The sequence below is a fragment of the Salvelinus fontinalis genome, chromosome 6 (assembly GCF_029448725.1).
Source record: "Salvelinus fontinalis isolate EN_2023a chromosome 6, ASM2944872v1, whole genome shotgun sequence".
NCBI classification, from domain to species: domain Eukaryota; kingdom Metazoa; phylum Chordata; class Actinopteri; order Salmoniformes; family Salmonidae; genus Salvelinus; species Salvelinus fontinalis.
Window position 1 is genome coordinate 49,278,009 of NC_074670.1, and position 70,881 is coordinate 49,348,889.

Genomic DNA, 70,881 nt, shown 5'->3' on the forward strand with positions numbered 1-70,881 from the left:
TATTTTCAGGTCTCTCCAGAGATGTTCGATCTGGTTCAAGTCCGGGCTCTGGCTAGTGTAACAATATAACTTTACGTCGTCCCCTCGCCCCGACACGGGCGCGAACCAGGGACCCTCTGCGCACATCAACAACGGTTGCCCACGAAGCATCGTTACCCATCGCTCCACAAAGGCCGCGGCTCTTGCAGAGCAAGGGGCAACCCTACTTAATGTCTCAGAGCAAGTGACGTAACTGATTTAAATGCTACTAGCGCGCACCCGCTAACTAGCTAGCCATTTCACATCCGTTACACTCACCCCCCTTTCAACCTCCTCCTTTTCCGCAGCAACCAGTGATCCGGGTCAACAGCATCAATGTAACAGTATAATTTTAAACCGTCCCCTCGCCCCGACACGGGCGCGAACCAGGGACCCTCTGCACACATCAACAACGGTCGCCCACGAAGCATCGTTACCCATCGCTCCACAAAGGCCACGGCTCTTGCAGAGCAAGGGGCAACCCTACTTAATGTCTCAGAGCAAGTGACGTAACTGATTTAAATGCTACTAGCGCGCACCCGCTAATTAGCTAGCCATTTCACATCCGTTACACTAGGCCACTCAAGGACATTCAGAGATTTGTCCCGAAGCCACTCCTGCGTTGTCTTGGCTGTGTGCTTAGGGTTGTTTTCCTGTTGGAAGGTGAACCTTCGCCCCAGTCTGAGGTCCTGAGCGCTCTGGAGCAGGTTTTCATCAAGGATCTCGCTGTACTTTAATCCGTTCATCTTTCCCTCGATCCTGACTAGTCTCCCACTGCCTGCCACTGAAAAACATCCCCACAGCATGATGCTTCCACCACCATGCTTCACCATAGGGATGGTGCCAGGTTTCCTCCAGACGTGACGCTTGACATTCAGGCCAAAGAGTTTCTCATGGTCAGAGTCCTTTACGCACCTTTTGGCAAACTCCAAGCATACTGTTGTGTGCCTTTTACTGAGGAGTGGCTTCCGCCTGGCTACTCTACCATAAAGGCCTGATTGGTGGAGTGCTGCATAGATGATTGTTCTTCTGTAAGGTTCTCCCATCTCCACAGAGGAACTCTGGAGCTCTGTCAGTGACCATCGGGTTCTTGGTCACCTCCCTGACCAAGGCCCTTCTCCCCCGATTCCTCAGTTTGGCTGGGTGACGAGTTCTAGGAAGAGTCTTAGTGGTTCCAAACCTCCTCCATTTAAAAATGAAGGAGGCCACTGTGTTCTTGGGGACCTTCAATGCTGCAGAAATGATTTGGTACCCTTCCCTAAATCTGTGCCTTGACATAATCCTGTCTTGGAGCTCTACAGGCAATTCCTTCGACCTCATGGCTTGGTTTTTGCTCTGACATGCACTGTCAACTGTGGGACCTTGTATAGACAGGTGTGTGCCTTTCCAAATCATGTCCAATCAATTGAGTTTACCACAGGTGGACTCAAATCAAGTTGTAGAAACATCTCAAATATGATCAATGGAAACAGGATGCACCTGAGCTCAATTTCGAGTCTCATAGCAAAGGGTCTGAATACTTATGTATATAAAGTTTTTACGTTTTTATTTTAATTAATTTTCAAACATTTCTAAAAAACGGTTTTCGGTTTGTCATTATAGGTTATTGTTTGTAGATTGATGAGGAACATTTTTAATTTAATCCATTTTAGAATAAGTTTGTGACGTAACAAAATATGGAAAAAGTGAAGGGGTCTGAATACTTTCTGAATGCACTGTAATAATAATGTAGCTATTTTAGGAAAGACATAATTTTAAAGGTTTATTCAATGTGAAAATGAAGCCGTTTTTTCCAGTTGTCTTACAACTGATTTGACAAACTGTCATCACATGCCACATGGTGCCTCCAGTCTGGGAACACATTTGTTACACATTTCTTTATAAATACTGTAACCATAGGATGAAATATCTGGCTAAATAAGGGCTATACTATACAATTACACACAAAAATTAAAACATATTTTTTATTTAATAGCTAAGTATTTGTGTATTTTGCCTCTTGCATTATTTCCATAATAGAATAATGCTCCACATTATTATTTAATTTTACTAAATTATTTGTACGGGGTTTGGTTATTTACTTGTGGAAACTATTGGTATTGAATTAATTAGCACTGCTTCTGCTTTTTTTCTCAGAAAAGTAGGAAAATAGAGCAGAGGAAATGCACCTGCTGTGGAAAACGTCTGTAGCTATTTGTCGCCCCACCGCTGTCACAAAGTTTCCATATCTTCCGGGATGTGATGATTATAACCAACGCGGAAAGTCAACAGTTTCAGAGTGCAGGAAAGAGACTGGAAGGTAGACTGTGGGAGTCACGCTGACACATTGCAGCAAAGGGTAGAGAGGTAAGTTGAGTTTGTTGTGATCTATAACATTCATTGAAACTGTTTTATTGAATTACAGTTGCAATCAAAACATGTTTTACACGACAGTAAATTGTTGAATACCTTTTCCTGATATGGGAAACCTCCCTTATGAATGATTTACTATCCTCGATTCATTAACGTTGCGAACAAACGATATATATCCATGCACTTGTTTTACCCGCTACCAGTCTGCTCTAAAAAGTGTATTATTCCATTTGATTATTTTTCATATCCCCCCTTCCAAAATTTGGGAACGAAAGAAAGTGGTATGGTGAATTGATTTGAATCACAATCGAAGTGAAGTTTTCGATTTTTTTCAATAGAATTAAAACACCCTCTGGACAGGTGTTGAAATACATTTTTTGAGACTGACAAATCTTCTATGAACAATATTTGCGCTCGCTCATTCAGATGCATTTCTTATGTAGTGTTGTCTTATTCAGCAGATCACGTGTGTTGATAAACAACTGCGCTTTTTCAATAATGTCCAATTAACTGGATGTGTTGCCAACACAATCTTAAATCCAGCCACATCATGCATTGTCTCTAGGCCTACAATAGATTTGTTTGATTACATTTTGGCTGTTAGAAAAAATACAACAAAACAATCAAATGTAGCCTACTGCATTTTTTGTTAAGTCCTTTTGGCAAATTAGGTAAATTCCATACTTTGAAATAGTCCTACATTTGCTGTTAGACTAACATTCCTTATTGAGTTACTGTCAAGAAAATTGCACATTAAACTATGCTATTCTTATGCATTGTTAAATTGGAATTAACTTTCCTTTATTATGGCCTATACCCACAATGAGACTGTGTTTACACAGGCAGCCCAATTCTGATATTTTGGCAAAGAATCTGATTTGTCAAAATAACAACTAGTGGCGAAAACATCGGAATTGGGCTGTAAACACAGCCTAAGAGGCCCTGGAAAAGCACTTTACGTGGAGCTTTCTTTGCTGTATTCGCCAAATGTTTACTAACATTGGTATTCGTACAATTTGTCCTCCCTCTTTCTGTAGATATCCTTCTTAGTGTCTATTGACTCTAGAAATATCCCAGGGCACTGTCATCTTTGTCTCTGTGACACACGCATTCCCTTGAAGTAGGCAGCTGCCTGCTGAGCTGCCCTACAAGGCATTGTACACTTCTCAAATGTGAGTCAAGTGGCCTCAAGCGTTAAAACAATGAGGAAAAAGTTTTCCTCAAGTTCTGCATGAGTGACACAGCATAGCACACAAACACTGTGCTAATGAGGGCTAAGTAATTTAAATCAAGTTTTTTTTCTGCTTAAACTCACTCAACATTATTAGAATTAGAAAAACTTTATTGTTCACCCAATGTGGAAATGTGTCTTTGGCTTCACAACATAAAAACAGACATTAAAAGCCATCAGGACTCCATCATCCTCAAAATAAATAAACTATACAAACTACAAAAGTGCAAGTGCAGTTTCCCGTTAGACGGCTATACATTATATCATCATTGGTCTAAAAGCCACAATCAACATCAAGAATTCCTAGTAAAAAATACATCATCATTAAGACTGAAGGGCACCTGATCATCTCCATGATTCAATAATTCATATGTACGTACATCAGGATCTGAGACCATTATCAACAACTTGGGACAAATGACTTTTTATAGATATTCTTAGATATCTCCTCCCTGAGGGGAGCTTTTCAAACTGGAAATAGTGGATGGGAGGGGTCAATAGCTATAGTCAGTGCTTTGCTCTGAGTGCTCAGCACTTGTAGTGCCTTCAGAAAGTATTCACACCCCTTGACTTATTCCACATTTTGCTGTGTTTACAGCATGAATTCAAAATGGATTAAATCATTTTTTCCACTCAGCCAGCTACACAAAATACCCCATAATGACAAAGTGAAAACATGTTTTAGAAATGTTTGCACATTTATTGAAAATGAAATGTTCACTCGAATCAATACTTTGTAGAAGCACCTTTGGAGCCAATTGCAGCTTTGAGTTGTCTGTATCAGCTTTGCACATTTGGAATAGTTTTTTTTTCTCCCATTCTTCCTTGCAGATTTTCTCAAGCTCTGTTAATCTGTAGGCCGTCAATGTTTATAATAATATGTTCTTAACTGACTTGCCTAGTTAAATAAAAAAAATAAAGGATAGATGGAAATAAATGCTTCAGAGTTTAAGACGTGAACAGCAATCTTCAAGTCTTTCCACAGATTTTCAATGGGATTCAAGTCTGGGATTTGGATGGGCCACTCAAGGACTTATATGTTCTGAAGTCATTCCAGCTTTGCTTTGGCTGTTTCCATTGATCATCTTTGAGATGTTTCTACAAGTTAATTCGAGCACTCTTGTCCAATCAATTGAATTTACCACATGATTTGGAAAGGCACACACCTGTCTATATAAGGTCCTACAGTTGACAGGGCATGTCAGAGCAAAAACCAAGCCATGAGGTCAAAGGAATTGTCCGTAGAGCTCAGAGAAAGGATTGTGTCGAGGCACAGATCTGGGGAAGGGTACCAAACATTTTTTGCAGCATTGAAGGTCCCCAAGAACAAAATAGCCTCCATGATTCTTAAATGGAAGAAGTTTGGAACCACCAAGACTCTTTTTAAAGCCTGCCGCCAAGCCAAACTGAGCAATCGGGGGAGAAGGGCCTTGGGCAGGGAGGTGACCGAGAACCCGATGGTCCCTCTGAAAGAGCTCCAGAATTTATCTGTTGAGATGGGAGAACATTCCAGAAGGACAATCATCTCTGCAGCTCTCCATCAATTAGGCCTTTATGGTTGAGTGGCCAGATGGAAGCCACTCCTCAGTAAAAGGCACATGACAGCCTGCTTGGAGTTTGCCAAAAGGCACCTTAAGGACTCTCAGATCATGAGAAACAAGATTCTGTGGTCTGATGAAACCAAGATTGAATGCTTTGGTCTGAATGCCAAGCGGTTCTATTTTCTCCATTGTAGAATAATAGTGAAGATATGACACATATGGAATCATGTAGTAACCAAAAAAGTGTTAAACAAATCAACATATATTTGAGATTCTTCAAATAGCCACCCTTTGCCTTGATGACAGCTTTGCACACTCTTGCCATTCTCTCAACCACCTTCATGAGGTAGTCACCTGGAATGCATTTCAATGAACAGGTGTGCCTTAAGTTAATTTGTGGAATTTATTTCCTTAATGCGTTTGAGCCACTCAGTTGTGTTGTGACAAGGTAGGGGTGGTGTACATCAGTCAATACAGAACATTTCAAGAACTTTGAAAGCTTCTTCAAGTGCAGTCGCAAAAACCATCAAGCGCAATGAAGAAACTCGTTCTCATGAGGACCGCCACAGGAAAGGAAGACCCAGAATTACCTCTGCTGCAGAGGATAAGTGCATTAGTGTTAACTGCCCCTCAGATTGCAGCCCAAATAAATGCTTCAGAGTTCAAGTAACAGACACATCTCAACATCAACTGTTCAGAGGAGACTGTGTGAATCAGGCCTTCATGGTCAGATTGCTGCAAAGAAACCATTACTAAAGGATACCAATAATAAGAACAGACTTGCTTGGGTCAAGAAACACGAGCAATGGACATTAGACCGGTGGAAATCTGTCCTTTGGTCTGAGTACAAATTTGAGATTTTTGGTTTCAACCACCGTGTCTTTGTGAGATGCAGAGTAGGTGAACAGATGATCTCCGCATGTGTGGTTTCCACCGTGAAGCATGGAGGAGGAGGTGTGATGTTTTGGGGGTGCTTTGCTGGCGACACTGTCTGTGATTTATTTAGAGTTCAAGGCACACTTAACCAGCATGGATACCACAGCATTCTGCAGCGATATGCCATCCCATCTGGTTTGCGCTTAGTGGGACTATCTTTTGGTTTTCAACAGGACAATGACCCAACACACACACACCTCCAGGCTGTGTAAGGGCTTTTTGACCAAGGAGAGTGATGGAGTGCTGCATCAGATGACCTGGCCTCCACAATCACGCGACCTCAACCCAATTGAGATGGTTTGGGATGAGTTGGACTGCAGAGTGAAGGAAAAGCAGCCAACAAGTGCTTAGCATATGTGGGAATTCCCTCAAGACAATTGGAAAAGCCTTCCAGGTGACGCTGGTTGAGAGAATTCCAAGAGCCAAGAGTGTGCAAAGCTGTCATCAAGGCAAGGCGTGGCTACTTTGAAAAATTATTAAATATATCTAAACCCTTTTTTGTTTACTACATGATTCCATATGTGTTTTTTTTCATAGTTTGATGTCTACACTATTATTCTACAATGTAGAAAATAGAAAAAGTTAAGAAAAACCTTTGAATGAGTAGGTGTGTCAACTTTTGACTGGGTGTGTTTGTGTGTGTGTAAAATCTTGGTCAACCAACAGCCCACTGACCAGTAAATTGGGGACAGCCCTAGTATGAATACTAATGTGAATGAGATATTTCTGTTTTTCATTCTCAATAAATTAGCAACAATATCTAAAAACATGTTTTCACTTTGTCATTGTGTGGTATTGGTGAGAATGAATATATTTAATCCATTTTGAATTCAGGCTCTAAATGTGGAATAAGTCAAAGAGTATGAATACTTTCTAAAGGCACTGTATATGTTATTGAACTTCTTTTTGAGGTTTGCTAACTATCTTGCTGTCCATATTTGCTGCCCTGGACAGTTGTGTCCTCTTCTTGGCAATCGGGTTTCCATACCATGTGGTCATGATGAAGCAAACAATACTTTTGTACACTATTTCTCGAATGTTCTGGCTCACACTGGAACTGTTCCTGAGCAGATAAAAACATTGCCTTGCCTTCAAAATATAGTGTGTTCACAGTAAATTCAAAGTTGTCAAAAAATGGAAGTGCCTTTTTAAAATAAACTGTCAACTTGACTATTCAATGTCTTCTGAGGTTCTGGATTCACCTAGAGATTGAAGCTCATAACTGGAACATGGCCAATGACAGGCTTGATGTCAGGATTAAACAAATGGTTTTACCAGTGCACTCCACCCGCCGCTCTATGTCCTTAGAGGGTGGGAACCCTGCGATATGCTGAGCTCGTGTTGTTTTTAGCTTTCCTGTTCAAATTCCCTCAAGCAAACTTTCACCCTGTCAGAGGGGTTTAAAACCTCAAGGATCCTGGATCCTATTTGTCATCATCTATCTATTCTATATGCGTGCCAGCGTCTGTCAAAGTAAGATTAGGTAGAGACTATTTTCCCATGTCTTCCTGTTTATAATTTCCTATATGATGACATGCTGAAATAAAATCACTATCTATATGTCAACAAATGTTAATTTATGTTTGTGTACCTGACTCAAAGCTCAAGATCTACTTAGGCAGGGCTGTTTTCTTTCCCTGCAAAGGATTTTCTACATGATGTAAGCATATACAGTACAACGTTATAGGCTTAGTTTGTTAAAGGTGTTGTAGTTTGGTGTTTACTCCAGTGGAAATGACACAGTACTGTACGTCCTGGTGAGATTTACAGTGTACAAAACATTAGGAACACCTTCCTAATATTGAGTTGCACCCCCGTTTGCCCTCAGAACAGCCTCAAATCTTCAGGTCATGGACTATAAAATGTGATGGTATTCCTCCAATGCTTGCCACAGTTGTGTCAAGTTGAATGCATGTCCTTTGGGTGGTGGGCCATTCTTGAGACACAAGGGAAACTGTTGAGCATGAAAAACCCAGCAGTGTTGCAGTTCTGTGTTCGCCAGTTTGTCTGGCACCTACTACTATACCCCGTTCAAAGGCACTTAAATCTTTTGTCTCGCCCATTCACCCTCATGTCTCAAAGCTTAAAAGTCCTTCTTTATCCTGTCTCCTCCCCTATTATCTACTGATTTAAAAAAAAAAGGGATTTAACAGGTTACATCAATAAGGGATCATAGCTTTCACCTGGATTTACCTGGTCAGTCTGTCATGTAAATGTTCCGCTAGTCCACCTTCACTCTGGTTTGTCTGCAGCAGGGCCATCTCAGGGTGTTGGCTCTAAGCTAGGTTGTCTGTTGTCTGGGTCTGTCCATGCTTGCCAGCTCCACCTCCCTAAATTACCCAGCCAGCTCCAGCAAGGCAGAGTGAGAGGCTTCTGACACTGTGGCAGCAGCAGCCTCTCTGCATGGAGGCTCACTAGTGGAGGAGGTAAGGGTAACACCATCCACTAACAGTCCCCTTTGTCTGTCTGTATGTCTGCTAGTCCTGCACTGTCTACCGCTCTCTACCTGTCTCTGTCCTTTCCCCTCACATCAAGCCCTCCCATTGTTTAAACGCGCACTCTCTCCTGCAGTGGTCCACTGTAATGCTGTGCTCTTTCTGAGGAGCCTGTACTGTATATGAGGTCGTTGCTCATGTACTGAAAGTGGGTCCTCCATTAAATGGACATTAGCTGGGGGTAAAGGAGCCTTAGCCTCCGATCAGCTTTACTCCATCTTCAATGCTGCTGATGTTTGGGATTAGGACTTTCACACTGGTTTTCACTGTGATGTCATGAGGGATTTCAAATGTAAGCTATGGTGCTTGGTAAAGCAGGAGAAAGGCATTTTCAGGCAGAAACCACGAAGGACAAGTTATAGATAGATAAAACATGTTCCCATTTTGTGCCTTCTGAACTCAGCCCTGTTCTCTTCTTTGGCTAGCAGGAGCCTGTCTGGCCTAGGGTGACAATCCCTAAGGCGGTAGCCTGGGACGGAGGTGCAATGTCACAAGCTGCAGACATGATTAATGTGGCCTTCCTGACTGACTCGGAGCGGGAGCTGATCCTGGAGGTGCTGCGGAGGGACGAGGAGCTGAGGCAGGCTGAGGAGCACCGTGTCCGGTGAGAAGTCCCCTCCCGAGCTGCATCTCAATAGTCCTAAAGTGGCTTCCACCTGCCCTTGTCTCATTTCCTTAATCTGATCTAATAAGACAGGACCGGTGAAAGCGATACAGTGCATGCTGGTGGGAATTTAGCATTAACTTCATCAACTCAGTATTTCATGAGTGCAGATGGAGGAAGTCAATAGACTTTCAACATCCAGTTAGGCAAAGATGTCAACAGACACCAATAGGCAAGGGTCTAACCAATGTCCCCCCCCCCCCCCCCCACCCGTTGTTTTAGGAAGCTGAAGACGGAGCTGCTGGACATTAAGAGGAAGGGCGCCAAGCGTAGCAGTGGGACGTACAGTGAGCGCAGCTGCGGCCGCTGCCAGGAACTACTTGGTCCACTATCTGCCGGCTCCAGCCAGTGTAGGGCATGTAAACACCAAGTGTGCCACAACTGTCGCGCAGTGTGCCCCAATGGATCCTGGGTGTGCAGTGTGTGTGCTAAAGAGGCGTAAGAGTCAATTCCTCTGTACATCACCCCACCCTGTCCTTTTAGCATCTAAATGGCGATGATCCCTGTGTTTGCTGAATCTATATGCAAAGCGTGATGTTTTTATTAACATCAAAGACTCTCACTGTACAACGCCCACGAGGAGACGATAATACTTTCAGCGGATTTACATTTCGTGGATCCGCGATGTACGCTGTGCATATCTGGTGCATTCTAAACTCATGTAAAAAATATATATCTTTCGGTGTCTTTTTTAAATATTTACAACAGCGCAGCGTTTTTGCACTGTCAGCATGTCACCCTTAGGGTTGTGGTCCATATATTTGATGATGTTTTAACGTGGTGGTAATGTGTGGTGTTATTTTCTCCAGTGATCTAAAGAAGTGCACTGGAGACTGGTTCTATGACCAGCGAGTCAACCGCTTCTTCACCACCCCTGGACACGACATAGTGAGGACTTCCCTCAAAAAGAGGCCCCCATGTGAGTCCAAGAACCACCAAGTTGTGGGCAACGCTCTATTCAATTGGAAACCATAAACAACTCACTGCTGATGCAGAGTGGATTGTCATTGTCGGTGACGTGGCAGCATAGCAATTTGTCCTATTTTCTCCACTCAATTTCAATATTGATACGTAAGAAGCTCCGTTACTACATAGCTTTTGTTCATGTACTTTTTGAATGGCACTTCCCAGTAATGAAATCCCTATCTGAATGAATGAAGCCACTGTCAGCATATTACCAGTCGCCTGTCATGCTGAAGCTTGGTGTTCTGTTTTAGTGAGGAAGAGGGAGAACATGGGAGCGCTCCTGTTGAAGAGTACAGAGTTGAACCCCAGCCAGCCCGTCTCCCCTGTTCCCCGACCCAGACTGAGGGACCTAGCAGCCTCCAACAAGGAGTGAGTCCTATTTTTATCTGGGGGGACAACACAGGCTTTACAATCAATAGTGTGATGCAGTTACTGTAATATGTGGATGGAGTTTAAATTCAATATATAACATTTTGACACTGTTATTTCGACCTTCTCAGTCTGCTAGACGAAGTCTCCGAAGAATCCGTGGGAGTCAAGGAGCAACAGCAGCACAGGGACAATGAGCCTGCAGAGAAAGCCAGCCTGAACAGTGTCATGACAGAGACTGAGTCCTCTCTTGGGACTCCTCTCTTGCCAAGGTAAGTCTACATCCAAACAAGTAGGCCTATTGCATTAGCGCTACATGCTAACAAAACTGCTTTTGGGATGTCTGCTCATTATGAATGGTGTTTATGATCCAGGAAGGAGGAGAGCACAGGACAGTCTAGTCCAACAGGGTCCAGTATGAATGTTCTAGTCAAAGCAGACCTCGTCAGTAGCCACAGCTCCACCTCAGATGCAGACACGGTAAGGAGACCGTTTACCTATCAATCGGGTGTTGGGGTCAATTCCATTTCAGTGCAGTCAGTCAAGTCGGCAAGTGAAAAGTCCACATGAAAAATAATGGAATTGACCCTAACCCTGTATTAGTCCTCATGTCTCCAGCCAATACATATTATACTGTCACACCTGACTGTAACTCTTGTCCCTTTCCATAGTCCTCCGTAGTAAATAGTCGTAGTGTTAGTCCCTGCGCGGGGTCTGTCGCATTGGAAGATGGCGGCCTGTTCAAGAAGAGCGTCAGACGAGTTCAGAAACCCTCCGGTGAGACTCTTGTGTGTCTGTCGCCTCAGTAGCCCTGACTCCCAAACTCTACTCAAATATTGTTTGTTTTAAGGGCATCCGGCCTGCTCGAGTTAACAAAGATATGCTCCATTTTAATGCGTCTCCATGGGTTTCACTCAGAATTCACGTCTGTGCTGGACCTGCGTGAGGAGGGGGCTGAAGCCTCAGAGGGCTTTATGGGTGACCGGAGCAAGTCGGTGCCTGGGCTCAATGTGCCAGTGAGCAGTACCTCTTCCTCATTACAGACTAATGCATAAGGCTTCACTATACTGCAAAATACTTCCTTATAGTGCTAGTATTGGTGAAAGATGCAGTTGCGTTGTCTTTTTCATGATTTTAAATTGTTTGCTGTGCTTGCAGGATGATGAGGAGGATGAAGACATTGATAACTTGGTGAGCATCCATAGAAAGAAGGTGTGCTCAAGTACCTCAAATCTTCGCGGCTCCAAGGTAAATGCATGCGATTCTCACTTATCCTATTTTCAAAGGTTCTAGTTAGTGTGTGATGCTATTTTTAGAGTTCCTCAAGATATTTATTGAACCAGAACTTTGAGACAATTCAGGATATCCTGGTTTGTGTTGTGAGCTGCTGCCTAATTAAGTTACCATGGCAACAAAAGCTCACGCTCAAATTTGCGTCAGGGCATGCAAATTTGACTGACCTGATTTTCATGGTCACAGGCCTCCTTTGTGCTTTCCAGGAAGTTTATGTTACTTGATTGAATACGCTACATTTACCTTTCTGGTCACAATTTTTGCTCATTTTGAATTCCAAGTTCTAGAATTGTAGTCAATATGAATGCATTTAAACCAACTACTAACAGAAGTCTGTCTGTGTGTGTCCACCACAGAGCACACTGGGCAGTCTGATGAGTATTTACAGTGAGGCAGGAGATTATGACAGCGTGGAGGTGAGCGGGGACATCGTGTTCTCTATCAGCTACGATGACACCACCCAGAGCCTGGCCGTCCTCGTCAAGGAGTGTCACTCGCTGGCCCACGGGGATGCCAGACGCCAGCGCTCAAACCCGTGAGTGTCCCCTCGGGACTAGGGTTTAATAGTTGTCTCAGTAGGAAATGATGGGTGCATCTCAATAATGTTTCCTCTCCTTCATATCCCCACATCTGAAAACACTGGGTGGATGAAAGTCATGGTGGATGCTGCTCTGGAATTTTCTTTCAACAAAGCTGCTTTACACAATTCAGATGCATCCCATCATGTCATTGCCAACAGAGATAGTATCCCCCACTCCTTCAAGTGAGACCAACACTATTCTACCGTAGGTTGCAATAAGTCTCGTCATGTTTTTATGATGACAGTAGATGAGATGCGTTGTAGAGAATGATTCCCAATAATCCTGTTGTTCACTCTAGACACACACTTCAGTGTTATTACTGTATGACGTCATGTAGATCAGGTTTCCGAATTTGGTTTGGTTTTATTTGTCCCCCCCCCCCCATTTTCTGAGCAACTTTTATTTACTTATTTTATTTCTGTATTTTATTGTTGAACATAACACTAAAAACATCAGGAAATCATCTCCAAGTGATTTTAATTGAAGAAATCGATTCAAGTATTCCCATGCATAATAGAGAGAACCATGTGATCGTAAGCAAGGTTTGAATAGATTTTTAGTCAAACATATCTGTTTGGGCTTTTTGCGGTCAGTTTGCCGTCTACAAATTATTTGTAATTATGTTCCGGCCCTCCGACCATCCACTCAAGAACAAATTGTCCCGCAACTGAATCTAGTTGATGATTCCTGACGTAGATAATCTTAGATAAGACTCTGTCCTGTTTACAAAATGTTTGATGTGCCCAGGGGTCATTATCAGAGTTCCAAAAGGAAGAATCGTAAAGGTTACATTTAATAGAAGAAAAAATAATTATACATTTGTAGTTTGGAAATGTAGGCACTTTATATTTGGACTTAAATAACAGAACAAAAATATAAACGCAACAATTTCAAAGATTTTACTCAGTTAAAGTTCATATGAGAAAATCAGTCAGTTGAAATAAATTCATTAGGCCCTAGTCTATGGAGCTCACATGACTGGGAATACAGATATGCATCAGTTGGTCACAGATACTGTACCTTAAAATAAATGGGCCTCACAATGGGCCTCAGGTACTTGTCACGGTATTCCTGTGCATTAAAATTGCCATCAATAAAATGCAATTGTGTTCCTTGTCCATAGCTTATGCCTGCTCATATCACAACCTCACAGCCACCATGGGGCACTCTGTTCACAACGTTGACATCAGCAAACCTCTTGCCCATACGACGCCATACACACAAATTCTCTAAAACGACGTTGGATGAGGCTCATGGTAGAGAAATGAACATTCAATTCTCTGGCAACAGCTCTGGTGGACATTTCTGCAGTCAGCATGCCAATCGCACGCTCCCTTAACTTGAGACGTCTGTGGCATTGTGTCGTGTGACAACTGCACATTTTAGAGTGGTCTTTTATTGTCTCCAGCACAAGGTGCACCTGTGTAATGATCATACTGTTTAATCAGCTTCTTGATATGCCACACCTGTCAGGTGGATTGATTATCTTGGCAAAGGATAAATGTTCACTATCACGGATGTAAACCAATTTGTGCACAAAATTTGATAAATACATTTTTTGGGGCATATGGATAATTTATGGGATCTTTTATTTCAGCTCATGAAACATGGGACAAACGCTTGACATGTTGCGTTTTTATATTTTTGTTCAGTATAGTTTCTTGGTGTTGCAGGACCAGATGGAATATGGCTTAATTTGAACTCTTTAACATGTAGGAAAATATTCATGTTTTTTTGTCCTGCAGGTATGTCAAGTGCTACCTTCTCCCTGACAAGTCTCGCATTGGCAAGAAAAAAACCAGCATTAAACATAACACAGTGGACCCCACTTACAATGAGACCCTAAAGGTGATGGCCTCTCTGGAACTGCAGTAGAATTAGATGAACACTGATGAACTTTAACCCTGTACACATCCCTTATTACTCAATGGCCAGTTGTTAAGTTGATAATGCCGTCTTTTTCAGTAGGCAGTAAGATTGATATTGGCATTCAAGATAAGGAGAGTTAATCGCCGTTAGTGAAAGACAAACAAATATTGATTTTGTTGCTGCCCTTTTTTAACTGAACAAGTAACTCTGATGCAAAGGCCAGAGAGGGTGGGTGGAAAAATTTACTAAGATGTTGTTGACGGATCAGTGAGAGCAGGGTGTCACTCTCTCACTTCATCTCTTCTCCTCATTCAGTTTTCCATCAGTCGCTCCCAGGTGCTCAATCGTTCCCTCCAGCTCTCCGTCTGGCACCATGCCCGCTTGGGCCGTAATGCCCTCCTTGGAGAGGTGGAGGTGCCTCTGGACTGCAGGAACCTCGACGCAGGCCACGAGGAGTGTGCGGCGTTGGTGGGAAAAGTAAGCCTGAATAGTCTCATCACTAGGGCTCAGTTGTTCCTGGTCAGGTCACATGGTCAGAAAACATTGCAGGCCCTACACATCAATCACTAAATGTATTTCTAATCTACAGTACAACCCTGTGGTCTAGTGGTTTTACCGACTATTATCCTCTATAGGCGTCACCACTGCAGTCCTCTGCCTTCTCTCAGTACAAAGGAGAACTGTTGATTTCCCTGAAGTACGTCTCGACCAAGAATTCACCCACTGAAAAGACCAAAGGTAGGAGTGTCCGTGTCGACAGAACAAACGAACAGAAAAGCTCAGTCAGCACTATCTGTGTCAGACCAATCCCTACCAGTGGCTGTCTGACACCACTATCTCCCCTAGGCAAGAGACTCTCTCTAGGCAAGAAGACAAAGACGGAGCAGGGAGGGGAGTTACACGTCTTGATCAAAGAGGCCAAGAACCTGACGGCAATGAAAGCAGGGGACACGTCGGATTCCTTTGTGAAAGGGTTAGCTGGAGGCATGATGTCACTAATTCTCTACGTTCACTCTAACAGAGATGAATTTTGTTTCATCATCCTCACTTGAGATTGTGCAACTCCCGCTCATTTTAAGAACATTTTTCAGCCACCTAGCCTTCATCAAAATGTAATCCTTCTCACTCATGCTTTTAAACCTAGGTACTTGTTGCCATCGAAGGCCAAGTCCACTAAGAGGAAGACTCCGGTGGTGAAGAAAACTCTGAATCCCCACTACGACCACACATTTGTGTACAAAGACCTGACCCTAGACCAGCTAAGTGAGATGTGGCTAGAGCTGACAGTGTGGGACCGGGAGGCCATGTCCAGTAATGACTTCCTGGGTGGGGTTCGACTCAGCACAGGCACAGGTAATGACACAACACCTTTTTATCTTCCTGGGTGGGGTTTCGACTCAGCAAAGCCACAATTAATGACACACAACACCTTGTTGATTTATGGCGGGGAAGTATCAGTTTATATCCATTGGCAGTATTGCTCTACTGTTTTACGTGTTTGATTTACTATTCCGTTGCAGGTCACCTATTTTGCCAATGTTAAAGTTGGTAGTAAGGTGAAGCTACCTCAGTTCAAATTACTAAGAGCAGTAGGCCTATTGTTAAAATAAATCTCATTCCCCGACATTTCTGTCCAAATGTGTGAAATCTGGTGGACCAAAGCGTCAAACTTTAGCTTTTGTTAGCCAATACAGAAAGACCGGGAGAAACTCACGGTGCAAATAGCATTGGCTTCATCGGCTTAATCGACCAAACAATCCCACAACACCTAATGGTTACACCCACTAACGCCAACTTTGAATCATTATCCCAGGCTGATATGCGCTTTGTGCAATAGCCTGGGGACGAGGTCAGGACAGGACAGACCTACTTTAGTTCACTGTGTTTCTGGTGCCCTTCTTTTCAGCCACACTGGAGGTTGGGAAGGAGGAAGTGGAGGCGGATTCTACAGGGGAGGAGGTGACTCTGTGGCAGAAGATGATGCAATACCCTGACTCGTGTGCAGAGGGCACTCTTCCATTACGCTCCTCTATGGGCAAGAGCAAGTGAAGACGCCACACTCTACCTCGTAACCTGAAAGAAGAGCTATGGACACAGGGCAATCCCTCAACTTTTTATCACCATCATTCTATAACAAAAAAAAAGAGTGTCATATATACAGCTGTGTCTAACCTCAGGCACAATTACGACACATTGGCCTAAAACAAGTGATTTGAAAGCATAGTGTAAATTCACCTGATGGCTTCAGGTTTTTGATAGAGGTATCATTTCGTATTTTTAAATGTAAGGTTGTCTAACTATACAAATACTTTTTGAGATCAATCGACACTAACCAAAGTTTTGATCAAATTTAACAACTCGTGTTTAATTTACATTTTATCATGTACTTATTGAAGCTGAATTCTATCCATGTTCAGCAAACCACTCAATTAACTGTGGTGCTTCATGGGGGTTGCTGGTGTTTCAGTTTCAGGCAGAATCTCTGTTCCACTCTTAAGGCATTGAACCAGTTTTGGTCCATGTCACCTTGGGTTATGATTCATGGTAATTGAAAAACTACTGTGCCTGTGATTTTAAATATGTATGTAAATATTACCAGTTGCACAAAGTGAAGGAGACTAATTTTATTTCTCAACTTTTATGCTCTTTTATTTGAGTCCTATGGCTGTATCAAATATTTAATTCACCAAATAAATAAATATATGAAGTGACTAAACCTGTAATCATCCACGTTTGTTATACCTGTCTGTGCAATATGGAAGGTGAAGTAAAAAGGTGCCTACGTTTCATCCTCTAACAATACACCAACAATCTCTATACTTTTAGACCTGAAAAACTGCTGAGATCTCTCCATCTATCAGCCAGTGGAAACATTTGACTACCAGAGCTGTTATCTGTTATCTTGTTTCTCTCTCTATTCTGGGCCAGCCTTCCTCTGAGCTGATATCTTTGTAAAAGTGTCTGACCTCCCCAAGCCACCAGGGGGCACTCTTAAGTCTTAGTCACAGAGGTCTCTGTAACTCCAACCTTCTTCGTCCAAAAGGTTATTGTCGATGTATGAAAAGCGCTCATCGGATGTGGTGGGTGTGAGGAATCTCTCGTGGTCCAAACCATCCTTGTCCACTAGCACCATGTTGAAGTAGGATCTGGAGATCTGGAAAGCCTGCCTGTACCACAGTACGAGATGACCATTTCGTGTCAAGTCAGTGATGGTGTATTACATTGCCTGAAGATGCAGTGCAGCCAAAACGATTGGACACTCTAACAAATGGATCAATAGTCACTTTATTAATGATGTTTACATATCTTGCACTACTCATCCCAGATGCATATACTGTATTTTATTCCGTCTATGATGGTCAGTCATGGCCCATCCATATTATTTATATGTACATATTCTTATTCCATCCCTTTACTTAGATTTGTGTGTATTAGGTAGTTGTTGTGAAATTGTTAGATATTGCTGCACTGTCGGAACTAGAAGCACAAGCATTTCACTACACTTGCAATAACATCTGCTAACCATGTATGTGACCAATTTGATTATGTGAAGTCACCTTACCTCAGACCCTCAATGACCTCAGTGGCCAGGTGACGTCCCTTGATGCGGCCCACTTCTCGAGGAGGGGACCCTTGCAGCTCAATCACTGTCACTCGTCTTAAGTCCAGACCACAATCTGCTTTCTAGGCATGAAAACACCCCAAGCATGGTCACAATTCATACAAACAAGGTGCTCATATTTCATTCCCTAAACAGCTTTTTATTAAGTCCTGGAGTAACTACCATTGTTGAGAGCAGAAATTCCCTGACTTGCAGATAATACCCAAACCATCCCGGTGTCTCGGACTCACCTGTACCATAAGGTTCTGGAGCTTGTAGTCTCCATGGCTACGTTAGGTGCCGACACAATCAGAAGCCTCCTCTTCTCGTAGAACTGGTCCAGTTCCAGTTGAAGACAACAAACCAGACGGTCATGCTCTGTCATTGGTTCTCAATACTAACGGACGCACTCGATAGGGGCCTCAGTCCAGCTGTGGTCGAACTGGCAGACACGGCTGGAGGTCCCCCTCCTCTCCTGGCCCCTGTCACAGTGGTACTCGCACACCGCTCTGTAGTTGTTCCCATCAGAGTCACAGGTGAGGTAACCATGGAGAGTGGGCTTGAGGACTGGACACCTCCTGACTGGGGAGAGACGGAGAGAAGGATCTCTATTGTTTTATTTTTATTTTTGAAATTTATTTTACCCCCTTTTCTCCCCAATTTCGTGGTATCCAATTGTTAGTAGTTACTATCTTGTCTCATTGCTACAACTCCCGTACGGGTTCGGGAGAGACGACGGTCGAAAGTAATGCGTCCTCCGAAACATAACCCAACCTAGCCGCACTGCTTCTTAACACAGCGCGCATCCAACCCGGAAGCCAGCCGCACCAATGTGTTGGAGGAAACACAGTGCACCTGGTTAGCGCGCACTGTGCCCGGCCCGCCACAAGAGTCGCTGGTGCGCGATGAGACAAGGATATCCCTACCGGCCAAACCCTCCCTAGCCCAGACGACGCTAGGCCAATTGTGTGTCGCCCCATGGACCTCCCGGTCGCGGCCGGCTGCGACAGAGCCTGGGCGTGAACCCAGAGTCTCTGGTGGCACAGCTAGCGCTGCGATGCAGTGCCCTAGACCACTGCGCCACCCGGGAGGCCCAAGACCTCTATTGTTCACAAAGCAATTGCTGATCTAGGATCAGTTTAGGATTTAAGATGATATGGACATAGGGACATGATCCTTGATCAGCACTCCTACTCTGAGACACTATAGAGGAATTCCCTTTTTATGCACTTTTCTACCTACGAGTATTATGACCTTGAACTTAAGCATGACAGTAGCATGCTATTCACCCACTATTTGTTTCCGGGGTGGAGATGGAATAAATGAAGGTGTGGCGGAGGTGTGTCTACAGATACACCGTATTCTGACCTTGACCTACACTAACTGACCAAAAGTATGTGGTCACCTGCTCGTCGAATATCTCATTCCAAAATCATGGGCATTAAATATGGAGTTGGTCCCCCCTTTGCTGCTATAAGAACCTCCACTCTTCTGGGAAGGCTTTCCACTAGATGTTGGAACATTGCTGCGGGGACTTGCTTCCATTCAGCCACAAGAGCATTAGTGAGGTCGGGCACTGATGTTGGGCAAATAGGCCTGGTTTGCAGTCGCTGTTAAAATACATCCCAAATGTGTTCATTGGGGTTGAGGTCAGGGCTGTGTGCAAGCCAGTCAAGTTCTTCCACACCAATCTCAACAAACCATTTCCGTATGAACCTTGCTTTGTGCACGTGGGCATTGTCATGCTGAAACAGGAAAGGGCCTTCCCCAAACTGTTGCCACAAAGTTGGAAGCACAGCGTTAAGATTTCCCCTCACTGAAACTAAGGGGCTTAGCCCGAACCATGAAAACAGCCCCAGACCATTATTCATCCACCAAACTTTACAGTTGGCACTATGCAGTCGGGCAGGTAGCGTTCTCCTGGCATCCTCCAAACCCAGATTCGTCCGTCGGACTGCCAGACGGTGAATCGTGATTCATCAGTCCAGAGAACGCGTTTTCACTGCTCCAGAGTCCAATGGCAGCAAGCTTTACACCACTCTAGCCGACGCTTGGCATTAGGCTGCTCGGCCATGAAAACCCATTTCATGAAGCTGACGAACAGTTCTTTTGCTGACGTTGCTTCTAGAGGCAGTTTGGTAGTGGTGTTGCAACCGAGGACAGTCGATTTTTACGCGCTACACGCTTCAGCGGCCCCGTTCTGTGAGCTTGTGTGGCCTACCACTTTGCGGCTGAGCCGTTGTTGCTCCTAGACGTTTCCACTTCACAATAACAGCACTTACAGTTGACCGGGGCAGCTCTAGCAGGGCAGAAATTTGATGAACTGACTTGTTGGAAAGGAGGCATCCTATGACGGTGTCACGTTGAAAGTCACTGAGCTCTTCAGTAAGGCCATTCGGATGCCAATGTTTGTCTATGGAGATTGCATGGCTGTGTGCTCGATTTTATACACCTGTCAGCAACATGTGTGGCTGAAATAGCTGAATCAACTAATTTGAAGATTACCATGGGTTGAAGAATGTGGCAATTTCTCTCCAAACCTTTTTTTATGATTCATAAATACTTTCCTAAACCTAAATAATCTATGTTTTCAGTGGAAGGGACTGGTAGACTAGTCAGGATCGAGGGAAAGGTGAACAGAGCAAAGTACAGAGAGATCTTTGAGGAAAACCTGCTCCAGAGTGCTCAGGACCTCAACCTGGGGCGAAGGTTCACCTTCTAACAGGACAATGACCCTAAGCACACAACCAAGACAACGCAGGAGTAGCTTCAGGACAAGTCTCAATGTCCTTGAGTGGCCCAGCCAGAGCCCGGACTTGAACCGATCGAACATCTCTGGAGAGACCTGAAAATAGCTGTGCAGCGACAGTCCCCATCCAACCTGACAGAGCTTGAGAAGATCTGCAGAGAAGAATGGGAGAAACTCCCAAAATCCAGGTGTGCCAAGCTTGTAGTGTCATACCCAAGAAGACTCGAGGCTGTAATTGCTGCCAAAGGTGCTTCAACAAAGTACTGAGTAAAGGGTCTGAATACTTATGTAAATAAGGTGTTTCCGTTTTTGAAAACATTTGCAAAAATTTCTAAACAGTTTTTGCTTTGTCATTATAGTTTATAGATTGACAAAAAAATAACAATTTAATCCATTTCAGAACAAGGCTGTAACATAACAAAATGTGGAAAAAGTCAAGGGGTCTGAACACTTTCCGAATGCACTGTTTGTTTGTTGTCCAGTAAGTCTGGGCTTTACTCTAGTCCAAATGTCAGGTCATTGTGTCTGAATGTCAGGTCACTGTGGTGCTTTACCCTCCACACAAACAATGAACTTGCAGGCAGCCCTGTTTCTGGCTTGGTCATGTGCTGTGTACCGGATAATGTTCATCCCCTCTTTAAAGTTGGTCCCTGGCCTATCAGTGTTACACTGCAAACAGACAAAGAACACCACGTGATTCACCTCCTGATAAAGCACAGGGGAAGAAGGAGGGAATCTTTTTTTATTGTTAAAAAGGACTGTCATACTCTAGTGTTTTATCAGCTGTATCCGAGGCAACAGGGGGGTCCCAGGACACTCTGGCTGTTAGTTTCCCAGGCTCAGCGACCTTCACTCGGGACAGGGGACACTTTATTTGGGGAGGATGATGATCTGAAACACCACAGGTTGGTAAACCAGTGAAGAAAAAGAATAGAGAATAGAAAGATATCTGAGTTAAATGTTAACATCCTCTGTTGGTCTGGGTCAATTGAATCAATTCATCTTTTGAGGGAGGGGAACTTTGAAGATAAGAAATGTCTTGGTTTTGAGACAAAGACAGAAAAAGGAAATGAAAAGTGGAAAGAGCGGTACTAGATGAGTATCTGTGTTGTATTTATGTGGGTGGGAGACATGCCCATGGGAGCTGCCGGGGCTTATAAAAGTCAGAAACAAAACGGCACTGGAAAAACAATTAGTTTGGATTCCAAATGTTTTTTTTTGTTTTGCTGTGCTTACAGGGTGCATGCATCTCATTAATTAATGAAAAAAATATATATGCTGACTTAATTACCACTGACTTTGACCATTCACTTGCCTCCAGGCATATCAAACCAAACACCACCTGGGTTTCACACCACAGTGAAAAAGCATTCATGAATCATGTCAGTATACTTCGACGTGCTGACTAAACATATGAGCTATACCTGCACAGATGGGCTCTGCCCCACTCCAGGACCCCCCATCCAGACAGGTACGAGAGGGGTCCCCCTCCATCCGGTACCCCGGCTCACAGATGTAGTCACAGCTGGAGTCCACCACATAACCCTGGGTGCAGTGGTACGTGCCATGCCAGATCAGGTGCAGCACGTTGCAACGAACCTCTGTGGAGTCACTATAGTCAACAAGATAGACATTGAATATAGCAAACATTAGGAAGACCTTCCTAATATTGAGTGGCATAACCCCCCCCCTCTCCCCTCAGAACAGCCTCAGTTCATCGGGGCACGGACTCTACAAGGTGTCGAAAGCCTTCCACAGGGATGATGGCCCATGTTGACTCCAATGCTTTCCATAGTTGTGTCAAGTTGGCTGGATGTCCTTTGGGTGGTGGACCATTCTTGATACACACGGAAAACTGTAGAGTGTGAAAAAACCAGCAGTGTTGCAGTTCTTGATTCAAAATGGTGCGCTTGGCACCTACTACCAAACCCGGTTCAAATGTTATGTCTTGCCCATTCACCCTCTGAATGGCACACATACACAATCCATGTCTCAATTGTCTCAAGGCTTAAAAATCTTTCTTTAACTTGTCCCCTCCCCTTCATCTACACTGACTGAAGTGGATTTAACAAGAGACATGAATAAGGGATCATAGCTTGCACCTGGATACACCTGGTCAGTCTGTCATGGGAAGAGCAGGGTCCTGCGGGGTTTTGTATACTCTGTGTATATTACTCCTATGAAGGTTTTTTCTAAAGAAAACTCAGGGCCTTTAAAAAAAAGAAAGTAGGAAAAGGACTTAACTGGGCACATATTGCACTGAATGTGCACTGGGATCATGACACATGAACAAGATAATGTTGGAAAGCAGAGGTCCTCTCCTCCATTTTAAGCGTATTACTGTAACTAGTTAGTCTTTTCGCCTCATCGTTTTCACTGTAGCTTTAAACCAAGGAGCTGAATCTAACTTTCCATACATTAAGTCTCCCTTACCACACTCATTCTTTCCCCTCACTTGTGGTCTATCTTATTTCATAAACCCAATCTCTTGAAGGATATTTAAAAGGGACTCTTCTGTTTAGAAAGAGGGCTGCCAGATTAGATTCCCCCCCCCGTCTCTGCGCTGAGTACTTGTAACAACAAAGTGGTCCAGATACTAGCTTAGCCAGTAGACAGGGGCTAGCCAATGTGTAATTTCGACCAATGGAAATTCAACTCATGGTGACAAATCTCAACAACGTTTCTAATGATGGTAATTTGGGCACTTGCAATAGGCTGCTAAATGTACAATGATGTTTACTTACAAACACCTTTCATCAAATGCCTTATTTCTAGTCTGACTCTGAATAACACATAAACATGCCCTCAGATTCCTAGCACCCAAGTGAGGATAAACAGACTCTTCGGCATTCAAGATAGTTTTACATTTCAGCAGCGATTGAAATAATTTGTACCATGTCTCATAGTAGTCATGCAAGTGGTATTAATATTCAAATATCTCTTTTACATTATTACACTGATGCAGGCAGCTGCTATGGCCGCCTGCAGGTTGTAAAGCAGACAGACACAGCATGCATCACAGTGAGACCAGCCAGGAACACTTCCCACTGCTCTCAGTGAGGCAGTTACTTTACCAGAAAGAGATGCAATGACAACTGCAGGGAGAACATCCAACTAGGAGAAATGAGTCATTCTGGAGAGGGTGGATTTCACAAGCCAACTATTCACAGCAGCCATACTGCACTCGTTTCAATGGATATATTCTCATGTTGAGGTTTAGAAAGTTCATTCCAGATCAGCATTCTTTGTATTTCAGTTGGAAAAGTGTTAAATTACAGGAGAACATGTGACTAATAGCAATGGTGAGACATAGCCAGAATCAATCCATTAGCGACTAGATTTTCGCTTTGTGGTTTTGCTTTGTAATCAACTGGCAGCAGGCATGAGTTTGGGTGGATCTGAGGTGACTCAAATCACTGTCTTGTAGGGGCCAAATGAGGTCCTTGGCACAGCTGGTCCGTGCACACAACCATTTGTCTGTGATTGAAGTTGTAATTACACAGGTCTGAGAAGGGGTGACATGCTCAACATCAGAGGAGGGCTAGATAGAAAACACAGGTGACTGTAGGCTTACTACAGTGATGACTTGTATTCACCTACAAAACGTTTTCTTAATGAAAAAATGCATAGATGGGATATTTGGGCTTCTTTGCTCTCTCTTTTTTAACTGAAAAATAATGTTAGAAGAGTGGTTGAGTTTCTGTTCAGGAAATACTCCCTGCTCTCTTTGTAATTCCTTCAGGTCCCTCTAAAGATCCCACCTCGGCTACTTCTGTCTACTGCGGTGATTGAGGTATTTTTTTTCTTTCACCTTTATTTAACCAGGTAGGCTAGTTGAGAACAAGTTCTCATTTACAACTGCGACCTGGCCAAGATAAAGCATAGCGGTTCGACACATACAACAACACAGAGTTACAAATGGAATAAACAAAACATACAGTAGAAAAAAGAAAACAAAAAGTCTATTTACTGTGAGTGCAAATGAGGTAAGATAAGGGAGTTAAAGCAATAAATAGGCCATGGTGGCGAAGTAATTACAATATAGCAATTAAACACTGGAATGATAGATGTGCAGAAGATGAATGTGCAAGTAGAGATACTGGGGTGCAAAGGAGCAAGATAAATAAATAAATGCAGTATTGGGATGAGGTAGTTGGATGGGCTGTTTACAGATGGGCTATGTACAGGTGCAGTGATCCGTGAGCTGCTCTGACAGCTGGTGCTTAAAGCAAGTGAGGGAGATATGAGTATCCAGCTTCAGTGATTCTTTCAGTTCGTTCCAGTCATTGGCAGCAGAGAACTGTAAGGGAAGGCAGCCAAAGGAGGAATTGGCTTTGGGCGTAACCAGTGAGATATACCTGCTGGAGTGCGTGCTACGAGTGGGTGCTGCTATGGTGACCAGTGAGCTGAGATACGGCGGGGCTTTACCTAGCAGAGACTTGTAGATGACCTGGAGCCAGTGGGTTTGGCGACGAGTATGAAGCGAGGGCCAGCCAACGAGAGCGTACAGGTCGCAGTGGTGGTGTCACGTTCCTGACCTGTTTTCCTTTTTCTTGTATTTATTTAGTTGGTCAAGGCGTGAGTTGGGTGGGTTTGTCTATGTTTGATTTTCTATGTTGGGATGTTTGTGTTCGGCCGGGTATGATTCTCAATCAGAGACAGCTGTCAATCGTTGTCCCTGATTGAGAATCATACTTAGGCAGCCTGGGTTTCACGTGTGTTTTGTGGGTGTTTGTTTCCGTGTCTGTGTTTGTTGCACCACACGGTACTGTATCGGTTTATGCACTTTGTTTATTTGTTTTGTAATTCAGTATTCAGTTTCGTTTTAATAAATCATTATGAACACTAACCACTCTGCGTATTGGTCCGATCCGTCTCGCCTCTCCTCGTCCAAGGAGGAGAAAGAATATGACGATAGCCGTAACAGGTGGGTAGTATATGGGGCTTTGGTGACAAAACGGATGGCACTGTGATAGACTGCATCCCATTTGTTGAGTAGAGTGTTGGAGGCTATTTTATAAATGACATTGCGAAATAGGAAGCCGATTCTAGATTTAATTTTGGATTGGAGATGCTTAATGTGAGTATGGAAGGAGAGTTTAGAGTCTAACCAGACACCTAGGTATTTGTAGTTATCCACATATTCTAAGTCGGAGCCGTCCAGAGTATTGATGCTGGACGGGCGAGGAGGTGCGGGCAGTGATCGGTTGAAGAGCATGCATTTAGATTTACTTGCATTTAAAAGCAGTTGGAGGCCACGGAAGGGGAGTTGTATGGCATTGAAGCTCATCTGGAGGTTAGTTAACACAGTGTCCAAAGAAGAGCCAGAAGTATACAGAATGGTGTCGTCTGCGTAGAGGTGGATCAGAGACTCACCAGCAGCAAGAACGACATCATTGATGTATACAGAGAAGAGAGTCACCCCGAGAATTGAACCCTGTGGCACCCCCATAGAGACTGCCAGAGGTCCGGACAACAGTCCTCCGATTTGACACAATGAACTCTATCAGAGAAGTAGTTGGTGAACCAGGCCAGGCAATCATTTGAGAAACCAAGGCTGTTGAGTCTGCCAATAAGAATGTGGTGATTGACAGAGTCGAAAGCCTTGGCCAGGTCGATGAATACGGCTGCACAGTAATGTCTCTTATCGATGGTGGTTATGATATCATTTAGGACCTTGAGCGTGGCTGAGGTGCACCCATGACCAGCTCTGAAACCAGATTGCATAGCGGAGAAGGTATGATGGGATTCGAAATGGTTGGTAATCTGTTTGCTAACTTGGCTTTCGAAGTCCTTAGAAAGGCAGGGTAGGATAGATATAGGTCTGTAGCAGTTTGGGTCTAGAGTGTCTCCCCCTTTGAAGAGGGGGATGACCGCGGCAGCTTTCCAATCTTTGGGAATCTCAGACGATACGAAAGAGAGGCTAGTGATAGGGGTTCCAACAATTTCAGCAGATAATTTTAGAAAGAGAGGCTCCAGATCGCCTAGCCCGGCTGATTTGTAGGGGTCCAGATTTTGCAGCTCTTTCAGAACATCAGCTATCTGGATTTGGGTGAAGGAAAAATGGGGGAGGCTTGGGAGAGGTGCTGTGGGGAGTGCAGGGCTGTTGACCGGGGTAGGGGTAGCCAGATGGAAAGCATGGCCAGCCGTAAAAAATGCTTATTGAAATTCTCAATTATAGTGGATTTATCGGTGGTGACAGTGTTTCCTAGCCTCAGTGCAGTGGGAAGCTGGTGCTCTTATTCTCCACGGAGGTGCTCTTATTCTCCATGGAGGTGCTCTTATTCTCCATGGACTTTACAGTGTCCCAGAACTTTTTTGAGTTTGTGCTACAGGATGCAAATTTCAGCTTGAAAAAGCTAGCCTTAGCTTTCCTAACTGCCTGTGTATATTGGTTCCCCACTCCCCATTGCATGGAACCTATTATGGGCCATAGATGAGACTGACAGGGAAAGCATGTGTCTGTATTGGCAATAATGATTTTATAGTAGTTTACAAAAGTAGAGTTTCAAAGTATGTCCGGATATAATCATAACTACTTATTCAGCATGAGGAATAGAATAACATTTGCACACATTTTATACATCAAGGCTACTGCAAAGTTTAATCTTTGAGTAAAGAAACAGAATAGTCAAAGTGCAATGTATCTGCCCACTGGTCACAGACGTCAATTTAAGGTGTGGTCTTTACTCACAAATGTCACTTATTTATAGCTTCCAAATGAAGAGACAATGATACATAAAGTAATCTGGGGGAAAAATGCAACTTTATGGACAACGGTGGATGGTTCTTAAAATAACCTTTGTGGTAGGGGGGTCTTAAAAGAGCCGTTTCACTCCACGGCATACTGCCATGGGACTTCACCTGCTGGCAATGAGAAGTAGGTGGTCAGCTTCTCCCTCACCTGGAGTGCCTGTCTGGGGGCGTTGTTGGCACCTGCCCTGGTGACCATTTGGCATGCCCATCTCCATCCGGAGCAGCTCCTGGAATGACCTCCGCGGGTAGTTATAGAGAACGCATGTGGCCTTCACGCAGGCATCGACATTTGAGGGGCTGAGACAAAGCACTCTCCGATACATTCTCCGCCGGGCTTCCAGAATCCCAAAGGTGCATTCAACAACTAACCTTGCCCTGGACAATCGTTTGTTAAAGATCCTTACAGGCAATGGCAGCTGGCGTCCAGCGTAGGGCCTCATGAGGTTGGGTCTTAAAGGGAAGGCCTCGTCGCCGGCGAAGATGTGGGGAACAGGTCCCAGGTCTTCAGCTCCAGGGAGTGATGCAGGTGGTGGAATCTCCAGGGTGCCATCCTGAAGTGCCTGGCCGAAGGCAGAGTCCCGGAGGGTCCCGCCATCACTTCCCTTGCCGTAAGCACCAACATCGACAACATGGAAATAGTAGATGGCATCTACTACAGCCAAGAGTATAACTGAATATGTACCCTTGTAGTTGTAGAATTGTGAACCTGAGCACGGTGGAGCCTGGATTACTACATGTTTCCTGTCAATGGAGCCAAGACAGTTGGGGAAATTCCACCTCCCCAGGAACTCGGCAGCGATGGCCCTCCAGTCTTCCTCCTTGGGGACAGGCATGTATTCACCAACCAGACAGTCCCAAATGGCTTGTGCCACAGAGAGGACAATGCCTGCCACCGTGGACCGTCCAACTCGGAAGCAGAATCCTATGGTCCTGTAGGATTCCCCTGTCGCCAAGAATCTAAAATATAATTAAAAATAATTATCAATATTGTGTGTAAATTGAATTCCACCCACATATTATATCTACTCGTATATCTACCTCATTACAGTTTATTATGCTCTACTAATTATATTGTAATACTCATCAACCATCATTAACAATGCCTTGAAACAGTACAATTCAGTCTATGACTATATCAATAAACTGTAGCCCAGGCCAACTCTACTCATAGAAAGAATGGTACTATCTACTTAAAAGGGTTCTCCGGCTGTCCCCATAGGAGATCCCTTTTTGGTTCCAGGTAGTACCCCTTTTGATTCCATGTAGAACCCTATTGGGTTCCATGTATAACATTTTCCCCAAAGGGTTATACCTGGAACTAAAAATGGTTATCCTATGGGGAAAGCAGAAGGACACTTCTTCTCTAAGAGTATGTGAGTCCAATAAGAATGTAATGAATGACTGTAACTGTCTTGAACAACAATGGGTCCTGGAGAAGACTAGCCTACCTTCATCAGGGCAGAAGGCACCTCAACTTTATTTTCATTTGGTAACATTGCATAATTAAAAAAGGATTATAAACCAACTTTGGGAAAAGTTATAGTCCTAATGAACATTCTGTAAAAGTACATCTGATATCAAATAGAGACTATTAACTAGAGAGCCCTTTAGCTAGCTAGGTTGCACATAAAAACAATGTATCAATCAATGATGGTATCAAAGGCTTAAAAAATGTACTAGAATATAGCTTACCAGAGACAAAGGCGTTCAACTGGGCTGATGGACTCCCGGTAGTTGGTATCCATCCGGTGTCACACCCTGGCCTTAGTTATCTTTGTTTTCATTATTATTTTAGTTAGGTCAGGGTGTGACATGGGGAAGTTTGTGTGTTTTTTTATAGTCTAGGGTGTTGTATGTTTTAGGGGGTTTAGTAGAGTAGATGGTTTAGTGTTCAGTGTAGGTGTCTAGGAAAGTCTATGGTTGCCTGAATTGGGTCTCAATTAGAGACAGCTGGTTATTGTCTCTGATTGGGAGCCATATTGTCACGCCCTGGCCTTGGTATTCTTTGTTTTTCTTTATTATTTTGGTTAGGTCAGGGTGTGACATGGGGAATGTTTGTGTATATGTCTATGTTATACGTTTGTAGCCTGTATGTGCACTTCGTTCATAGCTTCACGATCGTTTTCATGTTTTGTTAGTGTGTAAGTGTTTTTGTTTCGTTTTTGCCTTCGTATTCATTAAAAGGAATATGGCTTATTTTCCTACTGCTGCGTTTTGGTCTGTCAATCCTCCACACGATCGTGACAGAATGACCCACCAATACCGGATCAAGCAACATGACCAGCGGCAACAGGAGCAGCGCAAGGAGGAATGGAAATGGGAGCGTAATCTGGACTACACTACGTGGGAGGAGATCGACAGGTGGGCGATCGACCCAGGGCGAGTGCCGGAGCCAGCCTGGGATTCTCTGGCGCAGTGTGAGGAGGGATACCGGCGAATGGAGGCAGCACAGAGACAAGGCTGGAAGCCCGTGAGTACAACCCAAAATGTCTTGGGGTGGGGGGCCTTAAAGGGAGTGTGGCGAAGTCAGGTAGGAAACCTGCGCCTACTCCCTGTACTTACCGTGGAGAGCGAGAGTACGGGCAGACACCGTGTTACGCAGTAGAGCGCACGGTGTCTCCTGTACGCGTGCATAGCCCGGTTCGGTACATTTCAGCTCCTCGTATCGGCCGGGCTAGACTGAGCGTTGAGCCGTATGTCATGAAGCCGGCCCAACGCATCTGGTCACCAGTGCGTCTCCTCGGGCCGGCGTACATGACACCAGCCTTACGCATGGTGTCCCCGGTTCGCCTACATAGCCCGGTGCGGGTTTTTCCACCTCCCCGCACTGGTCAGGCGACGGGGAGCATACAACCAGGTAAGGTTGGGCAGGCTCGGCGCTCGAGGGAGCCAGTACGCATGCATGGTCCGGTATTTCCGGCGCCACCTCCCCGCCCCTACCCAGTACCACCAGTGCCTCCTCCACGCACTAGCCCTATGGTGCGTGTCTCCAGCCCTTTACCACCAGTGCATAAACCACGACCAGTGCCGGAGCCGCCACCGTGGAAGGAAGCCCACCCAGACCCTCCCCTAGACTGTGTAATGGTGCGCCCGGAGTTCGCACCTTAAGGGGGGGGTTATGTCACGCCCTGGCCTTGGTATTCTTTGTTTTTCTTTATTATTTTGGTTAGGTCAGGGTGTGACATGGGGAATGTTTGTGTATATGTCTATGTTATACGTTTGTAGCCTGTATGTGCACTTCGTTCATAGCTTCACGATCGTTTTCTTGTTTTGTTAGTGTGTAAGTGTTTTTGTTTCGTTTTTGCCTTCGTATTCATTAAAAGGAATATGGCTTATTTTCCTACTGCTGCGTTTTGGTCTGTCAATCCTCCACACGATCGTGACACATATTTAAGGCAACCATAGGCTTTAGCTGTGTTGTGGGGAATTGTCTATGTCTGAACGTTTGTAGCCTGTGTATGTGCACTACGTTTTATTAGCTTCACGGTCGTTTTATTGTTTTGTTAGTGTTTTTGTTTCGTTTTGCCTTCGTCATCAATAAAAGGAAGATGGCCTATTTTCCAAATGCTGCGTTTTGGTCCGTCAATCCCCCACACGATCGTGACATCCGGGCGATCCTGGCTCCAACCATCTGGAGCAGGTGATCGAACTGGCTTCGGTCCAGACGAAAGTAATTTCGGAATTCCTCTCCAAACATTCGAAGCTCTTGAATGAGACGGTGGAGTCTGCTTTCGGGACTTGAACCATCTCTGGAACCACACAGACCTGCTCTTTCGGCGGGGCTGGTCCCAGCCCAACAGCGTGATCAAGACCATCTTCCTCAAAGTTGGTCTCATTGTTGAAAGAGCCTACGCTGCTATCTTGACTATTATTTATTGCATTTCGCTCCAAAACTGCATTTGAGGGAAATTATATTATAGGCTCTCACAATTAATTTGTGGATGTCATCGAATAAATAATATACTTGGCAAATAAATGAAAAAAAATGTAAAGAAATTCTCCAGTCAAACTGTTTTTATTATATAATCCCACATTTTTTTTACTGGATATGTGTGCAACAAAAATTAAACATTCACATTTTGCTACTTTCTGTCAAGTAAGTCTACGCATACAATTTGATGCATACGTTCGACCACACGGAACGCACTGCAACTGCCTCGCAATGCTGCAAGGCAAACGCAGCATTCCATTGGAAATGAATGTACTTCTGGTGTATCGAAACGCAATGACACAGTCGGTGTGTTCGAAGCGTAACACGAAACATTTTGTGAACGCTTATCTCGTTGAATTTTGTGTCATTCAATTTTCGACGAAACATCCGACATAAATACACAGACTATACCTGACTTTATCCAGTCATGTTTGGTTTCCTTGCAATCAACTGTTTGTTTGTAACACAACCGTTTGGTTCGTATGATGGGTCATTTCGCGGGACGTATTGACCCAAAACAAACGACTGGAAGACAACAAGTGACGAGCTCATTGTGCACCAATTATATGACCACTGTCTCGTTGATTGACTGTATTTTAACCCAATGGCCACTGATCGTCTTAAAATCTAGCTGGGTAGATAGCCAATGAGCAGAGGTAAACGGCAATATCCAATGGTTCTTTGTTGTTCGACCAACCCATATAGTGAACGCTGGCGTAACGAAGGTTTCGCCGTTGCAAATTGTACTGGAAGGAGCGCAGCTTATTACGCACACCAGTATTTCGGTAACTTGCATCTTCAGCTGTTTATTTATCCAACATCATGGCGAATAAGTCAGGGAAAGCTAAATTTAAGACTAGATATACGAATGTAGAAACAATTTTAGAGGAAATTGATCATGAAAGTGAGACAGATCTGCTTTTTGAAGAGGACTCCATTAGCGCCCATAGCTACGATTCTGAAACTGAGGCATATTTTTTGAATGGAGAGGACATTGTTTTGGACTGGTAAGTTCTTCTCATGCTAATGCCGTTGTTTGAAATTAATATAAAATATTATTTGTGATTGTTTTTACATTTTATTTGCAATATATAAAAATGTAATGAAATGTGTAAAGTACACGTTGGCTATTCATTGTGAGTGAGGGTATGTTTGTAAACGACCCATAGCCTATGTTTGTGTATATATATATTCTACACCATACCATTTATATATATATATGGTATGGTGTAGAATGTAAGCAAACCCATACATCTCAACACAGCCAGCATGCTTCCTCCAATCAGTCTACATGTTAGGGATTAGAGGGAGCATGGTCTAACAACTGCTGCTCCACCCCACCCCCACATGAAATAGCCTATTTGAGGCAGGCCCACAACAATGGCCAAAGTGAAATGGAACAGCACTTTATGTTCCCTGTACTCTATATATATATATGTTTATTATACCTGTTGATACAGGGCTCATATGTGAAACTATTCTAACTGAACATTTTCTTTCACAGTGGCACTGACTCCGACTGGGAGCCCCCATTGCCAACTTGTCCATCCCCCTCTGACGCTGGTTCATCCAGCTGTACCCCTGCTGTCTCTGGCTCCACACCTCCCGGGCCATCTAGAGGTGTGAAGGCACTGACAAAGAAGAGGAAGAGGGGAAATGTGCCACCCGCTAACAGAGGGACAGAAGGGTGTTGGCACACTGTCCTAGAAGATGATGTGGAGCCCCCCCCCAACCAACTTTTAGGCTGAAAAGGAAGCCAGGACCTCAGGTGAACTCGACCGCAACTTACAGCCCCCTTCAGCTTTTTCAGCTGTTCTTCACACAATCTGTTGTAGATTCGCTCGTGTCTAACACAAATAAGTATGGGGAGAAGAAGCAAGAAGGGAAAAAGGTAGCATGGAAGCCCATAACCATCTCAGACTTTTTCTGCTACCTTTCACTGGTCATCTACATGGGGCTGGTGAAGTTGAAAAGCCTGAAGGACTACTGGAAAACGTAATCTCTCTACCAACTGCCTTTCCCCATGACTGTTATGTCCTGCAAAAGGTTTCTGGTTCTCTCACAGGCGCTTCATATCAGTGACCCAAAGGCTGATGAAGAGAATGAGAAGAAGAGGCACAGCAACGGTTGATAGACTGTGCAAAATCAAACCTCTCTACCACAGCATTGTTGAGGCCTGCAAGACGTACTTTCAGCCAGCCCAGAACGTGTCAATCGATGAGAGGATGGTAGCCTCAAAGGCCAGAATTGGCCTCAAACAATACATGAGAAACAAACCAACCAAGTGGGGTTACAAGCGGTTTGTGTTGGCTGATTCTGTGTGTGCCTACACATGCAATTTTTTTGTCTATGAGGGGAAGAACAGTTTAAGGGACTTAGCTATGACTCTGTAATGGAGTTATTGGATTTTCAACTGCTAGGGAAGGGCTACAAACTGTTTGTGGATAACTTCTACACAAGCCCTACCCTGTTTGCAGACCTTAGGAAGCGGGAAGCGTGGGCTTGTGGCACCATTCGTACCAACAGCGTGGGCTTTCTGAAGATGAAGGTGAACGACATGCCTAAGCGGGCTGAGCGGGGGACCATGCGATGGATCCATGAAGATGGCCTGCTTTTTGTAAAGTGGATAGATACCAGAGAGGTGGTGATGTGCACAACAATCTACAAGTACTTCAATGTGGATCATGTTGTCAGACGTGTGAAGGACAGTGCCGGGGCATGGACCACCAAAAATGTCCCCATTCCAACTGGAGTAAAGGACTACAACAAGAGCATGGGAGGTGTGGACCTATCAGATGCGCTGATAGGCTATTACAATGTTCTCCATAAGACAATGAAATGGTACAAGACCTTCTTCTATCATTTCATCGACATTGCTGTGGTGAATGCATTCATCCTACACAAGGAAATGGCTAAGAGCTGTGGAAAGCCCTTCCTCTCACAGAAAGCCTTCAGAGAGCAGCTCATCAAGGAGCTTGCTGGCTACAGCACCACTGCACCACGCCCTGTGCCTTCTGCTCCTGCCACAAGTGTTCATCTGCCCAAATATATTTGTGCAGGCAAGGATGTGCCTAAGGGCCAAAAGGGCACAGCATGGAGGCGTTGCTGTGTTGTTTGCAAGATGAAGTCCCCCATCACATGCACCACATGCTCGGTGACCCTCTGCTTTACATCAGAAAGAGACTGCTATGGCATCTGGCATCAGCAGCAGAATATTGTGTAGAGCATTGGAAAAGTGGGTGGGGTTATATCCTTCCTGTTTGGCCCTGTCCGGGGGTCTCATCGGATGGGGCCACAGTGTCTCCTGACCCCTCCTGTCTCTGCCTCCAGTATTTATGCTGCAGTAGTTTGTGTCGGGGGGCTAGGGTCAGTATGTTATATCTGGAGTACTTTTCCTGTCTTATCCGGTGTCTTGTGTGAATTTAAGTATGCTCTCTCTTTCTCTCCTTCTTTCTCTCGGAGGACCTGAGCCCTTGGACCATGCGTCAGGACTACCTGGCATGATGACTCCTTGCTGTCCCCAGTCCACCCGGCCTTGCTGCTGTTCCAGTTAACTGTTCTGCCTGCGGCTATGGAACCCTAAACTGTTCATTTTTACTCTTGAGGTGCTGTCCTGTTGCACCCTCTACAACCACTGTGATCTCCACCCGGCACAGCCAGAAGAGGACTGGCCACCCCTCATAGCCTGGTTCCTCTCTAGGTTTCTTCCTAGGTTCCTGCCTTTCTAGGGAGTTTTTCCTAGCCGCCATGCTTCTACACCTGCATTGCTTGCTGTTTGGGGTTTTAGGCCGGGTTTCTGTACAGCACTTTGAGTTATTAGCTGATGTACGAAGGGCTATATACAGTGGGGCAAAAAAGTATTTAGTCAGCCACCAATTGTGCAAGTTCTCCCACTTAAAAAGATGAGAGAGGCCTGTAATTTTCATCATAGGTACACTTCAACTATGACAGACAAAATTAGGAAAAAAATCCAGAACATCACATTGTTGGATTTTTAATGAATTTATTTGCAAATTATGGTGGAAAATAAGTATTTGGTCAATAACAAAAGTTTCTCAATACTTTGTTATATACCCTTTGTTGGCAATGACAGAGGTCAAACGTTTTCTGTAAGTCTTCACAAGGTTCTAAGAGGTATAGTCTACGTTAGTTCAACTGAAATGACGTAATAACAACGATGATTAAACCAGTGTGTGCCCTGTGGGTGGGCTTACCCTCATTGTGTCCCAGCAGCTCTCTGATAAAAGGTCACCAGGAATAGTGACATGACAACATGGTCTTTAAGCGCAATAATTCCGATAAATGTGGTACTAGGCATCGACTTTAGCCAATGTGGAGATCATTGACCATAGTCCAGGGCAGAAAAATGTAATGCGAGCTCCAGTCCAGACCCTAAGCACGACTAAAAACGTAAATTCATTAAATCCTTTTTTTTACTGACAAAATGATTCGCTTCGTTTTTCTTATATCGCTCTCTCTCTCTCTCTGTGCAAAGAAGAAGCCCACCAACGCTCCAGTCAAACCAGACGTCAACTTTTACTGTAGAAGTTCCTCGGTTTCCACTAGTTACTACAGCCACAGAGTCAATAGGTTATGGTTAGGCATAAGGTTAGCAGTGTGGTTACTGTTAGGTTTAAAATCACATTTTAAGAAGATACATTTTAGAAATACGCAAGGTTTATTGCCTTTTGGCTGTGGTAACTAGTGACGACCAAGTTCCTCCGCGTTTATTACATGCGGTTCGATAAATTACCACTAGGTAGCGTTGTTGGACTAGTTACAACGGCTATCATACAGCCCTAACCCTGATCCATCACTAGTTTAACAATTATAGCCTAAATAATTATAGTAATAGGGAAACCATTGTCCATGTGCCCAAGAACGCCAACGTTACCTGTCTAAATTATTATTGCCCAGTAGCACTCACATCTGTAGCCATGAAATGTTTTGAAAGGCTGGTCATGGTTCACATCAACACCATAATCCCAGACACTCTGGACCCACCCCAATTCGCATACCGCCCCACAGATTCACATATGACGCAATCTCTATTGCACTCCACACTGCCCTTTCCTACCTGGACAAAAGTAACACCTACATGACAATGCTGTTCATGGACTACAGCTCTGCGTTCAAGCCATAGTGCCATCCAAACTCATCACTAAACTAAGGATTGGGACTGAACACCTCCCTCTGCAACTGGATCCTGGACTGCCTGACGGGCCACCCTCAGATGCTGATGCTTACACCTATCCATTTAATTAATCAGGGATGAATCAATTTATAGCTAGATACCTTAATATGACAGACATAACTAAATGTATAACTAGCAACATGTAGATATGGTCAACTAGCTAGATGGAAAATGGTTGTTGAAAAATGGTTGTACACAAATCAACAGCCAACAATAAATACAGTATAGTTAACTTAAATTGTTGTAGTTTCCTTTTCTTTCCTTTTTCATGTGTTATATTCATTAGACATGATAGCCCAGGCATTATTTTTCTTGTTTTCTGTTGATGAATCATCCTGTTTGTTTTCGATAATTGGGTGGTATAACACAATTCGCTTCAAGGGGTTTTTTCCCTCTTGAAGTCACTGAAATTCTTTGAACGTTTTCTTTTACCTCTGTCCATTGTTTGGTTTAGGTGACTTGCTCCAATTCCACATAATGCTTATGCATTAGTGTCCCATCCCTGTTTTTTGAAGCGTCCTCAGGTCAGCACAAAGTGCACATCGTTAATCTAATCAGATTTCACAAATATAACTGGTATGTCCTTATTTACCTTAGTCTGGGACTCCCTAGTATAGAACTAATTAATCTGAAGTTAAGCAAAGTGGCACAGCGGTCTAAGGCACTACAGTCCCTGGTTCGGATCCAGGCTGTATCACATCCAGCCGGGATTGGGAGTTCCATATGGCGGTGCCCAATTGGCCCAGCATCGTCCAGGTTTGGCCGACATTGTAAATAAGAATTTGTTCTTAAATGACTTGCCTAGTTTAATAAAGGTAAGAAAAAAATGGCAATTTTTTATTTGGAGTAATTTAAGTAGAATTTATCCTAGTCCTGATTTAAATTAAACTCTGTCCACGAAACCGCCCCTGAGTAAAACAAGGAGTGATGTTCAAATCCACCCACAGAAATTAATAATGTTAACAGCATTTAATTCCCCGTACAATTTTGAAACTGTTGTATTGAAAACCAGAACGAACAATTAGTTCAAACATGACGCTGACAGCACACGCAGGAGCGGAAAATAAATAATACATGATATGATCAAACACTGAATATATATACACAGCAATATTCAGTACTGCAATCAGGGCGCTAACTCTGGTCTTTACCTCATGAAACCAATAGATACACTAGTAGTGTTTAAGCCAACCGGCACCAGTAGGGATTGTTGATGAAAATTACATTTTTGGGACTAATAATATCTTGTATAGTATAGCATTTTTATCAGTCATGTGTTAGGCCTAGTGTCATACGTCGTATCCGTATTAACTGAAGTTGCCCTTGGGAATAATAAAGTTATTATATTATATTGTCGAACACCATACATTTAAAAAACAACTAGGAAATGTACTTTATTCTCACGGAGTGTGAATCTGGACCAATGACGTCACTTCACTTCTCCTTGGATTCTGTTTAGTCGAGAAAAGTTTTCCAGCACGGCGCCTTAGACATTTTTTTTCTTCCCCTTTTTGACTGACCATTTCTGCGGAATAGCCATCATGTCTCCCCCATCAAGAAGGCTTCAAACGAAGCCTGTGATTACATGTCTCAAGACCTTTCTTATTTCTTACAGTCTTATATTTTGGGTGAGTATTTACATGTAAATAACTGATGCAAGCAAGCTACCGTAACAATGGGCTAAGTTAGCGGCGATGCCAACAAGCAACCTTTCCAACCATTTGGCATTTACAAAGGAATAACGTTAGGCTACGGCTGACGCGAAAGGACTCGAATTATTGAAAATAAAACACTTCATCAAAAAATATTTCCCCGTGATATAGCGCGACAACACTGGTAGAAAATAGTCACTTTTTTGGATATTTCGCGACGCCTCGAGCTAATTTACATAATTAATGTGCAAACTTTATCATTCAAAGTTGGGTCCCTATCACAGTTTATGTTGTAATAAACTTTACTCCAGGAGCGACAAACAACGCTACCGTTTTCTTTTGAGTGTTGCAGTCCGCGAGCAGAGGCTACATTTCGATTGTTCACGTTGATTGCGGGGCTCATTGTAGTCGATAATTTCTACCCAGCTAAGGCTCGTATAGCCCTTGATCATGGCTCCCAGTTTTATTACATTACACACACATTGGAGAAATGAGTCTTCTGTACGGGGGAGTTTTGTTAAGAGCCCAGACGCTCGGTCTGAACATTAACATGTGTCGCTTGCGGTACGGTTTTGGAAGCATATAGAACTTATCTTTCATATCTGCGAGAAACAAAACGTTAAATTGACACACATTTATAGGGTAAAGGTTAGGTTTTCCACATGGCCATATCTCCATGTTACAGCTCCTATTTACGGAAGACAGTGACCACCTGTGCTAATTGTGAACTGTATCTAGCATGAGCCGAACATCTGTGTGTAATGGAAGAAGGCCGCCAGAAACGTGTCATCACTGAAAAAATACTATCAGCAGCAACTGTGATGAAGCCGGTTAAAATGGTTTAAGTTTTGCTTTTGTGAAATTATTTCGAGGTGATATGAAAGTGAAGGGCTATGTTTCTAGAACCCTGTCGCAATTGAGAATCGATTCAAGTTTGGATGGAATATTTGGCTGTATTGGCTGCTAGAGCCAGTCTACCTCTGAAAATAACAGAAGAACCTTCGACCTTAAGGAGTAACAGTAGGCTTCATTAGAGTACATTTTGCGCTATGGCTTGAGCTGACATCATTAGGCAAATTGGCAGATATGGTAGTTGATTGAGAAACAACCTCAGACGGCTGGCATTCTACCTAAATAATTATGAGCATAAACATCTATTTAGTTGTAGTTTTAGGTGAATATATTTTTTTTGCCAAATTAACATTAAAGACAGTTAGACAGCTTTCATTTTTCTAACAGCTTTCTTGATAACTCTTGTGAAAATTTGATTTCTCAATGCTGTTTATTCAATTTCCATTTTTCTGTCTACGTCATTAATTGAATGTGGCTTTTTTCTGGGTTCAAAGTTCATGATAACATATTTATCTCAGCTGTTTATTGATATATATAGAGGGTGATGTATATCATTCATGGCCCGGTGAACTAATGACAGCACTCTGACGAATGACTCTTGTAGAAGGAAGGGCAATACATTTTTCTAGGGAAGATGCTGAGCTCACTGATGTGAGACCTTGGGCTATTGGTTGTGGGGGAGATGTTTAAGTTACATGTTGACTTTGCCTTCCATGTGAGAAAAATCTGTTGTAGGCCACTTATACCAACCTCAAAGCTTTTTCAGCTTTGTAAAGACCCCCAACAACAGTCACACTGAGTTGAATAAAATTGTTAGGTGCTCAAGGTGTATAATTAGGATGGTTGTTTTTGAGCCTTAAATCTTGAGTTTGTGTCAAAGAACTAGGCCAAACTTGTTAAAAATCCCCTTATGGACCTGAGTGCAGCAATATACAGTGTATTCAGACCCTTTTCCTTTTCCCACATTTTATTACGTTACAGCCTTAATCTAAAATTGTTTAAATAATTTTTCCCCTCAATCTACACACAATACCCCATAATGACAAAGCAAAAACAGGTTCTTAGAAACGATTGCAAATGTATTAAAAATAAAAAACAGATACCTTATTTACATAAGTATTCAGACCCTTTGCTATGAGACTGGAAATTGATCTCCGGTGCATCCTGTTTCCATTTATCATCATTGAGTTGTTTATAGAACTTGATTGGAGTCCACCTGTGGTAAGTTCAATTGATTGGACATGATTTGGAAAGGCACACACTGGCCAAACTGAGCAATCGGGGGAGAAGGGCCTTGGGCAGGGAGGTGACCAAGAACCTGGTGGTCACTCTGATAGAGCTCCAGAATTTCTTTGTGGAGATGTGGAACCTTACAGAAGGATAACCATCTCTGCAGCACTCCACCAATCAGGCCTTTATGGTAGAGTGGCCAGATGAAAGCCACTCCTCATTAAAAGGCACATGAAAGCCCACTTGGAGTTTGCCAAAAGGCACCTAAAGTACTCTGAGCATGAGAAAACAAATTCTGTGGTCTGGTGAAACCAAGATTGAGCTCTTTGGCCTGAATGCCAAGTGTCACGTCTGGAAGAAACCTGGCACCATCCCTATGGTGAAGCATGGTGGTGGAAGCATCATGGTGGTGGAAGCATCATGCTGTGGGGATGATTTTCTGCGGAAGGGACTGGGAGACGAGCAGGATCAAGGGAAAGATGAACGGAGCAAAGTAAAGAGAGATCCTTGATGAAAACCTACTCCCGAGCGCTCAGGACCTCAGACTGGGGCTAAGGTTCACCTTCCAACATGACAACAACACTAGGCACACAGCCAAGACAATGCAGGAGTGGCTTTGGGACAAGTCTCTGAATGTCCTTAAGTGGCCCAGATCTAACATTTCTGGAGAGACCTGAAAATTGCTGTGCAGTGATGTTCCCCATCCAACATGACAGAGCTTGAGAGGATCTGCAAAGAAGACTGGGAAAAACTCCTCAAATGCAGGTGTGGCAAGCTTGTAGCGTCATACTCAAGGCTGTAATTGCTGCCAAAGGTGCCTTAACAGAGTACTGAGTAAAGGGTCTGAATACTTATGTTAATGTAATATTTCAGTCTATTTTTCATACGTTTGGAAAAATGTAAAACCTTTTTTTGCTTTGTCATTATGGGGTGTTGTGTGTAGATTGAGGGAAAAAATAATTAAATACATTTTAGAATGAGGCTGTAACGTAACAATGTGGAAAAAGTCAACGGGTCTGAATACTTTCCGAATGCACTCTATATCATATATGCCATTTAGCAGATACTTTTATCCAAAGCCACTTAGTCATGTGTGCATACATTTTACATATGGGTGGTCCCAGGAATCGAACCCACTGCCCTTTCGTTATAAATGCCGTGCTCTTCCAACTGAGCTACAAAGGACCAGCTGACTGTCTGTGCTTTCTCCCAGTTTACAGGGGTTATCCTTCTGGCTGTTGGAGTATGGGGGAAGGTGAGCCTGGAAGCTTATTTCCAGCTGGCCTCTGAAAAGAGCACCAACGCACCATATGTCCTCATCGGAACTGGAGCCATCGTCGTCATTTTTGGCCTGTTTGGTTGCTTCGCTACATGCCGCGGTAGTCCATGGATGCTAAAACTGGTCAGTTTTGCTGTGAAGTACCTCAGTGCACGGGTATTGTGTTCTCCTCAAATGTTTCTAGTCTTTGTATGTAAATTGATGAGTTTATTTGTTTTTGTTCCCCTCTCAGTATGCTATGTTCCTGATTCTGGTGTTCTTAGCGGAGTTTGTGGCTGGCATCTCTGGCTTCTTATTCAGACATGAGGTGAGATATTTTTCAAAAGTAGTGTTTCCACATCCAACAATTTACCAGGTGCGGGGTTACAAAAATGTTCATATATAAGAAATGGTATTACCCGTGCACTGAGGTATACTCCCATATAGATTATTCCAACGTTTCCGACTAGGACTACGAAGACCTTCTGGTCGAAATGTTGCAGTAAACTATAGGGTAGTATAGAACAACGTGTGGGTACTTCTATGAGGTGACTTAAACTACACTTGCCATTACTATAGGATTCAGTTGGCCACAAATCAAACCCAATTCCCTTTGTTTATTGCAGATAAAGGCTGTATTAGGTGATGCCTATAAAGATGCTGTGACGAACTACAATACCACTGACCCCAAAAGCTCTGCAGTTGACACCATCCAGAGGACTGTAAGTGATATTTTTGTCATTCATTGCGTAGCCTAATTCTCTGGTTCCTTTGCAAAGACCACAAAACATTCTGTTAAGAGAAGTGGCTTATAACAACATTTTATCAGAGACCCTGCAGAAGTGTTTCTATAATCAACTTTTACAGTACAGATTAGAGGTCGACCGATTATGATTTTTCAATGCCGATACCGATTATTGGAGGACAAAAAAAGTCGGTACCAATTAATCGGCCGATTTATTTAAAAAAAAAAATAAATAAAAAAAAATGTTAAAAAAAAATATATATACACTGCTCAAACAAATAAAGGGAACATTTAAACAACACAATGTAACTCCAAGTCAATCACACTTCTGTGAAATCAAACTGTCCACTTAGGAAGCCACACTGATTGACAATAAATTTCACATGCTGTTGTGCAAATGGAATAGACAACAGGTGGAAATTATAGGCAATTAGCAAGACACCCCCAATAAAGGAGTGGTTCTGCAGGTGGTGACCACAGACCACTTCTCAGTTCCTATGCTTCCTGGCTGATGTTTTGGTCACTTTTGAATGCTGGCATGCTTTCACTCTAGTGGTAGCATGAGACGGAGTCTACAACCCACACAAGTGGCTCAGGTAGTGCAGCTCATCCAGGATGGCACATCAATGCGAGCTGTGGCAAGATGGTTTGCTGTGTCTGTCAGCGTAGTGTCCAGAGGATGGAGGCGCTACCAGGAGACAGGCCAGTACATCAGGAGACGTGGAGGAGGCCGTAGGAGGGCAACAACCCAGCAGCAGGACCGCTACCGCCTTTGTGTAAGGAGGAGCAGGAGGAGCACTGCCAGAGCCCTGCAAAATGATCTCCAGCAGGCCCCAAATGTGCATGTGTCTGCTCAAACGGTCAGAAACAGACTCCATGAGGGTGGTATGAGGGCCCGACGTCCACAGGTGGGGGTTGTGCTTACAGCCCAACACCGTGCAGGACGTTTGGCATTTGCCAGAGAACACCAAGATTGGCAAAATCGTCACTGGCGCCCTGTGCTCTTCACAGATGAAAGCAGGTTCACACTGAGCACATGAGCACATGTGACAGACGTGACAGAGTCTGGAGACGCAGTGGAGAACGTTCTGCTGCCTGCAACATCCTCCAGCATGACCGGTTTGGCGATGGGTCAGTCATGGTGTGGGGTGGCATTTCTTTGTGGGGCCGCACAGCCCTCTATGTGCTCGCCAGAGGTAGCCTGACTGCCATTAGGTACCGAGATGAGATCCTCAGACCCCTTGTGAGACCATATGCTGACACATGCACATTTGTGGCCTGCTGGAGGTCATTTTGCAGGGCTCTGGCAGTGGACCTCCTTGCACAAAGGCAGAGGTAGCGGTCCTGCTGCTGGGTTGTTGCCCTCCTACGGCCTCCTCCACGTCTCCTGATGTACTGGCCTGTCTCCTGGTAGCGCCTGCATGCTCTGGACACTACGCTGACAGACACAGCAAACCTTTTTGCCACAGTTCGCATTGATGTGCCATCCTGGATGAAATGCACTACCTGAGCCACTTATGTGGGTTGTAGACTCCGTCTCATGCTACCACTAGAGTGAGAGCACCGCCAGCATTCAAAAGTGACCAAAACATCAGCCAGGAAGCATAGGAACTGAGAAGTTGTCTGTGGTCACCACTTGCAGAATCACTCCTGTTTTGGGGGGTGTCTTGCTAATTGCCTATAATTTTCACCTTTTGTCTATTCCATTTGCACAACAGCATGTGAAATTTATTGTCAATCAGTGTTGCTTCCTAAGTGGACAGTTTGATTTCACAGAAGTGTGATTGACTTGGACTTACATTGTGTTGTTTAAGTGTTCCCTTTATTTTTTTGAGCAGTGTATATCATACACACACACACACACACACACACACATTTTTGTAATAATGACAATTGCAACAATACTCAATGAACACTTATTTTAACTTAATATAATACACACACGCACACAGCTCTGAAGTGACAATGATGCTGAAGAGTCTGCTTAGGAGACATACTCTCAACTGTTTGAATAAAAATAGAGTTACCTGTGATGAATGTTGAAAACAAAAACTTTAATTTCTATATGCAGGAAATCCTATTTTAATAAATGGGCATGGTAAGAATTGACAACCAAGGTGCGAGTCATAATTCCTTGACACCTTTTAGCAAAATCTGAAAAGTGGTTCCTTCATTTATTCCATAGGATATTTTTAGATTCACTTAAAATAAGGTCTGTGTTTCATGTAGGCTTACATCACCGTGCCAATTGTATAACTGTGTAGATATCCATAGGACAAGGTAACTGATCAATATTGGCTAAATATAAGCGAAGATAAAAAAAATTGTCGAGTGGATTTATGAAAATATGTTGACAGTTACCTTATCCTAGTGAGATTTACACGGGTATCACAACGTCGAGGCTGTTTAAGCCTGCACGAAACACAGACCTTATTTGAAGTAGATCAAGACATTCTCTATGGAAGACATGAACGGTAAAATAACGAAGGAACCCCTTTCAAATTCAGCCGCAAGTTATTACAGGAATTATAACGCGTCGACTATTTCTCTCTAAACCATATACCTTTGACTAATCCGGAAACTATCACCTCGAAAACAAAACGTTTATTCCGTTCCGTATTTTATCTAACGGGTGGCATCCATGAGTCTAAATATTCCTGTTACATTGCACAACCTTCAATGTTGTCATAATTACGTAAAGTTCTGGCAAATTAGTTCGCAAAGAGCCAGGCGACACAAACTGTTGCGTTCACTGCACGCAGAGTCAGGGTAAATGCAAGAGAAATGACACAATTTCACCTGGTTAATATTGCCTGCTAACCTGGATTTCTTTTAGCTAAATATGCAGGTTTAAAAATATATACTTGTATTGATTTTAAGAAAGGCTTTGATGTTTATGGTTAAGTACACATTGGAGCAATGACAGTCATTGATTGATTGTTTTTTATAAGACAAGTTTAATGCTAGCTAGCAACTTACCTTAGCTTACTGCATTCGCTAACAGGCAGGCTCCTCGTGGAGTGCAATGTAATCAGGTATTAGAGCATTGTACTAGTTAACTGTAAGGTTGCAAGATCGAATCCCCCGAGCTGACAAGGTTAAAATCTGAGGCAGAACGTTCCTAGACCGCCATTGAAAATAAGAATATGTTCTTAACTGACTTGCCTAGTTAAATAAAGGTGTACATTTTTGGGGGGGAAAATTGGCCATTCCGATTAATCGGTCGACATCTTGTACAGATGGTCACGACCCGCCATCTTTTTTTCAGTTGCATAGATCTTGTTGGTATACGATTGTATTAGGTTATGGTCTGTCTTTTACATTATTAAATAACTTATTGACGTACAATAGAACCACCTTTAAAACATTATTTGATTTGCCCACTTGGCTAAGTCATCCATAGAATTAGGAATTAGAAGTCACCGTTGTTATTTCCTCTTGATCATTAGTAAATGTGTGTTTTGTACAGTTGTACTGCTGTGGAGTGAATAGTTACAAGGACTGGAACACAACAAAGTACTTCAAAGACAATGGCGTCCCTGTCAGCTGTTGCAAAGCGAACGCGGTCTGCTCTGTCGAGAACCTCAAGGACCTTGACAAGGCTCATGCCGTGGTGTATGACACGGTGAGAGCACTGCCGCATATCATTATCAATCATATCACACAGAATTGTCAGAGCTTTGTGTCTCTGGTTAGCTAAGTTCAGACCCTGCTTTGATTCATAGTTTGTCAGTATTTTAGATCAAGTGTTTGCCAGTCAGTAGGTGTAATGAACAGCTATAACCTAAAGGAACCATAGTAAAATGTTTGTTTTCCTTCTGCTTAACATGTTTTAGGGCTGCTTCTCACTGGTGACCACTTTGATGGAGTCTAACCTGGGAATAATTGCAGGGATATCTTTTGGAATTGCGTTCTTCCAGGTACATGAATTGACAGGCTGCTTACAGTAGGCATAATAATCTCTATGGGGAAAAATATACAATTATGTTATTACCTGTAACATGGATCTTGAAATGTTGTGAGATCATCAAGAAAATGCTAGATTTAACCTTGTCATTTTTTTTGGTTCACATCCTAATTGAAACTCTGTTTAACTTTCTGCCTAGCTCATTGGGGTATTCTTGTCCTGCTGCTTGTCTCGATACATCACCAACAACCAGTATGAGATGGTCTAGCAGTGTCCTTCCACAGGTAGTACCCTACTAGTGGTGTGGGATCCCATCCCATGCCTCATTGTTTTCACATAGAAAGGAATGTCTTAGGAGTGCTCAAAATGTTGATTCCTGTGTATCCCAGTTCTTAGAGCGTCGCGCTTGCAGCGCCAGGGTTGTGGGTTCGATTCCCATGGGGGACCAGTATGAAAAAAGTATTAAAATGTATGCACTCACTATTGTAAGTTGCTCTGGATAAGAGTGTCTGCTAAATGACTAAAATGTAAATTATTATATTGTCATACATGACATGAAACTGGAACCCCTGTACTTGGTTTGGTCACTTAAGTTTCTGTGTATCAACTTCTTGATTCCGCCACTACTGAAGAGAGCATTTTCATGAAAGGAAATGCCCACTTCCGGACATCAGATATGGTATTCATTACTTAGGAAGGCGATCGTGTACAATACCAGTCAAAAATGTGGATACATCCACTCATTCAAGGGTTTTTCTTATTTGTTTTACTATTTTCTACATTGTATAATACTAGTGAAGACGTCAAAACTATGAAATAACACATATGGAATCATGTAGTAACCAAAAAAGTGTTGAACAAATCAAAATATATTTTAGATTTTAGATTCTTCAAAGTAGCCACCCTTTGCCTTGATGACAGCTTTGCACACTCTTGTCATTCTCTCAACCAGCTTCACCTGGAATGCTTTTCCAACAGTCTTGAAGGAGTTCCCACATATGCTGAGAACTTGTTGGCCGATCTCTATTGGGTTAAGGTCAGGTGATTGTGGAGGCCAGGTCATCTGATGCAGCACTCAATTACTCTCCTTCTTGGTCAAATAGCCCTTACTCATCCTGGAGGTGTGTTGGGTCTTGTCCTGTTGAAAAACAAATGATAGTCCCACTAAGCGCAGAAAGCTGTGGTAGCTACGCTGGTTAAGTGTACCTTGATTTCTAAATAAATCACTGACCGTGTCACCATCAAAGCACCATCAAACCCCCTCCATGCTTCACGGTGGGAACCACACATGCAGAGATGATCCGTTCGCTTAGGCAAAAACACTGGTATACAGTGATTTATAAGGCCATATTGGGTAAAATGCCATTTTATCTCTGTTCTTTTTTCGTCAGATCGGTAAATAAATATCAATTACCCTCCCATTCTCATTTGCTTCTAACAGTACCAAAAATTAGAACAGGTCATGGTAGAAATAGTTTGTTACTTAGCTCCGTGGTCCTGGAGTTCTCTCTTGAACATTTAAAAATTTGATGATCTAGTTTCGTTGGTGGAGTTTAAACAATTGATCGATGTATATATCATAGAAGAGTGTAAATGTCTTTAGGACAGCTGTTTTTAAGTCAAGACTTTCGTGTTTTTAACATTATGTAATTTTTGTACTGTATGTGTTTATAGTTTTGTTTTTATGTTGTGTTAGTGTATGTAAGTTTTGTCTGAAACGTTGTTCCCCCTGCTGCTACTGGACCAGGTCTCTCTTGGAAAAGAGATGTTATCTCAATGAGAAAAACTTGTATAAATAAAGGTAACCTAAAAATAATATGCATCTCACAAAGACACGGCGGTTAGAACCAAAAATCTCAAATTTGGACTCATCAACCCAAAGGACAGATTTACACTGATCTAATGTCCATTGCTTGTGTTTGTTGGCCCAAGCAGGTCTCTCTTCCTCGTATTGGTGTCCTTTTAGTAGTTGTTTCTTTGCAGCAATTCGACCATGAAGGCCTGATTTCACGCAGTCTCCTCTGAACAGTTGGTGTTGAGATGTGTCTGTTACTTGAACTCCGAAGCATTTATTTGGGCTGCAATCTGAGGTGTAGTTAACTCTAATGAATTTATCCTCTGCGGCAGAGGTAACTCTGATTCTTCCTTTCCTGTGGCGGTTCTCATGCGAGCCAGTTTCATCATCGCGCTTGATGCTTTTTATGACTGCACTTTAAGAAACTAAAAGTTATTGAAATGTTCCGCATTGTCTGATCTTCATGTCTTAAAGTAATGACGGACTGTCATTTCGATTTGCATATTTGGTCTTTTACCATATAGGGCTATCTTCTGTATACCACCCCTACCTTGTCACAACACAACTGGTTGGTTCAAACGCATTCAGAAGGAAAGAAATTCCACAAATTAACTTTTAACAAGGCACACCTACCTGTTCATTGAAAAGCATTTGAGGTGACTACCTCATGAAGCTGGTTGAGAGAATGCCAAGATTGTGCAAAGCTGTCATCAAGGGTGGCTACTTTGAAGAATCTCAAATACTTTTTTGGTTACTACATGATTCCATATGTGTTAATTCATAGTTTTGATGTCTTCACTATTTATTCTACAATGTAGAAAATTGTAAAAATAGAGAGAAACCAGGAATGAGTAGATTTGTCAAATGTTTACTGGTACTGTAAATTCAAACCATGTGGAAATCTAGTACAGTATCAATATTGTGCTCAACAGTTGAGTAAGACCAGTGGCTGAAGTCCCCAACCTGACGTAACATTGATTATTGATGCACCAATAAAAGTAATGGAAAATGTTAATGACTACAACCCATCTAACATGTCATTTGTCTTTTTTCTTTGCAGGTCACTGACAGGCTGCTTATGATACAAAGGGAACTTGCATATTTTTAATCCTTCGTATACGTGTAATGGTTATCTATGACACTTTAGAGTACACTTGCAGATTAAAAACAAACAAAAAAAAACACATTTTTAGACTTCACTTTTCAATGGCAGCCAGACTGAAGGAAATAGTTATTGGACACCATAAGGGATTTATTTCTCCCATTCTGTCATCAATGGGATAAAGCTTTGCCTTGCTAAGACTAGTGGAATACAGTTTATTGTGCTTAAATGTTCATTTGGGATTCACTGACTTTGTTTGATGCTATTATATATGACATATTGCAATTGATTTGGTGAGCTTAAACCAAATATTAATGTATACGTTAAACGTTCTCATGCATGTAATTTTTTTATAGTAAAGGCTGCCCTCATTGTTGTTTTATGGCATCTTGTGTTAATGGTCTTACTGTAGCTTATGTTATTTTCATGATCGGCGTTACAATATTATAAGCTGGTGACTAAATAGACCATCTGGAACACCACAGTAATTTACACTGTGGAAAACTTCCAGCAATCCAGCCATCTCTTCTGTGGAGACTGGGAGAAAAGTATTCGAAGTAGCCTTTGTGCTGTTGACAAGTAGTTAATAGAGAATAGAAAATTATACACCATGATTTTGTGTGAACGTGAAGGCATTTTATGTGATTTACTGTGTTTAAGTTTGATATGTTAAGGTTTTGTGTTCACAAAAAAAATATATATATATATCCTCAATTGAAAATAATTGTCAGTGTTAATTGTTCATTTTGTGTAAAAAGCATGTAAAATACTTGAAGTTAGGCGTCTATTTTTTTTCCATCTTTAAAACAACTGGGTCGCACTCATGAGTGTTTTATAGACCTGCCTTGTTTTTTTTATTGACTGAAATAGTGTGAAAATTGCATGCACCTGGGGTGTATTCATTATGGAAACCGTTTAAGAACCAAACCGAGCAACACGAGTTTCTATTGGACAAATTCAGGTAGGTCCCTCCCGGTTATGTTTGCAACATAGTCTGTGGAATGAATACTATTCACTAGGTAACAACACGAAGTAAACCGACTGTCCAATAGACAATATTTGCGTTGCTAAAAGTTTTCCGGTGTGCAGCAGCTGGCGAGTTTATTTGGCCACGAGGGACGCGATTCTCACCCAGTAATCACATCAATGAAAATTTAACAGGTCAATTCCACCACTATAACCTGATTTTTCATTATCTCTAGCACAATACCAGTGTTAAAGTATAAATGCGCCGTTTTCACTATGTTTTCTAGCCTCCCTCTGGCTAGAAACTTTTTGCAGATTTTGAAAACTTTCTATTCATCCTGTGATGTCAGAGAGAATCATTTTTTAGAACATTAGCGATCTTAAAAACACGCTGTTTTCACACATGTAGACACTGGTTTGGTCTTGGAGATAATGAATATGAGGTTGAAAATTGGCGGAATTACGCTTTAAGAACCGGCCTTCAGTCTGTGGCATGTGTGGTGGGAAAATGGCGGAGGCATTGGCAAGTATATCGGTGGTACATGACCAGACCAGCTGTCCAATCTGAGGGATCTGGTAGCTCTCACAGTTACTGCATGAGCTATGTTACACACTGTTGGAATGTGAAATCAAAATGGTGTCTATGTAAGAAGTGTTGAATTTCATGTTGTATATTTACATAAAATCTGAATAGTTCCCATGCCTGATATTACTGTACATTCCTTTTGTTGTTGTATGTGCCCTTTTTAATGTCAGACATTTCCTTCTCTTTCTGCATTCCTCCTAGGTAATTGAAAAATTGTCCCATGAAAATCATAATCTTGTATGTTAAAACAGAGTTTATATTGCTACTAACATTGTAATATTATGGTCTTCTACCAGTACATTGTGATTTATGGATTTCATGCATTTATGAACTTTATCTGTTTTGTGAATGTTGTGGATGCTAGCTAGCTACTGTACATTCTACCTACATGTCGTCATTGGGCTAGCATGGCTATTCATGTCTCCGGTTGTTAATTTATACTTTACGGAGGAGTTGGTGCATAAGGACAGCGCATTTAATTTATGTATGTTTGTTTATCCGGTATGTCATGTGTTTCTGTTTGTTATTTTGACGATATTTGTTTGCAAGTGAACGTCAGGCACTAACTGTACGTAACGCTTGGCTGTCATTTATGAAAGTTGACTAGCCCAGTCCCATAGGCTATATTCTACATTGCATCATTATCAAACGAGACATATGTTATTCTTATTTTCACACTGTCTATTGTATCCATGTGGAAGTGAGGAGTTGGTGCGTGAGGGCAACTCAACATTTAATTTATGAATGCTGTTGGTTTCTTTATCAGAATAAACCATCGACCTTGATCCTTTGGCCATATGTAAGCCGATCAAAATAATCTACACCAGTCTCATCTGCAGCTGCCCTCAGTGCAGAGACAAGGCCGGTGCTGAAGAAAATGTTTATGATGGTGAAGGTTATGGAGAAACTAATGACAGTCCAGGTCTCGACTTGAAGTCGACTGTTATGCTAGACCTGGCAACAAGGTGTATGATTTCTGCGTCAGTAAGAAACATAAAGCTATCAAGTACTGCCAAACTATTGTGACCTCATTTTGTGAAACTTCACAAGCCTCACCATAAAGTTTCCACCTTGCTAAAGGATAGGCCTACCCTAGTCGACGCCGTTCAAATGAAGATGAAAATCTGCCATAATCACAATAGAGTACTTGAAATGTACTGTCAATGGGATGACTACGGCATTTGTTACCAGAGATGGGCAGTATTTTTGTCTTTTACATATATTTTAACAACTGAGTATTTAGTCATTTGTATTTTCGGATGAACCGGCAGTAGTAGTTGGAGAACCATTGTAGTTCATTTACGGTGGTAGGTTTGGGCCAGTTAAGCATGGCTGTGACTTTGCCTTCGTCCATGTTGACCCCTCCTGGTGTCAGCACGAACCCTAGAAAGGTTACCGTAGTAACGTGAAAGGCCTTTTCTCAGCATTTCCGTAAAGTTGGTGGTCCTGTAGTTGTTGGAGGACCCGTTGCACATGCTGTACGTGTTCTGCAAGGGAGTGAGAGTAGATCAAGATATCGTCAATGTACACGATGATGAACTGGTTGATCATGTCCAGCAAAACTTAATTCATGAAGGACTGGAAGACTGCGTGAGACCGTAGGGCATAATCAGGTATTCCTAGTAACCCTTAGCGGTGATGAACCCCGGCTTCCACTCATCCCCACTTCGGATACGGACCAGGTTGTAGTAGATGGTAGCCTGTCCAACTTGTTCTAGTGCGGCCGGAATCAGAGGAAAAGGGAAGCGATTCTTGATGGTAAAGTCATTGAGTAATGATCTATGCAGGGACAGATACTACCATCCTTTTTCTTCACAAAAAAAGAAACTGGATGCAGCTGGAGACGTGGATGGACGGATGAATCCCATGTCGAGGGCCTCTTCTATATAGGTGTTCATAGCCTCATTCTTTGGGATGGACAAGGGGTAGATCCAACCCTTAGGGGTCGATGCCCCAGGAAGGAGGTCGATCGCGCAGTCCTCCGGGCGATGAGGGGGCAGAATGGACACCTTTTTCTTGCTGAAGACTCTCAGAAACTGGGCATATACAGGTGGGATGTGGGTTGGAATGGCAGACTCCGATCCTTCTATAGAGGTGGCTCGACTGAAGCGGTTCTTAAAACAGGTGGGAGACCATGACAGCAGTTCCCCTTGTCGCCAGGAGATGGCAGGGTCGTGAAGGTTTAGCCAGGGATGACATAGGATGAGGGGTTCTATAGGTGAAGACAACACCATTCACTGAATGACTTCAGAGTGAATGAGGCCAATCTGAAGGGTGATACATTCGGGCATGCGAGTCACAAGACCAGTTCTGAGAGGTTGTCCGTCCAGCGAAATAATCCTAAAGGGAGGATTAACAGGGATTAGTTTGACTCTTAACTGTTGTACCAATTGTTCGTCAATGACATTTCCTGCCCCCATTAGCAGAAAGAAGAGCTGGAATACCAAACTGCCTTTTGGTAATATTGAAAAATGTAGAGGTGCTTACCCAAGCGGAAGTGGAGGGGTTGTGTTCACCCCTTTGTGTGGGCTGAATCGGACAGCTAGTGAGTCGGTAGTTACTCTCCACAATAGAGGCACAGGTTTTCACATAACCTCGTCTCTCGGCAGGCATGAGAGGGGCGCGGCCGAGTTGCATGGGTTTGGGGCTATTGGACCATGGTGGACGAGAGAAGGGCGTGGAAGACTCGCAGGCAATGGGCGACTGTATAGGTCTGCGGTCCACCAATGGATATGGACATCCGGATGTATTGGTTGAGGTCTGTTAAATCTCCTCTGCAGCCAATCTCCTTTACCTATCCGGTAGACTGTAAGGAGAGCTGGTTCACTCCATCCACTGCCGGGCAGCCTTGGTGCAGAACTCAAGGGCATACTCAGTGGTGGACCGATGGCCCTGTCGCAGCTCACAGAACAGGTCCCCGGTGTGACGGCCTGAAACTGAATGGTCGAACACCTCCTTGAAGGAGGGAGTAGAAACGTGATTCAGAGGACAGATCAGAACTTTGAGAGGTCCACAGGGCTGTGACCTAATCCAGAGCTTTGCCTGTGAGTAGGGAGATGACAAAGTCCACCCTGTCTTTGTCAGAGGTGAAGTCAGCGGGGTGATGGTCTACGTACAGGTTACACTGCATGAGAAATCCTTGACATTTCCCTGGGGAGCCGTCGTATTTACTAGGCATGGATAGAGGGGAGGATGAATGAGAGGAGGCTGTGGCACCTGATATGGGTGAAGCAGGAATGGACTGGCGAAGGAGGTCGCAGAGTTCATCGATCCATTCCTCTTGTCGGGCTAGATGTAGCTGCAGCTCCGCTGAATCCGTCTGTCATTTTTGGTGAGGTATTCTGTACTGAACACGATAGGAGACAGAGAGCTGGTTTCAAGCGCAGAGCGCAGCAGGTGTTTATTGAAAGGGACCATAGGAGGAGGCAGATAGCTGGGTCCAGGGGTAGGCAGAAGGTCATACACGGTAGGTTCGAAAATGGCTAAAAAACTATCATACCCGGGAGGAGAGCAGGACAGGAACAACCAGCGCTAGGAAAGAAGTGTCTCGAAACAAACAATACCTCACAGTGATGGGATTCAAGGAACTGAACTAAATAGTGTGGTATGATGACATGCAGGTGTGTGAACAGGTGATTAGAATTCCGGTGATTGGGATCTGGAAAGTGGGCTGCGTTCCGGGGATCTAAGTGTTTGGGAGTGTGATTTGGACACAGACGTTACAGGACTGAACTACACTCCTATGTATTTTGTTACAAGATACTTTTGAGAGATGTAATTTACATCTTCAAAATACTTTTCTATACCATTTTTTAAATATTGGTTCACAATTTTGTGGCCCCCTTTCACCCTGCATTGGTAGCAGAAGTCTGATGGCACCATGGTGTGATAAGCCGGTCTGCTAAATGAACTATTGCAAAGCATGCTGAGTATTACTCTGCTCCCCGACCCCGAAACAAGAACAATAGTTATACCCAGTGTGCTTTGCAGTTAATTTTGGTATGTTTATCTTCTTATTACATTTACATTTTGGTCATTTAGGAGACACTCTTATCTAGACTGACTTACAGTCAGTGCATTCAACCAAGGTAGATAAACAACAACATATCACAGTCATAGCAAGTAAAACATTTCTGTAACCGTTACTGAGAATGTTGTTGCTATTCGGGACAGCTACTTGCAAATTTATTTCTGTATTTTAAAATACAAAATGTATGTATTTTAATTAAATACATTTCAAAATACAAGTATTTTGTAGTTTATTTTGACACATTGATCTTTATGGTATTTTGTCATTTTATTTTATAATTTTTTACCAACCCCTGTCTCTTACTTGTGCACCATGGATCAACACCATGGACAAATTGTTGTTGTAGCAGCAGGTCGTGCTGTGCAACAGGTGAGAATAGAACAAATTAGATATTTATCTCATGACTTCCATGCTGGTTGTCCCTGTTATCATCTTTTTTTCTTCTCCAATTTCAATTTTTTTGCCTGTGTATTTTGCAGGGTAGATACATCACCAGGACGGGTGACAAGTTGAGAGTGGCTTTTCATATTATTTTGTAAAGATGATATGAATTTCATGTAAAGCACCATCTCACATGTAACGTTAAGAGTTCTGTCTCTTGTCTCTCCATCTGTGTGTGACTACTACAAATGAAGTGAATAACATAGGTTAAAATGTAATTTGATTGATACTGTCTGATGTGTAAATGTGACAAAAACATTGATAAGTGAGAACTCTGTATTTTTGGGTTGCGCACAAGAGAGCCTTTTTGGCACACTCTGAGTGTAGTGCATTGCAATACAATCACGGTTGTTGAGGTGAAGGATTCAATTGAAGCCTTTACGGGAGGAAGCTCCATCATGGTTGTTGACATGAAGGATTAAGTTGAAACATTAGCAGGGGTGAATGACATTAAGTGAAACTCCAATTTAACTGTTCTCTTCATTTTATGAACTGAGCAGGAGCAAAGGACCGGTGAAGTTCCACATGGTAAAATTCTCTGTTCATTTCGTGAGCAGAGTGGAGGTGACAGACTCTGGTGAAGCCCTTTCTGACAGATTGTTTGGTTAATTTTTGTACGTTTTGATGGAACTCTATATGATACACTTTTTGTTTATTTTGTACAGTTGAAATTGGAAGTTTACATACACCTTAGCCAAATATATTTAAACTCAGTTTTTCACAATTCCAGACATTTAATCCTAGTAAAAATCCCCTGTCTTAGGTCAGTTAGGATCGCCACTTTATTTTAAGAATGTGAAATGTCAGAATAATAGTAGAGAGAATGATTTATTTCAGCTTTTATTTCTTTCATCACACTCCCAGTGGGTCAGAAGTTTACATACACATACACCCACACATTTCCTCTGGGATTAAGGTCAGGGCTTTGTAATGGTCACTCCAATACCTTGACTTTGTTGTCCTTAAGCTATTTTTCTACAACTTTGGAAGTATGCTTGGAGTCATTGTTCATTTGGAAGACCAATTTGCGAACAAGCTTTAACTTCCTGACTGATGTCTTGACATGTTGCTTCAATATATCCACATCATTTTCTTTCCTCATGATGCCATCTATTTTGTGAAGGGCACCAGTCCCTCCTGCAGCAAAGAACCCCCACAACATGATGCTGCCACCCCCGACCTTCACCGTTGGGATGGTGTTCTTCGGCTTGCAAGCACCCCTTTTTCCTCTAAACATATCGATGGTCATTATGGCCAAACAGTTCTATTTTTGTTTCATCAGACCAGAGGACATTTCTCCAAAAAGTACGATCTTTGTCCCCGTGTGCAGTTGCAAATCGTAGTCTGGCTTTTTTTTTTAGGTTTTGTAGAAGTGGCTTCTTCCTTGCTGAACGGCCTTTCAGGTTAAGTGGATATAGGACTCGTTTTACTGTGGATATAGATACTTTTGTACCAGTTTCCTCCAGGATCTTCACAAGGTCCTTTGCTGTTGTTCTGGGATTGATTTGCACTTTTCGCACTAAAGTATGTTCATCTCTAGGAGACAGAACACTTCTCCTTCCTGAGCGGTATGACGGCTGCGTGGTCCCATGGTGTTTATACTTGTGTACTATTGTTTGTACAGATGAACGTGGTACCTTCAGGCGTTTGGAAATTGCTCCCAAGGATGAACCAGACTTGTGGAGGTCTACAATTTTTTATTTTTTATGTCTTGGCTGATTTTTCTTTTGATTTTCCCATGATGTCAAGCAAAGAGCCACTGAGTTTGAAGGTAGGCCTTGAAATACATCCACAGGTACACCTCCAATTGACTCAAATTATGTCAATTAGCCTATCAGAAGCTTCTAAAGCCATGACATAATTTTCTGGAATTTTCCAAGCTGTTTAAAGTCACAGTCAACTTAGTGTATGTAAACTTCTGACCCACTGGAATTGTGATACAGTGAATTATAAGTGAACTAGTCTGTTTGTAAACAATTGTTGGAAAAATTACTTGTGTCATGCACAAAGTAGATGTCCTAACCGACTTGCCAAAACTATAGTTTGTAAACAAGAAATTTGTGGAGTGGTTGATAAACGAGTTGTAATGACTCCAACCTAAGTGTATGTAAACTTCAGACTTCAACTGTATAAGCAGGATAGCGAAAGGGTATGCATGAGCCGGCTATGTGTAATTGTACGTGTGACAGTATGATTCATTGAGTGAGTGTGTGACTCATATGGTTTAAGAGCAGCACTGGGGCTCGCGAAAGATATGTGTCGCTGACGCTGTCTATAGTGATAGTGATAGACAGTAGCCCTAATGTTAAAGTGATTCCTCCAGAGAGTTTGATGACCTGGGATGACCGCCACAATCAAGAAAGGTTTTTAGAATAGGCCTAAATTGAAATGGAGATGACGGCCAATGCTGAGTGCTTAAAAGTAACATAAGTTATATTTGTTCATCCTGAAGGAAATATTTAAAAATGATATCCAACGAAAAAGGGTTTAACCAGAGGTAGAGGTTTTTACATAGACAAGATTCATGGAACTCATGGCCTATCAGTTGAAGTTGAGTTAGTGGGGAGTGTTGACTGTATGGTTCATAGTATGAATGTGTTATTAGTAGCTTCTAGCAAGCACTCAGATAATACAATAGAGTGGTCATCTGAAACTAGTGTGTTAAAGATAAGCAGCTAAACAGACAGATGGGCTGCTTCTGGACCTGATATTTGGGGGAAATTTGCAAAGCACTATAAATTTGTCTCATTCTCCTAACATACAAATCACATGAGAATCGAAGGTCATTTCCATTCCGTTCCCCCTCCAGCACATCTAGGTTAAAGATAAGCTTCCCGTGGACTCGTAGATAAGCCTCCACCAGTGAAAGTGAGTGGTAGCCTACTCGCCTACTCGCTTAACTCAAACAGGCTGTAAGAGAAAATAGACCGCACAGCTAAGAATAGCAATAAATACATAAGATCGTCAACCTGGCTGACATGATGTTCTAATTATTATTAAATAAAATAATAATTTTGTGCTAAATATAATCTAGTTCCATTACATGAAACCACTGTCAAAGACTGAATCAAGTAGATGTTTTTTGTAGAATGAGGACTCCGAACTAAAAGAGCTGATAAACTGGCACCCCCGGATGTGTAAATAACAGATTTCATATTTTGACTATTGATTCTCCCAGGGACAGGAAGTATAGACAGCAAGCCGTACGTCAAATGTAACAGGCCTTGACGATAAGATGAGACTAGTGGAAAGAACTCTGGGATGGTTTCAACTTTAGTAGGTGTTATCGAGGCATCCTGCAGTGCCAGGTGCAGCAAGCTCGATTAAAAAAGGGACGCGAGGGACAAAATTAAGGCCTCCCAATATAGGAAGACAGCATATACAAACTAATTCAGAAAAAGGTGGAATTAAAATGTTTCATTAAGATTTTGAAGATTGATTAAGATTTAGCATAGTGAAAATGAACTAAAAGTTCATTTTCTCTACCAGGACTGATGGAATGTCCACTACTACCAAGTATTCTGATGAGTTCAACAAGGATTTTGTATCTCTCCTTTTGAAATTCTTCCAGAGGCACGCCACCTTGGGAGAACAAATTAGGTACCAGAAACCGGCTGTTAAAGGACCTCCCAATGTAGTAAGGCCTGGCCATTTGTTTGTAATTGTTTTGGGATTGCCAAAATTGTTTATTTGCAGTAGCGGGTTGATTGTTGATTGTGGGGGTCTTCACACTGGGGGGAAAAATGTAGCAATCTTGATTTTAAAGAAATGCATTGAGATATGTGTATGTACCAATCCCAGTTTTCCCATTTAAATGAAATAAATATTAATAAACATATGCTAACTTTACATGTCTCTCCAAGAATTACAAGTATAAATAAATATTAATACATGCAGCATAACAGACAAAATTTCTTACCTGGTCCATTTGAATGACAATGTTGTAAAATTGTCACATCCCGTAAGACCATCAAAAAAAGCCATGGGCTTTTTCTCCACACACTGTATTGTGTATCTAACTCAGGCAAAAGAAAATCCTGCTCCCCGGTCAAATTTTTTTTGACCATCTCTTACTAGCCTACAGCACATTTTCTATATTAGCGGGTTAGGGTGGAGCGCAGGCATCAGATTTTCAGTTTATCACATATTGTCAGGCAGTTGCAGATGGGTTATTAGCAATTGGGGGCGGGTGCGGGTGAACAAATAGCTGACCAGCACACCAGTAATGTGGGCTATCAAGATTGCCTCTGACTGGCAAGAACTCACAGGGGGTGTGGCCCAGGGAACACTGTTAGGTTCATTGATCTTCCTTGCAGGTATTGACAGTGCTGCCAGAGACAGTGACAATCGCTGGAAATATATGTTAATGATTTAAATTGAATCCATAATTGTACAGTGGATAATATCTCCACACCAAAAGCAACCTTAACTGGTCTATAAGAATAGATCCATAGAAGTGACATGGCCCTAAACCCTTTAAAATGGAAGATCCTGTTGGTAACATTTATGAGAAACTCACCCCCTTCATGTCCCCCTTATGATAGATGACAAAAATCTGCAAGTCTGTTAAAGTGTGTCATTGTGCATTTTTTTCGTGTCCATGGGCGTCACAACCAAACATTTCAGAGGCCCTCCTGTTGGCTGGTGACAAAATGTAGCTGTTTTAAAGGTAATTTCCTGCAATTCTATACATTTTGCCATGGCTTATGCTATCTGAGTGACTCAAACATTACAAAATCAATGGGGGCCCCATGCCATGATAAAATTACTCCTGAATGCTTAATTATTTTAATTTTAGAATCTCCCTAAACTGTTAGTTCTCAAAAATTATCTTATTGAAAAAAAAATATGGTCCATTATCTTTTCTACGTACATTATATCTGCTTTAAGTCATTTAAGTTTACACTGAAAAATTACTGTTTAGACATAGTCAGCACGAAAAACCACTTAGACGGCCCAGCCAAGACTTTTCTCTGCAGATAAAACCCTGATAAAATAATCTGCATTGGAAAGACCAAATTGAATCAATGATTTAACATACAGTGTAACGGTTGTCCTCCTCCTCTTCGGAAGAAGAGGTGATTGGACCAAAGCGCAGCGTTGTGATATGACATGATATTTATTAAACAAGACGAAAACTAAACACACTTGAGAATTTACAAAATAATAAACGAAGTCAACAGACCTGAACAAACGAACTTACATAAACACGAAGAACGCATGAACAGGTACCGACGACACAAACGAACGAACAAACGAAACAGTCCCGTGTGGTGCACAGACACAGACACGGAAGACAACCACCCACAACAAACAATGTGAAACAACCTACCTATATATGGTTCTCAATCAGAGGAAAACGTAAACCACCTGCCTCTGATTGAGAGCCATACAAGGTCAATTAACATGGCGGATCCTAACAATTAACATGGATGGCGGATCCTGGCTGGCTGGCTCTGGTGGATCCTGGCTGGCTGGCTCTGGCGGATCCTGGCTGGCTGACGGCTCTGGCGGATCCTGGCTGGATGACGGCTCTGGCGGATCCTGGCTGGATGACGGCTCTGGCGGATCCTGGCTCGGATGACGGCTCTGGCGGATCCTGGCTGGATGACGGCTCTGGCGGATCCTGGCTGGATGACGGCTCTGGCGGATCCTGTCTGGCGGAAGGCTCTGGCTGATCCTGTCTGGCGGAAGGCTCTGGCTGATCCTGTCTGGCGGAAGGCTTTGGCTGCTCCTGTCTGGCGGAAGGCTCTGGCGGCTCCTGTCTGGCGGACGGCTCTGGCGGCTCCTCTCTGGCGGACGGCTCTGAAGGCTCATGGCAGACGGGCAGCTTTGCAGGGTCAGTACAGACGGGCGGCTTTGAAGGCTCAGTACAGACGGGCAGTTCATGCGGCGCTTGGCAGACGGACAGTTCAGACGGCGTTGGGCAGACGGGCAGTTCAGGCGCCGTTGGGCAGACGGGCAGTTCAGGCGCCGCTGGGCAGACGGGCAGTTCAGGCGCCGCTGGGCAGACGGGCAGTTCAGGCGCCGCTGGGCAGACGGGCAGTTCAGGCGCCGCTGGGCAGACGGGCAGTTCAGGCGCCGCTGGGCAGACGGGCAGTTCAGGCGCCGCTGGGCAGACGGGCAGTTCAGGCGCCGCTGGGCAGACGGCAGACTCTGGCCGGCTGAGACGCACTGTAGGCCTGGTGCGTGGTGCCGGAACTGGAGGTACCGGGCTAAAGACACGCACCTTCAGGCTAATGCGGGGAACAACATGGCACAATGGACTCTCAAGGCGTACTATAGGCCTGGTGCGTGGTACCGGCACTGGTGGTACCGGGCTGAGGGCACGCACATCAGGGCGAGTACGGGGAGAAGGAGCAGTGCGTACAGGGCTCTGGAAACGCACTGGAAGCCTGGTGCGTGGTGTAGGCACTGGTGGTACTGGGCTGGGAGGTGGCGCCGGAAATACCGGACCGTGCAGGCGTACTGGCTCCCTTGAGCACTGAGCCTGCCCAACCTTACCTGGTTGTATGCTCCCCGTCGCCTGACCAGTGCGGGGAGGTGGAATAACCCGCACCGGGCTATGTAGGCGAACCGGGGACACCATGCGTAAGGCTGGTGCCATGTAAGCCGGCCCGAGGAGACGTACTGGTGGCCAGATATGTAGGGCCGGCTTCATGACATCCGGCTCAATACTCAATCTAGCCCTGCCAGTGCGGGGAGGTGGAATAACCCGCAGCGGGCTATGCACACGTACAGGAGACACCATGCGCTCTACTGCGTAACACGGTGTCTGCCCGTACTCTCGCTCTCCACGGTAAGTACAGGGAGTAGGCGCAGGTCTCCTACCTGACTTCGCCACTCTCCCTTTTAGCCCCCCCCCCCCCCCCCCCCCAAGACATTTTTGGGGTTTACTCACAGGCTTCCTACCGCGTCGTTGTGCTGCCTCCATTCGCCGGTATCCCTCCTCGCACTGCGCCAGAGAATCCCAGGCGGGCTCTGGCATTCGCCCTGGATCGATCGCCCACCTGTCAATCTCCTCCCACGTAGTGTAGCCCAGATCCTTCTCCTGCTTCTGAGCTAGCTCCTCGAAACGCCGCCTCTCTGCTTTCGCTGCCTCCAGCTCAGCTTTGGGGTGGCGATATTCTCCTGGTTGAGCCCAGGGTCCCTTTCCGTCCAATATTTCCTCCCAAGTCCACGAGTCCTGGTTCTTTGGCCGCTGCTGCTGGTTCCTCTCACGCTGCTTGATCCCTGGTAGGTGGGTGGTTCTGTAACGGTTGTCCTCCTCCTCTTCGGAAGAAGAGGAGGAGTAGGGATTGGACCAAAGCGCAGCGTTGTGATATGACATGATATTTATTAAACAAGACGAAAACTAAACACACTTGAGAATTTACAAAATAATAAACGAAGTCAACAGACCTGAACAAACGAACTTACATAAACACGAAGAACGCATGAACAGGTACCGACGACACAAACGAAACAGTCCTGTGTGGTGCACAGACACAGACACGGAAGACAACCACCCACAACAAACAATGTGAAACAACCTACCTATATATGGTTCTCAATCAGAGGAAAACATAAACCACCTGCCTCTGATTGAGAGCCATACAAGGTCAATTAACACTGACACTTAACATAGAACAAACAACACAGACTGCCCACCCAGCTCACGTCCTGACCCACTAAACACAACTATACAAAAGGAAAACAAGGTCAGGAACGTGACATACAGTGGGGCAAAAAAGTATTTAGTCAGCCACCAATTATGCAAGTTCTCCCACTTAAAAAGATGAGAGAGGCCTGTAATTTGAATGAATTTATTTGCAAATTATGGTGGAAAATAAGTATTTGGTCACCTACAAACAAGCAAGATTTCTGGCTCTCACAGACCTGTAACTTCTTCTTTAAGAGGCTCCTCTGTCCTCCATTCGTTACCTGTATTAATGGCACCTGTTTGAACTTGTTATCAGTATAAAAGACACCTGTCCACAACCTCAAACAGTCACACTCCAAACCCCACTATGGCCAAGACCAAAGAGCTGTCAAAGGACACCAGAAACAAAATTGTAGACCTGCACCAGGCTGGGAAGACTGAATCTGCAATAGGTAAGCAGCTTGGTTTGAAGAAATCAACTGTGGGAGCAATTATTAGGAAATGGAAGACATACAAGACCACTGATAATCTCCCTCGATCTGGGGCTCCACGCAAGATCTCACCCCGTGGGGTCAAAATGATCACAAGAACGGTGAGCAAAAATCCCAGAACCACACGGTGAATGACCTGCAGAGAGCTGGGACCAAAGTAACAAAGCCTACCATCAGTAACACACTACGCCGCCAGGGACTCAAATCCTGCAGTGCCAGACGTGTCCCCCTGCTTAAGCCAGTACATGTCCAGGCCCGTCTGAAGTTTGCTAGAGAGCATTTGGATGATCCAGAAGAAGATTGGGAGAATGTCATATGGTCAGATGAAACCAAAATATAACTTTTTGGTAAAAACTCAACTCGTCGTGTTTGGAGGACAAAGAATGCTGAGTTGCATCCAAAGAACACCATACCTACTGTGAAGCATGGGAGTGGAAACATCATGCTTTGGGGCTGTTTTTCTGCAAAGGGACCAGGACGACTGATCCGTGTAAAGGAAAGAATGAATATGTCCATGTATCGTGAGATTTTGAGTGAAAACCTCCTTCCATCAGCAAGGGCATTGAAGATGAAACGTGGCTGGGTCTTTCAGCATGACAATGATCCCAAACACACCGCCCGGGCAACGAAGGAGTGGCTTCGTAAGAAGCATTTCAAGGTCCTGGAGTGGCCTAGCCAGTCTCCAGATCTCAAACCCATAGAAAATCTTTGGAGGGAGTTGAAAGTCCGTGTTGCCCAGCAACAGCCCCAAAACATCACTGCTCTAGAGGAGATCTGCATGGAGGAATGGGCCAAAATACCAGCAACAGTGTGTGAAAACCTTGTGAAGACTTACAGAAAACGTTTTACCTCTGTCATTGCCAACAAAGGGTATATAACAAAGTATTGAGATAAACTGTTATTATTGACCAAATACTTATTTTCCACCATAATTTGCAAATAAATTCATAAAAAATCCTACAATGTGATTTTCTGGATTTTCTTTTCTCATTTTGTCTGTCATAGTTGAAGTGTACCTATGATGAAAATTACAGGCCTCTCTCATCTTTTTAAGTGGGAGAACTTGCACAATTGGTGGCTGACTAAATACTTTTTTGCCCCACTGTACCGCAAATGGACCTGGTATCCATCTACATGTGCTATGTTTGACCCTGCCTAGAGTATGTCGCACCAGCTTGGCACAGCTCCTTGACTCAAGGCCTCTCTGACCAACTCGAGCACATACAGAAGCGTGCTTGCAGAAGCAGCCTCGGCACGGCATTTCCTGGATACAAGGATACTCTGACTTCACTATCACTGCCCTTACTCCATAAGCGAAGAGAGAAACTGTGCCTGGACTTTACTATCTTCCTGTTCAAGTCCCCCTTCAGAGACTGGTTACCCGCCTGTCGAGGACAAGTGTCAGGCAGATCCACCCGAAGAACCCACCTTCTCTCTATTCCAGAGGCCAAGACTGAGAGATATTAAAAGTGACACACCCTACCTATGCAAATTATTCAACAAAAGTCTTTCAGTCTCATTAATTAATGCCATGAATTTGACTTGTGATTGCAACTTGAACGTGTTTTTGTGTATGCATTGTAATGTACAGTGCAAAGTACAGTGCATTCAGACCCCTTGACTTTTTCCATATTTTGTTACGTTACAGCCTTATTCTAAAATGGTTTGGATTGTATTTTTTTCTTCATCAATCTACACACAATACCCCATAATGACAAAGCAAAAACTTTTTTTAGAAATGTTTGCAAATGTATTAAAAAATTCTTTAATATCACGTTTACAAAAGTATTCAGACCCTTTACTCAGTACTTTGTTGAGGCACGTTTGGCAGCGATTACACCCTTAAGTCTTCTTGGGTATGACGCTACAAGCTTGGCACACCTGTATTTCAGGAGTGTCTCCCATTCTTCTCTGACGATCCTCTCAAGCTCTGTCAGGTTGGATGGGGAGCGTCGCTGCACAGCAATTTTCAGGTCTCTCCAGAAATGTTAGATCTGGGCCACTCAAGGACATTCAGAGACTTGTCCCGAAGCCACTCCTGCGTTGTCTTGGGTGTGTGCTTAGGGTCGTTGTCCTGTTGGAAGGTGAAGCTTCGCCCCAGTCTGAGGTCCTGAGCGCTCTGGAGCAGGTTTTCATCAAGGATCACTCTGTACTTTGCTCCATTCATCTTTCCTTCAATCCTGACTAGTCTCCCAGTCCCTGCTGCTGAAAAACATCCACACAACATGATGCTGCCACCACCATGCTTCAACGTAGGGATGGTGCCAGGTTTCCTCCAGACATGACGCTTAGCATTCAGGCCACAGTGTTCAATCTTTGCTTCATCAGACCAGATAATCTTGTTTCTCATGGTCTGAGAGTCCTTTAGGTGCCTTTCTGCAAACTCCTAGCGGGCTGTCATGTAGTGGCTTCCGTCTGGCCCCTCTACCATAAAGTTCTGATTGGTGGAGTGCTGAGGAGATGGTTGTCCTTCTGGAAGGTTCTCCCATCTCCACAGAGGAACTCTTGACCTCTGTCAGAGTGACCATCGGGTTCTTGGTGACCTCCCTGACTAAGGCCCTTTTCCCCCGATTGCTCAGTTTGGCTGGGCGGCCAGCTCTAGGAAGAGTCTTGGTGGTTCCAAACTTCTTCCATTTAATAATGATGGAGGCCACTGTGTTCTTGGGATCTTCAATGCTGCAGAAATGTTATAGTACCCTTCCCCAGATCTGTACCTCGACACAATCCTACCTCGGGGCTCTACAGACAATTCATTCAACCTCATGGCTTGGTTTCTTCTCCGACATGCACTGTCAACTGTGGGACCTTATATAGACAGGTGTGGGCCTATCCAAATCATGTCCAATCAATGGAATTTATCACAGGTGGACTCCAATCAAGGATGATCAATGGAAACAGGATGCACCTGAGCTCAATTTCGAGTCTGATAGCAAAGGGTCTGAATACTTATGTGAATAAGGTATTTCTGTTTTTTTTTGTAATACATTTGCAAAAAGGTCAAAAAAAACTTTTTTGCTTTGTCATTATGGGTTATTGTGTGTAGATTGATGAAGATTTTTATTTTATTTGATCAATTTTAGAATAAGGCTGTAACGTAACAAAATGTGGAAAAAGTCAATGGGGTCTGAATACTTTCCAAATGCACTGTATTTCAGTGTCGTTGACTGCGATGTGGATATCAGTAAAAACTTGAACTCTAACTTTTATTAAATGTAATGTCAAACTCATTTTTATATATTAAATCACTTACTAAATACAGCTATGAATACCTATAACCATACTATCCCAGCAATCACAGCAATGCAATCCCTGTTCATAAATGAGCATGTTTTTTGAGTTATTTCTACCATATTATGTATCTGCTTGAATTTACCACTCGTTTCAGCATGGATGTGGCTTGTGTTGAAATGAACACCAGATGCCAGTATTGTAAACCCCTAGTGATTTCTAAAAGGCTGTGACTCACACAGAGCCTTTAGAAAATAGACCCCAATTATCCTATGGATCCAATTGTCTCACACAATTTGTGGCCAAGGTAACTTTTCAAGTCAGTCCACTTCTGTATTTTCATATGACAGCATGTCATTAATTATTTATGAAGCAAGACTGTCCTTCCCGTTCAGTGTACACTGAAAACTTTCAACTGTCATAGTTTCAAGTATTCTAGTTAATCATGTCAGCCGTTTCATTGTGTGCTTGTATCTTATTTAGTAGGCCTAGCCTATGAGAGCAAAAGTAGGATAGGACTCATGATAAATAGGCACATAAGGCCTACTATACTGTAGACTATTACATAATAGGGTAATAGGCTAATAATAATAAAATATATTTTTATAAACGAGTGCATTGAAATTACCATTCATGATTAGAACTAAAATAATTGCCATATACAAACACCGATTCACTCATTATGATTTTTGAAACAATGTATCAAGCTTAAATACACGGTAACATTACTGTGGGTCTTTGCTGCGTACAAGCTCACGAAATAATGTGCTCTCTGATTGGTTTTTATCACTGTCAGTAACCTAAAGTTAACGCCCAATTTATTCAATACTATCCTATTGCGCCATTGATATCGTGAAGTGGGAGAGGTCGTTTTTTCTAGCCGGCGTGCCGACTATAAAGCTCCACGTCAGGCTACAAAAGCCGAGGACGTCTATACATACTTGTTCTTGTACGGGCGGGTGGAGCAAGGAATATAATCAAGAAAGAGTTTGCACAGGTCAGTATTTGTTTTGTTCAAGACTTACGGTTTATTTGGGCGTTCTCAGTTTTCTGTAAATATGGCAAGGTCAAGTAGCTACTATACAAGATTTTACAGGAAGCGCTACCGGTTAAATGTATAACGCCTTGCTGTTTGTTCCCTACATTGCGGGGAAATGTTTCTGATCGCGTAGGCTACCTTCGTTTTTAGTGTGGGCATTCTGTTCTGTGTCTAGGCATCCCAAACCACAGCCTACTCTGGTACGCAGTAGTCAGATTAATCCTTTAAGCCCTGTCTATGAAGTGGCTCTTCATTCTGTTCATGTCTCCATTTACTGTTGTGTAGCCACGCTTATTTTACCAGCTGAAAATGTCATACGCAGACAATGGTGGTGCATGCCTTTTGCTGCGTTCTTAGTGGGCTGATGTGATGGCCTATTATTTAGGCCATGGCTGTATTCTGGGTGGCTGTATTCTGTTGACCAAAGGCCTTTGTTTATTGCTCTGGGATGCAATATTCTTTCTTTTTGTATACCTTTGTCTCATGGCTTCAATGTTTCTATTTCCAGTGACATTTGGATCATCAGTCAGCCTTAACATCAAACTTTTCCTTACTCCACCTGTTTCCTGCAAACCCAAGTCTTGCCAAAACCTCCACAATGATGCAAATTAGCAGTGACCCGGCCAGCAACAAGAACTCCCTCCTCAATGTGATGCACCGCTTCATCGCTGCAACCAACAACATGGATGAGACCATCATGGTACCCAGCCTGTTGCGGGATGTGCCCCTGGAGGTGCAAGAGAGCCAGCAGGTTGAGGTGGTGGAGAACAACGAGCCTCCTTACCCTAACAAGCAGAAGGACATGTACGAGCACTACCTCCTCCTCAAGTCCATCAAGAACGACATGGAGTGGGGCCTGCTGAAGAGGGAGATGAGCGGTGGGGCCAGCTTCCTGGAAATGGCTGTCAAGCAAGAGGAGCAGCAGTTGATAATTGGGGAGCTCCCTGGTGAAGAGGGCTCTGATCTGGAAGGCCAGTTCCACTACCACCTCAGGGGACTGTTTGGCGTCCTGTCAAAACTCACAGTGCAAGCAGACCACCTCACCAACCGCTACAAGAGGGAGATCGGAGGTGGTAACTTCATGAGATAGGGTCACTTTTGACTGACCTTGGACTGCTTGACTCACAAACACAAAGGGGTGTTATCTGAGACTTAGTGCAACTGACCAAGGACCGGTGTACTGACCAGGGCCTGGTTTCCCAGGAGCATCTCAAGGCTTGTTAATGGTTAGAACCATAGGATCCTATGGTTCTAATGATGAACTTAGCCTAAAGATTATTTTGGGATGCCGGGCCCTGAGCTACTTGACTTTCAATCCTGACTTGAGTAGTGACACACCACCCCCTCTCTCGTCCCTTGCTTCCCAAAGCTCCACTAATCATACATTTTAAACCAATCTGACACCTGCACATGTTCCTGAATATTTAAGGTCATGTCTGATTTGTTGAACTGTGCATTGTAAGTTTATCAGAGTTGACATTTCATGCTTATTGGCTGTTTACAGAGTTGTTGGTATCGTATTTGGAGTCTCGTTGACTCATGGCTCTGGTAGGTAGATAACCGTCAGTCTTCATTTCAAGTCCAAACATTCAATGTGGATTCACGTGTATGTCAATGGAACTGGGTGTCTGTATGCCATGTCTTTTGTAAATGTCTCTAAAAAGGTTTGACTGCAGGAGTATTTAGAATGCTGGTTGTTCTGTCCCTCCTTAAAATGTAAAGCACACTTTAGCATCTGGACTTGTTTTAAGGGCCTTTTTTAATAAATAATAAAGTTATGATATATTCATGTCTCTGTAGCACTCCTGATGAAACATGCTGTGCCTTGAATTTTTTTAATTCATTCAAGTCCTGCTCCGATGCCCATCTTGTCCACATTGTCTGATGGGTATAAAAATGTCAACCGACCCATTTGAGTGACGGTATTGTAACACTATTCCTTTCTGTGTTGTCCTTGGTTATTTCAATTTTTATATTGTGCACAAATGCAGTACAACTAAATAAAGAATTAAACTCCTGTTTGTATTCAGCTCAAATTTGTGTGCAGCTAATGTCAAGGAGTGGTATTGACTAGACTTGTTAAGGATCAATGGATATGCCATTTTCATTCTAGTTTTGTCCCTGGTTTAGTTCTGTCTATATAGCGTAGGCTCTCGCTTGGTCACCATTCCAAATGTTACTTGCTGATTTTTGTGGCAGATTCCTGTTAAGACTAGAAGCTGACTGACATGCTATAACATGAGCACTGATTTCTGTACGCATAGTACAATTGCTGTTGTCTTTGTTAAAATACAGGCTCCTTGACAGTTTAAAGCAAGTCTGGGCACTAACTTGCATCGTATGAGGTTTATGGAGCATCATGAGCCCTGGCACTTGCCCTGGAATGACCTTGGGTGAACAGTGATGCAGTTATTGTCAATCTGTTAGTAATATTTACATTGGAAGGGAAACTTCAAGCTGGGTTATATGTGGTCATTTGACCCTTAACTATTTCCTGCGTTGAGCTCATGGCTCAATCCCCAAAGGTATGACTTCTCATGCAAATGACGGGGGCATTTTTGCTGCAGTGGGCCTGGTTAAGGAAATGTAGGTTTATAACTAATTTACAGTGCTTTCGTATGCCATTGAGTCGTAAACATATGACTGATTTAACCTAGAGTTCATGACTGTTTTCCTTGTTCCTCGGTCAAATCAATGGCTTTTTAACAAGTTACCTCAACAATCAGCTGGCAATTGTTCAACCTGCATATCACACAATCTTGTTTGACTCAGATGAGATGGGATTAATAAAAAGTAACATACAGCTATAAAATGATGGCATAAATCTGTGTTTTGACCTAAAGAATATTGCACTGTTTAATCATTAACACTTCTCAAAGTGCTGAATCAAGACCATTACTTTCAATACATTGTTCTCTTAAAATATAGGTCATTGAATTACTTGAATCAAATGTATGTATAAAGCTCTTACATCAGATGTCACAGACCTTCTACAGAAACCCAGCCTAAAACCCCAAAGAGTAAGCAATGCAGATGTAGACGCAATTAACACAATGGAGTCATTATCCGCTATCATTTGTAAAATCAACACAAAATATATAGGTCAGAAATGATTGAAGATGAGCAAAAAATACATAATACACACCCTGAGCTATATTGTATGCTCAAAATGTAAATTATTTTAAGGGTCAGGGTGCTGGAGTATTGAAAACGGGTGCCGGTACTATCAACCCCTATCTTTTAGAGAATTTTTAGTACTTAATCTCTGAGTATTTTTTTGAGTGTACAATATAGCTCACTATTTGTATTATTTTACAATTTTTTTGCTCATATTTATAAAAGATGCCAATAATTTTAGACCTCAATATATC

The 70,881-nt window shown here is 43.2% G+C and overlaps 5 protein-coding genes and 1 pseudogene across 10 annotated transcripts; 4 read left to right on the forward strand and 2 right to left on the reverse strand.

The window, feature by feature from the left end:
- The first annotated feature begins 2,250 nt into the window (after positions 1-2,250).
- LOC129858000 (synaptotagmin-like protein 4) lies at positions 2,251-17,005 on the forward strand. 3 transcript variants are annotated; one of them, XM_055926833.1, is made up of 17 exons: positions 2,251-2,364; positions 8,999-9,177; positions 9,460-9,675; positions 10,047-10,156; positions 10,455-10,572; positions 10,704-10,844; positions 10,947-11,052; positions 11,244-11,349; positions 11,491-11,588; positions 11,731-11,820; positions 12,222-12,400; positions 14,192-14,294; positions 14,631-14,792; positions 14,951-15,053; positions 15,162-15,288; positions 15,460-15,668; positions 16,222-17,005. In XM_055926833.1, exons 2-17 carry the CDS (start codon positions 9,059-9,061, stop codon positions 16,362-16,364), a joined length of 2,130 nt encoding a protein of 709 aa, XP_055782808.1. In that variant the 5' UTR covers positions 2,251-2,364; positions 8,999-9,058; the 3' UTR covers positions 16,365-17,005. The 3 variants fall into 3 exon arrangements, with proteins under 3 accessions (XP_055782808.1, XP_055782807.1, XP_055782809.1); XM_055926832.1 differs by having other exon boundaries at positions 9,002-9,177; XM_055926834.1 differs by lacking the exon at positions 2,251-2,364 and adding an exon at positions 8,128-8,504 and having other exon boundaries at positions 9,002-9,177.
- A 60-nt stretch (positions 17,006-17,065) lies between these two features.
- On the reverse strand, positions 17,066-24,399 carry LOC129858001 (sushi repeat-containing protein SRPX2-like; annotated as a pseudogene).
- On the forward strand, positions 21,433-36,784 carry LOC129858002 (piggyBac transposable element-derived protein 4-like). Of its 4 annotated transcripts, XM_055926837.1 has the most exons (3): positions 21,433-21,570; positions 24,408-24,458; positions 32,857-36,784. In XM_055926837.1, exon 3 carries the CDS (start codon positions 33,745-33,747, stop codon positions 34,573-34,575), a length of 831 nt encoding a protein of 276 aa, XP_055782812.1. In that variant the 5' UTR covers positions 21,433-21,570; positions 24,408-24,458; positions 32,857-33,744; the 3' UTR covers positions 34,576-36,784. The 4 variants fall into 4 exon arrangements, with proteins under 4 accessions (XP_055782812.1, XP_055782811.1, XP_055782810.1 ...); XM_055926836.1 differs by lacking the exon at positions 24,408-24,458; XM_055926835.1 differs by lacking the exons at positions 21,433-21,570; positions 24,408-24,458 and adding an exon at positions 31,740-32,359.
- LOC129858004 (uncharacterized) lies at positions 27,131-28,665 on the reverse strand. Its single transcript, XM_055926840.1, has one exon. The coding sequence runs from the start codon at positions 28,252-28,254 to the stop codon at positions 27,526-27,528; it is 729 nt and encodes a 242-aa protein (XP_055782815.1). The 5' UTR covers positions 28,255-28,665; the 3' UTR covers positions 27,131-27,525.
- A 1,066-nt stretch (positions 36,785-37,850) lies between the features above and the next one.
- tspan7 (tetraspanin 7) lies at positions 37,851-49,811 on the forward strand. Its single transcript, XM_055926841.1, has 8 exons — positions 37,851-38,174; positions 41,494-41,682; positions 41,792-41,866; positions 42,165-42,260; positions 45,753-45,908; positions 46,120-46,203; positions 46,390-46,474; positions 49,046-49,811. Exons 1-7 carry the CDS (start codon positions 38,088-38,090, stop codon positions 46,456-46,458), a joined length of 756 nt encoding a protein of 251 aa, XP_055782816.1. The 5' UTR covers positions 37,851-38,087; the 3' UTR covers positions 46,459-46,474; positions 49,046-49,811.
- A 17,530-nt stretch (positions 49,812-67,341) lies between these two features.
- LOC129858006 (mid1-interacting protein 1-like) lies at positions 67,342-69,527 on the forward strand. Its single transcript, XM_055926842.1, has 2 exons — positions 67,342-67,468; positions 68,019-69,527. Exon 2 carries the CDS (start codon positions 68,109-68,111, stop codon positions 68,598-68,600), a length of 492 nt encoding a protein of 163 aa, XP_055782817.1. The 5' UTR covers positions 67,342-67,468; positions 68,019-68,108; the 3' UTR covers positions 68,601-69,527.
- Positions 69,528-70,881: the final 1,354 nt, after the last annotated feature.

Excerpts from the sequence above, each read along its gene's own strand:
- LOC129858000 (XM_055926833.1), top strand. The coding sequence starts at position 9,059 with ATGTCACAAGCTGCAGACATGATTAATGTGGCCTTCCTGACTGACTCG. Across the intron at positions 14,295-14,630 it reads CTTACAATGAGACCCTAAAG|TTTTCCATCAGTCGCTCCCA; the intron begins GTGATGGCCTCT and ends CTCCTCATTCAG. Across the intron at positions 15,054-15,161 it reads ACCCACTGAAAAGACCAAAG|GCAAGAGACTCTCTCTAGGC; the intron begins GTAGGAGTGTCC and ends TATCTCCCCTAG.
- LOC129858004 (XM_055926840.1), bottom strand. The coding sequence starts at position 28,254 with ATGCCTGTCCCCAAGGAGGAAGACTGGAGGGCCATCGCTGCCGAGTTC.
- LOC129858002 (XM_055926837.1), top strand. The coding sequence starts at position 33,745 with ATGGAGTTATTGGATTTTCAACTGCTAGGGAAGGGCTACAAACTGTTT.
- tspan7 (XM_055926841.1), top strand. The coding sequence starts at position 38,088 with ATGTCTCCCCCATCAAGAAGGCTTCAAACGAAGCCTGTGATTACATGT. Across the intron at positions 42,261-45,752 it reads TTGACACCATCCAGAGGACT|TTGTACTGCTGTGGAGTGAA; the intron begins GTAAGTGATATT and ends TGTTTTGTACAG. Across the intron at positions 45,909-46,119 it reads ATGCCGTGGTGTATGACACG|GGCTGCTTCTCACTGGTGAC; the intron begins GTGAGAGCACTG and ends AACATGTTTTAG.
- LOC129858006 (XM_055926842.1), top strand. The coding sequence starts at position 68,109 with ATGATGCAAATTAGCAGTGACCCGGCCAGCAACAAGAACTCCCTCCTC.